Source organism: Ambystoma mexicanum, chromosome 3p, assembly GCF_040938575.1.
Source record: "Ambystoma mexicanum isolate Mex_15411 chromosome 3p, UKY_AmexF1_1, whole genome shotgun sequence".
In the NCBI taxonomy this organism is placed as follows: domain Eukaryota; kingdom Metazoa; phylum Chordata; class Amphibia; order Caudata; family Ambystomatidae; genus Ambystoma; species Ambystoma mexicanum.
The window spans coordinates 657352085-657424173 of NC_090925.1; the positions used below are offsets into that span (position 1 = coordinate 657352085).

The 72089-nt window shown below is 43.1% G+C and overlaps 1 long non-coding RNA gene across 1 annotated transcript; it reads left to right on the top strand.

Moving 5' to 3' along the window:
- Positions 1-14205: 14205 nt before the first annotated feature.
- LOC138580694 (uncharacterized) lies at positions 14206-41996 on the top strand. The gene is made up of 3 exons (XR_011304326.1): positions 14206-14308; positions 35607-35627; positions 41805-41996. It is a non-coding gene; the product is annotated as an uncharacterized lncRNA (long non-coding RNA).
- The last annotated feature ends 30093 nt before the right edge of the window (positions 41997-72089 follow it).

Here is a 72089-nt window from a genome sequence, read left to right on the forward strand (position 1 = left end):
CATTTAGTACATGCCCTCTAGAAACCAAGAGTACATACCCTCTAGCAACCAAGAAAAATAGCAGCTGCACTATGGTCCAATGTGATATCATTAAGAGATGAGAGTCTAATATTTTTTGGAGGTATTCTTCCACAGTGTACAGTTTACCCAATTCCTGTTTCTGATTTACATTTGTTTGGCTGGAGGCAAACAGATTACTTCTGGGGCAACATTCAGCCAAATTACTGGGGCCACTTGAAATACTGACAGATGATTTAATCAAAAAGGGCCCATTGGGCAATTTCTGTGATTCACATTCCTGGATTAGTACTTTATCCCAGCCCCAGAATATTAGTAAAGTCAATGAAGTGCATAGAAACAAAAGGACATTGAATTCAATGACTGATCTTATGCTAATGATAAGCATCCACTCAATCGCTTGGTTTCTAAATTTCACTGGTTTAGTTATCTTTGAAAATGTAAGGGACATATTGAATACCTTCGAACTAGGAGTTTAAATTGCTTTGGTTGTCATGGATCACTACTTCTTAATATGACAATAGACACTTAGGCCCCGATTCATGGAATTATTTGCGTGTAAAATGGGGATTTGCGTTCCATTCTGCCCACAAATCCACATTTGTCAAACAGGGATTTGTTAGCCGAATGGCATGTAAATCACGTTTTACACGTGCATAATTCCAAGAATCAGGGCCTTAATCTCCTAGTTAAATCGTATTGCCATAACGCATACACTTCAAGAATTACTTCTTTATTATTGGTCAGATCAATACTTAAAAGATTGGTGTTCATCATTCTAAAAGCATCTTGAGACAAATGTGGGTCAGAAAGTTTCAAGTAGTACCTCCTTCATTGACAATGGATGAAATGATTAATATTGTATTTGCTGTCTAGAGTTTGTTGCCCTCAGATAAATCTATTTTCACTTTGAATTTATCTTGGAATTGCATTTCAGTTTAGTGGAAGAAGGATTTTGGCTGGTTGAGCAGAGTGGGTAGGACCAGATGTATGTCCACCAATCATAAACAGTTCTACAATTCTGCAATTTGTTTACATGTTTAATTTTCTGTAAACTTTACATTAGCTCCCTTTTGATATGATATGATATGATATGATATGATATGATATGGCATTTGTAACGCGCCTATACACAAGTGAGATATTCTTTAATGCACTGGGCAAACTATCAGTTGTCCAAAAATCAGAGAATATATTTACAAGTTATTGTCTCATCTTGAGCTTCAGAGATGTTCACTAGCATTGCCACCATTGAACGATAGAATTGTGCAACGCAATTTACATAGTCCTGCTGTACAGCAAAGGCACTCACCGTTTCCAATGTATATATTGTGGCCATACTGCAGAAATGGAGGTCCCAGTCTTCAAATTACAAACTTCATAGCCCACCAGTAAAATCATAGTGTGTTAGGTTGCAACATTAAATTGACATACTGTTGGTGTTGCAGGATGACTATTGGCAAGACACGATAAAACACCTTTGATTTGACAATGTAAACATGTAATAATATACAATACAATTTTGGCATTAGTGAAGAAAGTCCTAGATGTGGACATCATCTCCAAGTTACTTTTTTCCACAATGACCACATTTGTAGAGTATATGTAGCAAGAGATGATGGATTGGAAGTTAAAAACAGTCACATCTAGTGGGGAAGGCAAATGCCATGAAATTTGACAATCTCCCACACACCTGCCCTTTCCTATTTTATTTACCACAACCTAAATTTGAAGCTGCAAAACGGTGCAGTGTTTGAAAGCAAATTAATAATTTGAACGGCAGGAGGCATCATGCAAATTGATCCATAACATCCGAAATTCTGAAATGGAGACCTATGAGTAGTCATCTTCCAGTGTAACCAAGATAAACCAAACCAATGTAATATCCTGTAAAGGCAGATCTAAAAGTTCTGACTCAGATGAGTGGTCTTAGAGACAGCAGGAATGTATACATTTAACTCCTTCCTTCTGGATTTCTCATGATCTAACCCTAATCCTCCAGTTAGAGCATCAACAAGAATTCAATTCCTCATATGTTCGATTCAGATTTTCTCTGTAGTCATTTGTGGGTTACTGTCTTTGTGTACGTACACTTACCATTAGCTGTTGACACACTGTCTTGTATCTGAAGAGGAAGAGCTAACCCTATATGGCAACTTTTCTTTTTTTATTACGTATTGTCTTATTCTTTACCTACAGATTAGCCATTTAAATTTGAAAACATAAGCCCTAACCTACTGACTTTGGGAATACGTTTTTAAAATGACATTCTTCTTCCCACTACAGCTGAGAAGATATTGCATTTATTGTATGCAATTGGGGCTTTGAGGATTGTATAAGGATCTCCTCAGATAACCGTTCAGAGCAGAGTATATTTTCATGTGCTTTTAGGGTTCTAGTCTCTGGCCATACCTAATACACTGGGCCTAATCCAAATTCTATAATGGATATGTGTTTTATGGGGCACTGTTCAGAATCACACACAATGGGCCTCATTACGACTTTGGCGGTAGCCATGCCACTATTGGTGGCATGGCTGCCACCAAAATCGGGTCCGGGTTCCCAGAATGGGGAATTACCGGGCCATTCCGAGTTCGGAGGGCCCGGTAATTCCTCCCTCCATGAACCCGGGCCCGGACCTTCCCCATTCCCATTTCAGCCCCCATAGGGCTGAATGGGATTGGGAGAGGAGGCAAAGAACGGGCCGATTACGAGTGACCCGTTGTTTGCTCCCTCTTCCCCTCGCGGGACCCGGTAAGGACGCCTGGTTTGACCAGGTGTTACTTACCGGGTCCCGTGAGGGGAGCTTGTAATGAAGTGGAACGGGTTTAACGGGTCCACCTCCTTTGGCAGAGCCCGTTATCCCGTTCCACCTCAGTTGTAATGAGGCCCAATGTCATGCATATGTCAAACCCATAGCCGGTGATGTAAACCTATTTAGCAATATTATTATTCCATATCCTGCTTCTGCTAACACTCCGTAATGCATTTTTAAAACAGGCAATTTAGAATTTCCTACTTTATGCCAATTGCCTGATTTGTATAGTACTTTGGAATATGTAGGTGTGCACAAAGGGCTCATTACCATTTTAGTCAAGCTGTTTTTATTTTAAATCACAAAAGTAAGATTGTTGGTACCTTTGTTTGTACTAAATGACATTATTATGCTGAGGTAACCTAATGCATGCATATTCAAAGTCGCATAGATCTTCTTCATTAGATCATCAAAAAATAAGAGGGAGCGCAAGCAACAGCATCCAAGAGTGATATGCAGGTCGTCTTATCTAACAGTATAAATCTACAAAACAGGAACGTGCATTTGACAGTGGAAACTGTTTAAATGATGCCCTAAAAGTTTAGAGAAGTCCAGTCTTTTCTTTGTTTCCAAACACGTGGGAAACACTTTGTTAAGCAGGGCCAGGTAAGTGAATGTGAATATATGTATATTTCTTTTCATGATAAAAAAGACTTGGAGTGCAGGTTTTAAAAGGGCATTGAACATGTATGGTATGGTGTACCTATTTATTTTGAAAGCTAAGTGACTTTGAAAGCTCATGCATTTTTGCATCACTGCATAATTTAATAGCAGTAGAACCGGATCCGATGCTTAGGATCAGGTGGTAACGGCCAAGGGCCCACAGCATATTAACAATGGGCCACAGTGTGGTTACCACCCGATTTGGCCCACTGGATCTGGCTTTAGAGCTATAAGTACTCATAGGTACTGATAGCAATAATTGTGATGGAAATGCTTACCTAAAATGGCTGCCATGGAAAGAGAAGGCAGACTGCCACTGCCAAAGGAATCAGGTGAGTGGGGTAGTGCGGTGAGGAGGGAAGTGACCAGAGGGAAGGGAGTGGGGAAGATTTGACAGGTGTGGACAGCCTTTAGGTGGGTCAGAACTGGGGCTTGGTTTGTGGGATTCAGCAGGTGATCTGAGCAACCTGATTGGTTGATTCCCATCTCAGGTGCTAATTTACGTTAGTCCTTTAAGTAGTATAAAAGACTTAATCTTTTTTGTGAATTGGTAGGTGGAAAGATTTATTTTGATTTGTGTTTATTGATTGATTTGATTTTGTCTAATCTTTTGTTACTTTAACATCTTTCCAATAGGGTGCCTCATGCAAGGTCAGTGTAATGGTGATATTTTATTACCTTTCTTCTTCATTTCTATATTTCAATTTTTGGTTTTTTTTAAGTGTTTTAGTGACACATTGTATTTGCTCAAGGTGGGTGTTGCAATGTGTTCTGTTTTTGTCAATTTAGCAAAAAAGCCTGTGCTTTTCGGTCATACAGACCAACTTACTGTATGGACATACTGCAACAGAATCACAGACAGGTTTGCAAACTTTAAGAACTGTTAATGAAAAGGCCCTCAGTGTGGGTACCATTTGAGTGGGGATCAATGAGATACATGTATCAAACATGTATTAAAGAGGTATTATTTGGGAATTAACAACAATGAAGTGGATTTGATGCAAAAAAATAAAATAAAGGCCTTTTCAAGGTTATTAAAAATGACAACCAAATAAGGGTGTAGCTGAAACAATTTAGCAAACAAGGATTTTACAAAATAGCTGGATGATTTCCTTGGGTGCTGTAAATAAGCCACAACAAAGTCCATTTTTGATTTACCAGGCACAAAGTTTGGATCCCTCTGTCCAGCAATTGACAAATAATGAAAGATACACACAGTCTGAAGTGTTTTGAATGACCTTACCACTTCTTTCCCCATATTATGCAAGTGAGGAGAGACATAAACATTCAGGGTGTGCCCCCATCCCTGTGAGAAAGGAAATATGTAAACAAGTACTGTGTACACTGATCCCTGCAAGAGAGGGTGAAATGGAGACATTCAACATGTGCTCTCTACCCTTTGAGAAAGAAGAAATATACATATTTAGTGTCTGTCCCCACCCAGCGAGATAAAAGAGTCATACATATTTAGTGTATGCCCCCACTCTTGCCAGAAAGGAGAGACATAGCAATTAAATATGTGAATCATCTATTGTAAATTGATCTCACACACCTTGGTATGCTCTGATAGTAGACACAGAAAATGCGCCATATTTGCTATATCACTCTGAAGATGGGGATATAACCCAAATTATGTACTTCATCATCACCTCCACCACCATCACCACCTTTACAATAAAATCTAATCTTCAGAGCCAGAGATAGCCACTGACCGGGATGCCCTGGGTCACAGGACATCTTGTTGCTCAACTATGATGTGCTGCAGGCTTTGTGGATTATTTTGCTGTGCTTGCAAATTGAACCGTATCTTGCCATAGTTGATTGGGATCTTGCATTCATTGATTGTAATGAATATCTGTGGTCTTTCATGAGATTTAGAGAGGCAATAGCACCAGCAGCACTAAAAATGCACTCTAAAAGTGTACTAGGTTGGGATCAGCTTATGATGTCAATTGCTACATCGATAAGTGCTGCTTAGTCACCCAGTCTGCTTGGAGAAACAATACTGCATTGGGACACTCGTCTTGCCAATCTGCCATGTGCTGCGCATTTCTGTTGCTGTAGGCTTACTACAGCTACCTGTTCCTCTTCCAGGACCATACATTTTGAGCACATAATGTAAGCAATTCCAACATGGGTGTATTACTGTGAATTGCACATCCTATATGGGGTGCCCCTGCACTGGACACAGTAGAATTTGAAATTGCATTACGAGATAAAGACAGATGTCAAAGTGGCTGGTGGGCTGCTCATCAGTTGTAGTTGTATGCCATTCAAGTCCCTCTTCAGCCAGAAATTGATTATGCAAATGACTCATGTGTAGTGTTGCACATTCCAACTTCTGTTTGGGTCATTCAACTGCCCACAGTCAAGAATGGAGCTCCTTTATCATTAACCAGAGGTCTAATAGATAGTGTCTGACTCAACATTTTTATAATAATCCACTACTCTTTTGGATATGCTTATTTCTGGTAGGTAGGTCACTGCGTGAATCAGTGCTTTGTCTCACACATTGTGTGGCTTCTTTAAAGGGCCAAACCAAATATCAGGCATTGCACATGAGGTGCTACTGAGTCGGGTTGAATGTGGCCACCTGCAATGCTGGACTTAGACCATATTTGCAGTTAAACTAAACAACTTAACAATTGCCTTGAGCATTGTTCACTAGTAAGGGTACATTCATTTGTTTTCATGTTATGCTCTACGGCTCAGTACCCTTGCTGAATTGAGACAAACCTTATTACCCTTCGGGGCCCCTTTATGTTACTAACTTAGGCAACCTGGTTGCTTTAGGGTATCTTTCATATTTTTAGGACTCAGGTCTGTATGACCACTAATTGTAGTCCTTTAACCTTTTTTGCTCGCATTGATTTTCTCTCCCAAGAACAACTCTTTCTCGGTACTCGATCACTTAGGGTGGCTGAGCATCTGGACCCACTCAGCAGATTGTGACATTATCTATTTATGACTATCTGGTATGGCAGAAAGTCAGACTCTGAGCTTTACAAATCAACAAATTCAGGATACCATTTCTAATCCTTCCTTTTTTGACCCTACTGGTACAAACCCCACAGTAGGGACGTCCAATACAGGGGAGAGCATTTTCCGCCTCAAGAAGAAGTGTTTCCGCAAAGAACTTCATGCACATTTTCTGAGGGAGTATTTGAAAGCCAATATCATCCCTAGCGGCTTGATCGTTAGAAATACTCCATGCCTTTTCTTGGATGATAAGGAATATGTGACAAACTTCAGCTACGTTGCAACTAAGTGCAGTCGGAACTTGATGGTTTTAACCATCAATAACAGCACAACACATTAGCAACAGAATCCAGAAAGATCTAGATCTGGAAGAAACCACTTTTATAACCAACACTGCCATTACCAATGCTACAAATCATCTTTCAGACCTTAATAAACTATGTGATGACTTCAAATCTACAACACTAACTAGAAAGACAAAGAAGCTACAGAAGGATATCAAAGAATTCCAATTTGAAGTAGTGTATCCATAAATTACTGATAACTACATTTCTGACCTTAATCAGGGGACGGTACCAGGCAACCCGAATGCAAGACCACAGAGAAACTGCCGTAGGGGCGTTACTTTCTCCGGCTCAAGCAGCGGGTCCTCCTCTAACGACCAATCTAGGCCACAACAGGGTTGTCAACAGGCAAATTTTGCATATCCCCCTCAACCTCCCCCCTCTTTCTTTCCTTTTTTAGGTGGAGGCTTTGGCAACCCCCAATGGGCACAACCACAATGGGGTTTCCCCGCACGCGGAGGCAGGGCAAACCACCGCCGGCACCGACAGAGGTACTGAATTCTCCAGCCAACACCCAAACAACTCCTGTCTTCAATCTAGCCAAAATGGAGCTTTCTGAATCTGAAGTATCTGTACTATCTAAAGGCTTATCCTTCTTACCAACAACCCCAACGGATTGGTAAAATACGGAAATGGAGATACGCACTTTTCTCCGTAAAGTGAGACTGCAAACTTTCTTTCGTGAACATGACTTGAATGGAGAAGACGATAAAGATGACACTTGCCTTCACCTGCCCTCCACCTTCACTCCGTCTGATAGTCAAGTCCCCCATGATCTTCTCACATTTGAGAGATGCATTCTAGAGGACTTAGATCGATTAAAAAACAGAACCATGAGAACTAGACACAATCTCAGCATAGCGGAGAGAAAAGCCCTGACATCACTACAGAATAATAAAAGATTATCATCAAGCCCTCCGACAATGGAGGGGGCCTGGTGATAATGAGCAATAAACAATATAAGGATATGGCACTTCTGCTACTCAATGACAGAGATAGTTACAGCATTCTTCGCAAAGATCCTACAAAGGATCTCTGTCAGGAAATAAGCAATGCCGTTACATATGCACAAGAAAGAAAGAAAGAGACTGGATCTCAGAAAAAGAGGCAGCTTTTCTGAGTAGACCATCGGGGAGAACTCCATGTTTCTATGCCCTGCCGAAAATACATAAAGACCCTCTGAACCCGCCTTGCCGCCCGATTGTATCCAGCTGTGGGTCCATCTTGGAGCCTCTTTGTAGACCACTTCCTTCAACCTATCAGCGTACAAACACGCACATACTTAAAGGACACAACACACACAATCTCAGTCTTTGAGGGCCTTATCTTTGACCCCACAGTTCAGCTTTTGGTGACAATGGGCATCAAGTCCTTATACACAAACATTCCCAAGCTGATGCCATTGAATGTGTCCGGGAGTGGATGTCTGCCGACTCCAACCCCCGCAAGACCCCGATCAATTTTGTATTGGAACTCATGGAGATTGCATTATGCAAAAACTTGTTTACTTTTGATAATGTAATATACTTGCAGACCAAAGGAACCGCTATGGGTGTGGCCTTCGCCCCTAGCCTGGCAATACTCTATATGTCCAAATTCGAGAATGATTACATCTTCTCAGACCTTAATCTATGGCAGGCGCAGATTAGTAATTGGCACCGCTATATTGACGATGTAATCTTTACCTGGACGGGCACTGACATTGAGCTTAAAGTCTTCTGGACATGGCTGAATACCTGTAACTGGGATATACAATTCACCATTGATCATAGCAATGCCGAGATTAATTTCCTGGACCTAACAATGAGACACAAAGAGGGAATCTGTAATAACCTTATAAAAATAAAGTACTAGAAAGCAGATTATCTTTTGGCAATTGTGAATGACACCTACCTTCTCTTCAGTCAGCCCTCTCGGGATAGAAGCTAGAGGGAATTACCTGAAAACCCCTCTTAAACCCAGCCAAAAGGCTAGGCTGAAGTGGAATCTCCAGGGGAAACCCCGAAGGGAAAAAACCCTGTGATGTGCTGCTGGAGAGCGTGGATTCCTGCAACGACGGCTGAAGGATCACGCCTTTTGGAATGTAGTCAGTAGTCTTATCAGGTAGGAGTCTGGGTGAGAAGAGTAGAGGTAAAGGTAAGTCTGGGTCCAGATTTCTAATCCAGAAGAAGGGAAGTTAAAGAGAAGGAAGCTTACCATGACAGGCCTATTCCTTTTTAGGCTTCTGTGTTTCTTATCTGATGGGGAATGCAGACCTGTAGCCTATTGCCAAATATAACAGGTTAGGGAACGTTTTAAGAAACAGTTCAGAAATCGTGGGAATTGGAATAAATCTTACCCAAAGGAAATAGCCCCAGGGAGGTATGGGTAAGCACAGAATGAGAGGCTAACACAAGTAGAAACTGAAGACAGAAAGTTGCGTCCTAATGGGCGTTAATACAAAAACAAGATTAGAAGAAAGAGAGACCTCCACGAGAAAGCTGGGCTAAATGCTAGAAGGTAAGGAATCACTACCGGTAAACGTAGCTGTGAAAACAGGAGGTATAGTCTACTCGATCCGGATAGCAAGGATTGTGATGGAGATTTCTACAAGTTCAGAACAACGGAAAAAGTACGTGAAAGTGAGAGTTGGAATCAGTAGTCAATGATAGTTGAATTGAGATAAGTAGAAAAGAGCGAACTCACGATGCGCAGCGCGACTCTTAGGAGAGAAGCAACGCGTAGGACTGAAGCTCCAGCTGCCGGATATTCCTTCCCGGAAGTCGGGGGCGGGGCTACCCGCACAGTCCGGTGAACACGAACAACTGGTGTGCTGCTCGCGGTCCCGGGTACCTCCATGTTGGAAGTCCCGATTCCGAGTCGAACAGCGGGAAGTGAAACCTGGCGATGAGAAGCAGCGGGATCCAAGTGGACAGCTGTAACAGCATCTTACAATGTGATCTTTACCGCAAACCTACGGACAGGAATACCCTCTTGCACGATACCAGCAACCACCCAGCCCACACCAAAGACAATTTGCCTTACGGACAATTCCTCCGTATCCGGAGGAACTGCACTTCTATTGTGGACTATAAATGCCACTCTGAAGCCCTCTCTACTTGCCTACAAGCTAGAGGCTATCCCAAAAGACAACTTGCACAGGGCAGGAAACGAGCCCGCAACTCCAATCGAGACAATCTAATTTATCCTGAATGGGAGGATCCTACGCCCACTGAGACTCGCATTACATGTGTGCTCACTTTCGGCACACACACGGCACAACTAAAGAAAATTGTCAACAAACATTGGCATATTGCACGTCTGAACCTAACGGATGAACAGCCCCCGAGGTTCGCTCACAAACTTGCCAAAAACATAAAAGAACATCTGGTACACTCTCTTTATCAACAAGATACAATGTACGGCAGTTCCTGCACACTCCGTCCCCTACAAGGTCACCATCCATGCGGCAATTGTGTCGCCTGTAAATTCACCAAGAAGATGAAAACCTTTTCCATCAGTGAATGACAATGGACCCTTAGAGATCGCTCTAATTGCAAAAGCCAAAATGTAATTTACTGCATCGAGTGCCCTTGTGGCCTTAGGTATATAGGCCAGACGTCTTGGGCAGTCAGTATACGCATCTCGGAACACCATTAAAAATTAGATGCAAAAACCTAACAGCTCCCTTAGTGGAGCATTATCTTACCATGAACCACACCCCCAACAACATCTTGTGGTGGATGGTGGAAAAAATTAAAGGCGGACCTGATATCCAACACAGCCTCTTGAAAAAAGAATCTAGGTGGATCCACCGCCTAGACACATACCACCAAGGTCTGAATGAGATTTTCCAGTCTCTCACTTAAGCTACTCGACACCATGAGGAGCCTGCTGCCCGGACCCCCACAATGCACCCCTCCCGACTGCATCATTCCTGATCATTCGGACACATTTAACCATCACACGTGCCCTTTGTCCCCGAATGTCTTTTCAGCCTCTTTGTATGAGTGTGATACAAGTCTCTTACACAGGTGCTGCGGTACATTACACACAATTATTATATGTCACATGTCCTTACATTACACTTCAGCCTCCATTGCCCCATACACCAGTTGTTCATCCAACAAAGAATTATGCGTGGACCCCGGCACTCAGGTCACATGCACACCTGCACAACTACGTGCAGGTTTGTACTGACATATACTAACCTGCCATGAGGGACGAGCCCCAGGCTACACTTGAGCAGCGGTTCAGATCCTGCAGACCTGTGCCTTCCACGGATCGTCATGGCTACCAGCATATCAACAAGCCTGTGAGAGCTGGCGCCCGTACACTCACACGACTACACTTCCTGATCACACAGGATTGGCTGGCGTCATTGATCCTCGAGCTCCACGCACGCGCGGTTGTCAGGTACGCCTTTACTTTTACAACGGCATCCAGCGCTCACGCCACTACTGACAATGCTCAGATGTGTTCCACGCCAGTTGGACAGTGCGCTCCTTGTGCTTGAGATGGACCAATTGAGCCTCCTGACCAGGTACTGAACCCCCCCTTTTTCTGTATTCTCAGACGTATACTAACACACATCGGGTAACGTTTTTACATGAGTGGATACGCATTTTTTTGGATCGTACCTTTCAGAACCCACTTTTTGAATCTCTGCAAACCGGCAACGGATAAAATGCCTGCACACGCACAGCAACTATGCAAGAACGCTCAGCGATTCCTTGTCACCTGCACAATACTAATGCCACTCTTGCATCTCACCAGCCTGCGTCAGATGATAACAGCACCCCCGGCGAGATTTTGAATTTTCTTCTCTCACTTGTTCTTCATTTTGCACAGCTTGGAAAATGTTCTCAACAAAGTCTTTTAGTTATAACATCTACGGCTACCATTGATCGTCCATCTCATCCTGGGTTTTTCCCTTTTAGTGATCCTGACCTATCCAGGAATCGTTTAAAGCAAATAGTCAGCTGAGTAGAAGAAATAACGCTGTATTCTCAACCCAACCACCTCCGAGTGAATCATTATCACCCGACCAGCAGGTACCCCCTCTCATTTTTTCTTTTACCAACTACTGTAAGTTTTATTGTGACTATGCACTGCCCTCACAGGATGCCACTGCAAGCAGTGTGGGCTCTTTCAGCAGCTCCTTTTATATCACTTCACTTCCTTTCTGTTCTCTACACAGAATCATCGTGTAGATCACACCCACCACTGTCTGGGTCCGCAATTTTTCTCAGCCACTGGCCTCCTAGTGAATGAAAACCGAGAACTTGGGACATACAGCACCGGCAGGTAAGCTGCCAGTACGGTGTTTCGAGAACTTGTGTATTATTAATTTATGCCCTATGAGTATCAGCATTCCATAAATATACTCACTGGAGTTTTCTATATACATTGCAGGGTCGCCCCCACAGAGCCCTGATGAAGGCGGACGCAATTTCATGCAAATCCGCTGAAACGTGATACGAATTGGGAACACCTGTTTTTAACGGTTCCCTCTTGTACCAGACTCTGTACATTCACGAATTAGGACCCTTTTTGAAATTGAAATTTGGGCGACTTTACAGCCCTCCTTGCTTCTATTTTTACTTTGGATTTATTACAAAATACCCATGCATTCATATTAGCATGTACATTGTCATATAATAAGGAAACAACTATTGAGATCTATCTGTATACTAATCATACAGTATTCTATGTTCACTTTGTTGTATATATTACACCTCTCTTTTGTTATTTGATATCATTGTGAATTGTTGTTGTTTTTGCATATGTATGTTGCATTTTCCAGCATTTTCTTAAATTTTATTCACTATGTTTATTTGTATTAGCAAATAAATCATTGTTTTCTAATCTGTGTATTCTTTAATACAGTGAGAGGTTTGTACATTTTGACCCCTTGCTTGGATCTGCCACTTAGCAAACCAACCCTCTTATTAAACTTGTGGACCGGCCTAAACTCCTGTATCGGTCCAACTAAACAATTGGCTTGAGCATTGTTCACTAGTAAGGGTACATTCATTTGTTTTCATAGTTGCAGTTACAGCATTGTTTTACTCACATAGACAGTGACGAATATGCAATGCTGAACACCAGAATGTCAGCACCAACATTTGTTGCTGGTGGTGCGTGAGTTTGTGCTGAAATTGCAATATGCTGAAAGCATTTCTGAAATGGTATCACTGGGTGAAATGAGAGAAGATCTAAAGTACCAAACCAAGAATATTACGGATAGGGGATTAATCACTACCGAAAGTCTATCACCAAAGGATGGAGAGCATGTGCAAACATGGCACATGCATTGTGTTCCTCAGCCTTAGTGCAGCAATGATTTGGAGCTATTGTCTGCTGCTACGAAGCACACTAACAGTTGCTGCAGAGTTAGCCACTCAGCCAACACCTGCTCCACTTAATCCCTGATGTGTGCTCCTGTGTGGGTCCTGTCATCAAAGTGTTGTCTCACAAACTGGTTTGTTGATGGACAACATGCAGCTTCTCTGATGCCTTCCCTTGCTTGCCACTAGAGGCAGAAGTGATTGGATGTGCTGTTGCAGCAGTGCAATGGCTGTTTTACCTGCTTGTCCACATTTCCATAATAAAGTGGACTTCCTAAGCACGTGACCTGTCAATGGCTTTTCTCGCCACAAGAACTACTGTATCACACACCACGGATAGAGCATTGCATACAAAGAAAGTCCTGCTGGGAAATTGCCACCGGGCACCAGCGCATACCATCAGCTCTCTAAAACATTTGTTTTCAACAAAGGAATATAGGAGAAGGTCCGCTGCCAGCATTATTCCCAATTCAACATTTAAGAGCTGTATTCAGGCATAGATGCAATCATATTTCTGAGTACTCTCAAAAAGCTTGTAGAGGCAGGGCTTCTACATGGACATTTGTCAATTTCCACTACTTTGGTTTTAGGTGCTGCTAATTGCACTGAATACACATTACATTGGGAGCATTATTGGACAAATCCCAGTTCTGATGGCTTCTTGATGTCATTCTTGATGTCATTCGGAATGGATTTTATTTTTTTAAAACACCTCCTCACGTCTGTTGTAAGTGAAAGTGGAAACAGTGTTTCTGATGCGACAGCCCTCTTAGAATTACCACATGCATACTTTATACCTGTTCCTCATGCAGAAATTACCATTACTGCACTGCCAACAATAAAGACATGAATAGGTGACTGCATTTTGGAATGCTACAAGGGGTAAAATTAATTATGAAATGAAGAAATATCCATGTATTATCTCCACCCTCAAAATGATGGCTTATTGTTGCTTTTCATATTTACTGTCACCAAATCACTTTGGCTGCTTGTGATAAAAGTATTCTTCTGAATGGCAGCATGTCTATATTTCATTTGAAATGGGTAACTGATTTATACGTTTTCCAAATGTTTGGTTTTCTATTGCACATTTTAAATATTGCACTTGTTTACTTACCTCTGTCATCATTTTCTCATCCCACCTATAGCCCGTTATTCCGGTAAGCACAAGCTTTTATAACTCACACTTAAATGTTCCATATCCTTTTTGAGGTCTTGGCTCATGGTTGTTGCTATTGTTCTGAAGAGGGGAGGCAGGATTTATGTATGAATATATCCACAATAACACCATCCTAGCATTGGTGGGCTATGTCACCATGGCATGCATTTACACGTGCAAACCATTGAGTATTGAACACAAGCTGTATAATTGTTATTTTTTTAAAAATGATTGTTCTTTTAACACACGCTTAATATCAATGATCAGTTTTTAGGCCGAGCCTGGGATTTCAACCTGTGTTGCTATGTGGTCTTTGTTAGGCAGAAACCTGTGCAGTTCTCTTAGGGACCACTGCAAAAAGTTAAAGACTACAGGAGTAAGCAGTAAACCCAATTGGTAGCAGTCTGCACCACCCAGATTTACCTGGTAGCTGTGGCTGAGCAGTCAAACTTCTCTCAAGAAGAGTTAGACAGTATATAGAGTATACACAATAGGGCTACAAATACAGTAGAACAAGCAAACACTGACCAGAGCTTTGGTATAAAAGTATATAATTATTTATTTAAAAACACACTTATGAAAATACACTGGCACTAATGTATCAAGCAAGTTCAAACACAGTCACTATAAGTATATACACCTCCCTAGTTAATTTTTCGACAAGTCTAGGTTAAGACACCACTTATTTAGCAAAACAGAGCTGAGCGCGTTACCGTAGATGGCACTGCAATAATTTGTTTAAAAAGGGAGAGAAAAGGCAGAGTAGGAACATAACACAGTACCAACACTTTTAAGAAACCACAGCAAGTCAAGAAAGGCAGGGTCTACTGTAGAGCAAAAAGTTCATGGGCCAGGCCCACTCTTGCAGAGAGCAAGGCGGAATGTGCCCAAGATCACACAGTGGAAATTCACTCAAAGTCTTTGCAGAAAAGTCAAAAAGAGGTTGGATCAGTTCAGAAAGGCAAAGTTAGCAGGTCTGGGGTCAACCCAGTTAGAAAGTCAAGGATTTACAGGACACCTTGGACGATCTGTTGCAAGGGAGACCAGGCATGACTCAGTACCTGAAATGGTGAGAAAGCTCCAGCGGGGACAGTTGTTCCTGGCAGCGGGTGCAAGTGGTGGCTTCATCCAGGGGAAGAGATGATCTCGACGAGGAGGAAAGCTGGAGGTCGTTGCACTGCCAGGAAAGAAACCAGCCGCGGAGTTCCCGATTAAAGGTACAACCCTTTTATTCACAGTAGTGGTGAAATGTGAATATCCGGCCACCGGGACTCTTGGCACGGGCGACTCGACCATGAGACGTTCCAGGAAGGTGAAAAAGGCAAACTGGTTGGTCCCACCAGCTCATAGGGAAGAAGACTCTCCTGGAAGAAGATCTCCTCTGCCGTCGGGGAAGTGGTGAGTTTGTACAGCAGGGCTCCACCAGTGGTGTCGTCATTGTAGATGGCTCAGCTTCTCCCCTCTTTGGATTCTTTAGGTCCTGTGGTGACTTCTGAAGTTCCAGTCCCCAAAGCCCTGCTTTTATGCAGAAAAACCCCATTCAACAGCCTAGCTGTCACTCAAACATGCTAGGGCCAATCACACAAGAGTGCGACTTGAGTTGCCAAGGCAACTCAGTCCAGGGTGCCTAATCCCCCTCCCACATATGCTGTAGACCCCAGACAGAGTGGCACCATTTGGAGGGCTTCTGTGGAGAAGCCTGCCAAAAAGTGGAACAAAGTGCTAGACTTGGGTTACAGTTCAGAGGTGAACACAAACGCCGTTTTAAAACTGAGTCCTGGCAAAAAGACCCAACCGGGGAATAAATATTATATAAATAACCCGGCAGTATCTTTAACATTGCACCAAAAAGTGGTGCGTTTAAAATCAATGGGAAAATCCCATAGGAAATATTCTGGTGGAATATTTTGCGTGGTATCCACTGCCACCAGCCAGAAACTCAACAAGGGGGTACTGGTTAGTGCCGCCTTGGAAAACAGACACAGGGGCAATCGAATTACCCCTACCAGTACTTCCACCATATGATGGTTTGTACTGGTTCTGTTCACAATTTGAGACTAGTAAAGCCAATGGTGACTTTACATGCCTTGGGAGAAAGTAGTCAGTCCGAGGGTATGTCACTATGACACCCCTATGTTACTGCACTGAGGGTGCTGTGTAACACACATACCAAAAACACATGAAGCCCTATGGGGTAGAAGACCCCATAGCCCATAAAACACATTTACAGTCAAAGGACATACTCAAATTATGCCTAAGAGTGGGAGAAAAAGAGTCTCACTCTTAGCAGGAGAAAAAAAATAAACCCCAAAAATCCAGCAAAGCTGTTGGGGGACTCACTAGGTTTGGGAAATTAGCCTTAACAGAGAATTTTCCCTAACAGTCTTGCTTCCTAGACAGACTCATTGCCCCTGAGCTATCTGCCCCGGCCTCCCGGCCTCTGCTTTGGATTCAGAAGTTCTCATGGCTTGTCTCTGTTACTTGATGTGTTTCTAGTGGAAGTGTGACGAGCTGTGCTTTATGCTTAACACATATATGTTTGTATTGATTTTATATAGAATATACATTAATTTCTGTACATTTGTATTCGATTAAGCCGCGCGCAGACAAGCAATTCATAATAGGGTGGTTCCTTTGAGGAATCCCAGGGCTTATTTACAATAGACATTTCAAAGTTAACAATGCGAGTAAAATAATATTCCATGTGAAGGTCACCTTCAGCCACATTGTGGAGGAGCATTCTCATTATGCACCCTAGTTCTGAATCTTAATATTTAATCCTAAACACATCATCTTATTTCAAGGAAAAGGTAAGGTTTAAAACATGTCGGCATGAAAACAATACACCTTTAAAAACGTGTTATTCATGTATTTATGAATCATCATGTAATTAACAGCGCTAAGATCCACCATGTTTATGAAATGTGCGTTCAAATGGCTGCCAGAGACGTTACTATCTAGTGTGTTATGTGCTGAGTATAATGGATCTTTCCCTTCCCTAACTTGCCTTGTGAACTTTCAAAATTAATTCAGTGCATTCTTCCAGAATTCATTATTTAACAATGTTAAATCATTAAATCATTAGTACTTTGGGCAGAAGGTGAACATCTGTATTTATATATATATATATATATATATATATATATATATATATATATATATATATATATATATATATATATATATATATGTTCAGATACTGTCACATGGTAGGCATATTTTACAGCTTGCCAGGAAACACGTGGCAGTACTAAGTCACTGACGTAGGGGTTTCCACTTGATACCTGTCAGCAATGCGAACATAACATTACATGTAGTTCCTAAGGCAATTCCATTTTTGAGTAGCAACAAACTTGGCCTTCAACCACATATCTGCACCAGACCTGAAAAACGAAAATTTGGTGCAAGTTAGCAAGGCGGGTCAAGGTCATTGGTGGGTGCCAAACGTGTCCACTGAATAGAAACTCCCATGTGTATTTATCTGCAATTGTAGTGAGGACACTACTGACCATAATATAAACAACATTGAAGGGAAATCGCTACATTCTGTACCTTTACAAGGTTTGGTGAATTATAATGTTTCTAAACTAATATTTCCATCTAGTGTACATGTGTAGCTTCCACATATCTCAAACATTCAAAGTTCCATGTTTGTATTAAACAAACGGAAAACAAAATAGATACATGCGAGCAGCGGTTGCAGCTCTTCTGAGGTAAATATGGGCATGGAAAAAGTAAGAATGCAGCCAGCTTTTTTCCTCTCAACATCTCTCAGAGCGTGCTGCACGGTTCCGCAAGCCAACTAAAGTGACAACTCGACATGACCGTGGCTGTGGCCAGTGATCACTTTGTCCAGAGCATGGCGTTTGCCCAAGTAGTTTCAAGTAGCCTCTTTGCCCAGGGCAAACCCTTTTACCATTACCCGGGCTTCCCCAATACACTTGAAGTGGCCATGGATCATCCTGCACTCATCCAGTGACCATTTTGTTAAGGGCCTGGTCTTTACCAAGCATCATGCCCCCCAAGGCACAAGATGAGGTCCATGTGCATGGTCTGTTACCTTGGCCAATTAGTTCCTGAGAAATTATCTCTGGTCATAAAGAAGCCCTACCCCCACCCCCAGGACAAAAAATGAGGTCACAGCCCTTTTACATTCCCAGGACACCCAATGTCTTCTGGACTGGCTAGTTTCTGTATCCCATTGTGGAAATCCATGGCCAATGACAAATTCCTTTCATTCCTTTCATTGATCAATCCTGACCCTAAAATAATTCGGGGGTATGCTAAATGCATAATCAGTATTGAACATTTAAATTAACATTTAATTATTTCAACACAAATCGATGAATATTTGCCTCAGACCATCAAAGGATCATGAGTTAGACCTGACATCAGGTATGAAGAATGATTTAGTGTGAATCTGCCCACCCTTTGTGCTCTACATGAGAGCAACAATTGGCCTATTATGAAAGAAATGGAAGGGCAATTTTTGGGAAGCTGTACAATTCTTCCTATGTTAGAAGTTCCTTACGACCTTACACAGCTTTCCAAAATAGTGCAGATGTGGGTGCATATTTTCTTGCTAAATATTTATCGACCAGTGCCAAAGTTATACACATTTGAAATACTATTATTCTTATGTGATGTCTAACTTAATTGTCAATAATGGAACATCAATTGCCTAACCTACAATATATATAAAACTATTTTTGCAAAATTTCACAGGTTTCTATTAGGACAACTTACCATAATGTCTCTTTAACAAAGTTCTTTCACGGAATTTCAGAGGTCTTTTTTATCAGGGCAACCTAACATTGCAATTGCACCATTGTAAAAAGCTTTTGTAAATGAAGCCCATATATGTTTAACTCCAATGAATTCCTTAATTACGGAAAAAAAGCCAAAACAAATGGGGTCGCAAGCTATTTATTTAAACAGTACATCATACATTTCTCTCTATTTTGGAGAAAAAAATTGAAAGTACGGTTCACAAACATCAATTTGTGAAAGCATGCTTCCAGGATCAGAGTTATTATTCTCGCAACAACTTTGCACAAATATGCCAGGCGGTTCTAGCGCAGGTGCAACAGAAAAGCCTTCTCAAGCAAGGAAATGGCTTTTAAAATATATTGGGACACCCTATAATGATGTAATCCCATTACAAAAATTGCATGTAACTTTGCGTTGCATTTCAGAGTCTGCACTGTATTTTGATTTGGAAGGTTTTGCACAGATTCGTCAAATGGTGCAGCAGTGATACGTCTACAGATCTCCATACACGCCCTCACCATCATTTCTCAGATCAACACACATGACATCACAGATGACATCACAAATGGCAACATTGATGACGTGACTTGTCTGTAACAATCTTGATGCAAAGTCATTCAGTGGATTGTGTTAAGGCTGTTGCAACTAACAAATGAAAGGTCACATATAGCCACATACAGGCCTCTCATCAACTAGTTCATGGATCACTGTCTACTGAAGCTCTGTTGATAATAATGCAGCCTTATAACACATGAACATAGGCATTAACATAGGCAATGGCTACAGCTTGGAACATAGAAGTTAGTGTTTCTAATATGTTAGACTTTCCCAGCGGAATTATATTTCCAAGCCTACCAGAACCTTCAGTTATATTAAACTTAGAGTCACGGTCTAATTACAAGAATTTCTAGACACATGTGTTGAAATAGAGAATACTTATACTAGTAAGGGGGAATAAACATTATGACCAGACCATGAAACTAAGATTATAATCACTCATCATACATATTAAGTATACACAATGGTATTGTCTGCCTCTGGCCTGCTTAAAGTTTCATGTATAGGCACCTAATGCACAGACCAAACCCTAAGGAAAGTAACCTAAGCACATAGGCTTCTTTTATTGGAGGCAATCCTCTAAAAATGGGAGCGGGATTCAAACCCATACTGCCCAGCATTGTCTTGCTTCCAAGAAAAGCGTGTTGCCCCTGGGCTATCCTTCTGACCCATATGCACTGTAATGGCATGCAACTATAGCTTCTTCAGAATAGGTTTGTCATGATTCCAATGCATTGCCTCCAGGTCACATCCTCTGCTCAAACCTCTTAAACATCCAAGGATATGTGATGTCATCAGTGAAGTCATTGATGATGTTATTTGTGATGTCATCTGTTGTGGTCTGAGAGGTGCATGGTGGTTGTGCGAATTATGGTTGCATAGCTTACCATAAATTGTCACATCTATTTTGATTTTAGGTTAAGCATTGTAACCATACTGCCCCTTTAACAAAGTTGTTTCACAGAATTTCAATTTTTATATTAGGGCAACGTAAGAATAATTCCCATAATGCCCCTTTAATGAAGTTCACTGAATTTCAAAAATTTGATTTAGTGCAACTTAACCATAATGTGACTTTATTTTCTACGAACATATTTTTACTGATGCCTATCTAGTTATTGATAACATTCTATAACATTGTCCATAATTAAAATACCACCACTTGTTCTGAAAAAAGGTCTCCAATGCCCTATGCAAAATATAAAATAAAGGCATTCATAAATTAGGCCTTCAAAGGACAATATAAATACTGGTGTCATTACAAACATGACAACCTGAGATATTGAATAGTCAGCAAGAAGGTAGCAGTATGTGTATCACCAGGCCTGCAGTAGCAGCCCTGTAGTTATGGTTAAGTTGCCCAACTCATAGAAAGAGCACTTTTTGGGTGGCTTGTAACTTTGCTCCCCCTAGATGCATCCTCACCACATTTTGCAAGAAAAATTCCCCTCAGAATTAATTTCTGAAGTTTGGTGCGTTTTATCCAGGCGGAGCAAAGTTATAGGGGGATACCAACATTTTTGAAAACCTCATAGACACAATGAAAAAAGAAACATGCATGCGCCTACAGCTCAAACCGCTGGACAGATTTTCATGAACATTGCAGCAGAAATGGCGTCCTGGTCCTGAAAGCGTGCTTTTGCAAATTTGGTGTAAATCAGTCCAGTCGATTAGATTAAAATTGCCAAATAATTCAATAAAAATGTGTGATAGCTGGGTCCAGTCTGTGGACCCATTTCCCGAATCGGAGTATGCAGACACCTCTGTTCACAGACATCATATGCGCCCACTGATTGGTTGTTTGAAAACATGATATGTTTAAATGGGTGCCATATTGGATCATATTGAATCCACCGACAGCCGCCATAGTCCACGGATAGCACAGTGAGAAAATAATCTGCGAAACATATTTAGGGTTAGTTTGAGGCTGAAAGAGGGTATGGAAAGTGTGGAGGAGTGGAAAAAAGTAAATATGGATTTGTTTTTATATGTGAATAAAAGTGTTGCAGGTGCTGCCGAGTCCACTGTACTAGAGTAGTCCACGGATATGCATGTGCCATCTGGGTCTTTTAAGGATGTCTGGCATGGAAAGAGGACATTGGGGGAATAGCCAATCAGGTTTTGTGCCTCGTGAGGAGGAGTTGAAATGTCCAGGAGAATAGGGGGAAGTGTTTTCTTAGTTGCATGTAGTGAAGATGACTATGGCAATGGCTATGAAGAGGCAGAGTGTTTGGATGGTGGGAGATTCTTGGATCCATTCATTATAGGTTTATCCTGAATCTCCTGGCATCTCTACTATTATTGGTTTGGGCGAAGTGGACGTTTTGTGTCATGCAGATTGTGACTTAAACTGGATAACTGTATTACCATTCTGTGAGAGTATGGCTCACTTTAAAATCCAGATATTGTTGTGAATTGTGGAGGCAGCAGTTTGGGCTATGTGACTGCAGGGATATCTTGTCACCAAAATGCCAGGGGTAGCGGAAGTGACATCACATGACCATTGACCTCTGATGACAACACAGGACGTGATGTCATTTGACCCTAAAGCAAAGTGACATCACAGTGAGAGATTGAACACAAGCTTTTGCCCCTTGCAAAAAACAGGAAGTGGCAAAACATAGCATTGTTCCTAAGTACACTATGAAACATATGGTTACAATATCCCTGTAACGTGATATACATTTCATACAAGAATGGATCACCATATGTATCGGCTGAAAAACATGCTGTAACTGCAACTTGCGAAAAGCAAAATACATAGTCCGAAATGTATGCTTATTCTACTCCAAATGCTTTTTGGGGGATTCTGTCTGCATTGTGAATTAAGGTGCTTAAGAACAGACTACTTTAGTGACTCACACCCTGAAGTGTGCCTGAAATAAACCTTTAATGAGTCTAGCAAATTGTTGTATAGAATTCCAGAAAGACAAATTATTTGATATTCCTATTCTTTCTTATTTTGGGTCACTGCTCAAAGTGTTACACTTGTGGAGCCCCCTGTTGTTTTAACAAAGTCAGCCACTCTAGAGACAAAGAGCCACGTGGCATTGGCTACAGCCCAGGATATTCAATTTATAAAAAAATAAAAAAAATATTTTTTTCAGAATTTTCTTTTTTGGGGGGTAGCATGAGGGACCACAGGGGTAGCAAGGGAGTTCTCATGGGTCGCAAGTGTGACCTTGGGTGACCTCCAAATGACATCCCTTTGTTACTGCAGGATCTTTTGCAACTTGCCATGAAATATATGTTCAGAAGCGTAATGGAACTTTTTCCAACTGCAGAGATTATTTTTTCTGAAATCAATCAAAGAGAAATATGGAGATGCCCGAATATTTGGTGTCCGCAAATGGAAGAAGCTAGACAGCATGTCAAAAAAGCTGTATGTGCTTTTCTATATGCTTTAGGAATGGCATGTTTTGATAATAAAAAACATCAAGTTGGATGGCGTAAATATTTTTAGAAAATCCTTTTTTTTATCTCAAAAATGCACTGACACAATTTTAGTGAAGTATTTTTTTAATAGTTGCAGTAAATAAAAAACAAAAACAGAATATAAATTTACAGTTTTTGTGAAAGTTAGAAAAAATAAAGTTCAGCAAAATGAAAAAAAAATGTTATTTTAAGAGCCACCATTTTTGAACAAAAAAACAAGTGATTTTAATTCCTGCACCCCACGCCTGGAATTTTCCAGTTGTCCGTGGACTATCATGATATCCGCGGACTGTTCAGGCTGAAAAAAGTTGCTGGCATTTGTAATTTTATTTCTATTTTTTAACTGTCAAAGGTGGGTCCTAAAGGAACCATTTTTGTCTTTCTGGCTTTTATATTTATATTTTGTTTTTTTGTAGGAGAGGCAAGGAGGTAAGGTGGGTGAGGAAGGGAGGGAATGAGCACCAACCACAGATATGAAGGGGCAGGTGGAGAGGGGAAGATGGTTGGTGTGCCTTAAATCTAAGGTTGGTGGCACTGTTTGTTGTGCTGTTTGAAAGCACTCTGGAACTGCTTCCCTCTGCAGAGCGGTGTGTTGAGAAAGGAACCGTCTTTCTCGGAGCATCTGGGTGGTATGAGCTGGTGCATGGATGTGGTACCAAAAGAGTACTGCCAGCGTTGTCCGCGACTTCCACACTCAATGCATTCAACACGGCTAGCTCAAGCCTTTGATACCTCTCGTATGGTCTTAAAGAGCCACCACACCCATGATTCTCTATGGGTGCTGAAAGTAGGCATTTTTCATCTTCCTGGTCTCCTTGATCCTCCTCTGCATCATTGCGCCTTTTCCCTTGTCCAGGTCCTCAGATGGTAGCAGTGGTGGTGGTGTTGGTGGTCGAGGCTCCTGGGGGGGGGGATGGCCATGGTGGATGCCATTTTTGAAGTTAAATAGCAGGTGTGCTAAAAGTCTTCCAAGCAGATGTTCTCTCCTGGATTTCAAATGTAAAATTGAGTAAGAATGGGTCTAATAGCAGTGGAAGGCCCAACTTTCAGCTTCAAACAAAAGGTTTGCAAAGCATGGACCCGTTCGCGAACACATCATTTTGCTGCACGTGTGCATACAGTCAAGTGACGCTGTAAGGGAATTCTATGATGACGTCAGATGTTCACGAACATCGGCGAAGAAGAAATGGTGCAAAAAGTGTTAAGAATGTGGCTAGAAGGTGGGGCATGGCACAATTATCACTTGAAACGTCCTAGATTGGGTGACAATACTGCTATGTTGAGGTGAGTATGATATTGGGAAGTTGTAACAAATTAGGGTGCACTGGTAAAAACCTATTAAATTCAGTGAAACAACCGTGTTAAAGGGATGCTATTATTATGTTGCACTAATCAAAACCTATGAAATTCAGTGAAAAAACTTTGTTAAAGGGAAAGAGAAGTACTGGGTGGGCCATGGTGCTAAGTGCCAGGGGAAAAGGGGGGAAGGGAGGATGAGTGTGGTGTACAGGGTGGACCAAGTAGGGCTAGCCTGGGAAAGGTAGCCTGACGGCAAGTACTAGTGAAGGATGCAGGGGGACTGGTGGGGGTTGGTCTGGCCCCTGTATGAACTCTGAAGGGACCAGTCTCCAGTCGTGGTGAGAGAGAGAGAGTTAGCAAGAGGGGGAGAGGGAAGAAAGAGGAAAAAAGGAAAGTCTTGAGAACTTTTTAGAACTTAAGAAGATCCGGCTCAAGTTAGAGGGGGGAATGGAGGCCGTTTCAACTCTCTGCTTGGAGAAACATTTGTCCTGCAGAGTGTTGGAGCCAGAGGACCGAACGACTCTGGCCGGGAGGTATTTAGGGAGGGCAATCTGGATGTAAAGGGGTCCCAGGCCCCAGACAGCCTAGTAGATGAAGCAGAGGGTCTTGAATTTGATCCTTGTGGTCACAGGGAGCCATTTGATAGATTTTAGAGCTAGATAGGTGCAGACCCGGGGCTTGCAGCCAAGGATACCTCTTGCGGTCCTATTCTGGATTAGTTGGAGGGGGCAAAGGAAGCAAAGAGGCAGATTGAGGAAGAGGCTGTTGCAGTAGTCAAGCCTAGAGAGAACCAGGGCTCTGGAGATGCTGAGATTCTGGGGGAAGCTGAGAAAAGGTAGAATGCCCTTGAGAAGGTGGAGTTGTAAGTTTGACTTCTTGGTAAGGTCAGTGATGTGCTGAGAGAAAGATAGAGAGAAGGTAAAGATGAACCCAAGGTTCTTTGCCTCACAGGTGGGTGAGGGGATGGGACCCAAGGAGGCAGGCCAGAGAGAGGGTGGGGGAAACAAGAATCAGGCATCCCAATGAATAGGATCTCCATCTTACTGGCATTTTGGCAGATATCATTGGCAGAGCACCATGCCTCAATAGCAGTCAGGCAGTCAGGTATGAAGGTGGAAGCGGAGGAGGTAGTGGTTGGCATCTTGAAGGAGAGCTGTATGTCATCTGCATATCATTGGAAATGACGTGAGAAAGTGGAGATCAAGTAGGCCACAGGGACGAGGTAGATGTTGAAGAGCTATGGCAATAGAATGGATCCCTGAGGGACACCACAGGTAGAGAGTGTGGTGGAGGAGAGAACATTACCCATTTGCACTTGGGAGGGTCTGTTAGAAAGGAAGGAGATCAGCCACCCCAGTGCCCTGTCCATAATGCCAAGGGTATCATGGAGACAGTTTATGAGGATGGAGTGGTTGACTGTGGCAAAGGCACAAGAGAGATCAAGGAGGATCAGAACAGGGTTATAGTAAGCATCCAGGCAGGAAAGTAGATCTTTACGGGTTTTCAGGAGAGCAGTTTCCATGCCTCTTGCAGCCCTAAAACTGGACTGGTGATTGTGGAGCATCAGGCCATTTCGGTATTGAGGGTCTGATGGGGGATGGCCAGCTTCTCCATGAGTTTGCCCGAGAAAGGGGTGATAGAGATAAGGTGATAGCCAGGCAAGAAGGGTCAGCAGGCAGCTTTTTTTATGTGAAGGTGCACAAGAGAGTTTTTGAGGGGTGGGGAAAAGAGCCAGTGGCAAATTAGTGGTTGCATAGGTCCGTCAAGGCTGAAGCGAGAAAGGCAATATTGTCCTTGATGGTTCTGGAGGAGCAGGGGAGCACCTGTTTAGAGGAGACTTTCATAGAGTGGATGAATCTAGAGATCTCATCTGGCGCAATGGGAGAGAAAGAGAAGAATATGGGGGAGTTAAGTGGGGGCCAAGGGAGGCAAGGGAAAGGATGATGGGGTGGAGGGAGAGAGCCGATGACCGAGAGGACAGGATACCCTATGTTTTGGAGGAGAAGTGGGCGGCCAGTGTAGAGCAGAGGGCCTTGGAGGGGGAGGGGAAGAGGAGACTGCAGTAGGATTCCCAAGTTTCCTGCATATTTTAAAGAGTTCAGCCATATTGTTGGTGGCTTCAGAGATACAGGCTTGGACATGAGCCCTCTTATTGGAGCAGATGGAGGGACTGTATTGCCTTTGGAGTAGGCGGCAGGCCAGTATGTCGGAGGATGAGCTAGATGTCAGCCACTTCCACTATGCAATTTTGAACTTGCATTTCAAAGCGGCCAAGTCAGAGTCTTACCAAGAGTTCCAATTGGAGGCAGGCTTCATGTGGATCCTCATGACAGGGGCAAGGATGTCCAGGGTGTTGGAGACAGAGAGGGCAGGGTAGCAAGTACAGAGTCTGAGGGAGAGGGGAGGAGGAGGGATGAAGGAAGAGGCAAATGCAGCAACTGACACACGTTTCATTGGTTGAATGACGGGGAAGGAGACTGGTAGTGCAGTCGAAGGCATCAGGGGACAGAGAATGTCAAGGTGAGAAGAGAGGAGAGAGTGGTCAGACCTTGAGAGAGGGGTAATTAGTGGGTAAGAGAGAGGGCTATCTGTTGGGATGAGAGTATCAAGGGTGTGTCCGGACGAGTGGGTTGGGCCAGTAGGAAGGATATAGAGGGAAAGAGTGTTGCAAAGGCTGTGGAAGAGAACTGTGGCCCCATCGAGAGAGTCAGATGTAGGTTGAAGTCACCAAGGAAGATACGCTTAGGGGCAGAGGCAAGAAGAGAGGAAGATAGGTCAGCCCATTCTGAGAGGAAGAAGGAGGTCGGTCCGGGGGGTCTGTAGATAGTAGCGGGAGTAAGAGAGAAGGTAGGTGAGATAGACAGCCTGTTGACTAGTCTTTCAAAGGATTAATAGTTTTGAGTGTGGAAGATGGAGGCAGGAACCCACTCAGGGAAGATCAGAGCCACTCCACCACCAGCTTGTGAGGGCCTGGGATTGAACAGGATCTTGTAGCCTTCAGGTAGAAGTGTGTCAAAAGCAGTGACTGAGCTGGCTTTGAACCACCTCTCAGTGAGAGCAAGGACATCAAGGTCAATGTCTTCAAGGAGGTGAAAGATGTCAGAGGAGTATTTGATGGCAGAGTGAGAATTGAGGCTGGCTAAGTAAAGTTGGTGGCCCCTTTAAAAGATTTGCGAGGGGGCACCCAGGGGTAGGGGGGCCACCACTGGTGGGAGGGAGAAGGGGATGCAGGAAGATGGGGTTTGAGGAGAGGTAGGGAGGTTCAAGAGAGAAGGGAGGCACCTGTCAAGAAGGCAGAGGTTTGGCTGAGAGCCCTGAACCATGATAGTGCCATTATGATAGACATTAACGGTGCATTTGGAAGATGCAAAGTGCGCCAATCGCACTTCCCATCTGTGCCACCAGTAATGGGAGAGGAGGAGAAAGGGGAGAGGACAGAGACCATATGGGTGGGGGGTCCATTGGTTAAAGGAAGGAATGGCAAAGAGAATGCCAGTGATAGTCTGTCTGGAGGAGAAATTGATGTAGGTGTCTGCGATGGGCAGACCTCGGTTGGAACTCAGGAATGCCTTTTTTATTTTCTTCCTTCCAGACTTAGTGAGAGAGGGAGGATATGTGATGGAGAAGTGGTTAGAAAATATAGGGGAGATGGAAAGAGCCATGGGGGAGAGAAGAGGAGGAGGGGATGGAGGGAGCCAGAGGATACCATGGAAGAGAGTCATGCACTATGCAACAGTAGAATCGCATCAGGCAGCCAAGCAGACAGAAATCATAGAGCACATTGCAAATGCCCAGATATACAGATCAGTTAACAACTTGTAGGCACATATACATTTGATTTTAACCAAACACATTAAAAAGCAGTACAACATATTGGCGAATGCACAGTTGAATGCACGCCTAAATACAATAACAACACAAGACTTACTACACACATGTGCTACTACAAGAAATGCATTTCAAAAACCACAATGACTAGGAATCTGATGCACATACAGGTACATTCCAGTAAGGAGGAAAGGAAGAACATCACTAGAAAATGTAGAAAAGGACAAAACGATTAGAGCCTATTGTCATATATACAAATTGCGTACCATGAGCTCAGGCCATATCCTAAAGAAAGTACCTTAACAACATATGACAAGGTTAACATTTAGATATAAAGTATCATATAAAGTATCTACAAATATACAATTCTTACTGTCATTGAACAAAAGCAACTGGCCAGACATGTCAGTGAACCCAAAGAAGTGGCCCACATATGTGATGTCATCAGGTATGTCATCAATGATATTTGTGATGTAATCTTTGATGATCTGGGTGTTAGTCTTAGTAGTGCATGGTCGTGGCGCGGGTACACACACACACACACACACACACAGCACACACCATTCATGTAACGGTGGGCTATGAAAATCAGGATAAAACTGTCCTACCTGAAATTCTAGGGTAGAATGGGCACTTTGAAGTAACCCACACATGCTGCATGCCACACCAGTGCCACCGTCCTGTAGCCATCCCCAGATGCTCACCTTCAGTTCATAGCTAATAACCAGTGCATGCTATGAAAATGAGCACAAATACATGTGTTTTCTCCTGTAAAAAAGGTATTTGTCTTATAGGGCAGTGCTATTTTACACATAACTTTATCAAAACAATAAAGGCAGCTTTCAAGGATGAAGAAAATCAATTATGCATTTCACGCAAATGATATTTCATCTAAAATGAATACATTATAAATCAACATTGTCATATGTATTGCAATATTATCATGCATTAATTTATAGTATATATAAGTACACCATGCATACATAGAATGAATGCATTTCCAAACATATAATATCACTTCATAACATAAATATCATATAAATAATAAAAATGTTCATGTGCATGCACATAAAGCATATTGCATGTATGATATGCATAGAAGCATGTTTTTCTGTAGTAATTCCTAACTTCGCACAGCTCCTTGAAATTTGCAACGTTTTGCAGTAAACCTCACAAAATGTATAAAAGTGAAAACCCCATACGCCATTCCATATCTCACTGCGACACTTGCAATCAGGTTGGCGCACCTCTACAAATAAGCTTTATTGACTCTTAATTGGACGTATTTTATTTCCACTATGCCTGCTACAAACAACTCAAATGTTTCACAATTCAGCAAAAGAAGTGCACACTGTTCTGTTACATTTGAAAACGGTTGTATTATTTAATATTCACATCTGTCCACATAGTCTTTAAAACAACTTTATTTTACAATGTGTATATCTGTGAATAAACCATTTTGGGTTTTAATTGCTTTTGGCATATATTTCTATCTGTTGAGTCTTAGATTATTTAATTGTTAATCCATTGCATGTTTAAGATCTTATTTGCAATCATATAATTTTCAATCTAGAAAAATCAACCATTTGAGGCAAAATCATCACTCTAATTAGCCTCTGCTGTCTCATATCTTTCACCTGAAGTCAGGTTGACCTTTTAGGAATTCCAGTTGACTATTTCCAAATGGTTATTTTGGATACAATGGCTCACATATAGGGTGTGTGCATCTCATGAACAGCTTTGAAGAAAGATTCAGCAGCGAGCTTTATCATGCCTTGGACAGCACACCAGTCTCCTTGCCTATTCATCTATAGACAGTTACTTTGTAACTCCAATCTGTCCCCCACTTCTCCAAATTGACTGTTTGAAACCGCATCCTAGACTGCCATGGCACTCTAGGAGTCCCTGTATTCCCATATAGGACAGGGATACTTGTAGAGATACAAACAGAGAAACTGTATGGGTAGAATTAGTGATGCTAGTGATCAAGTTGGACTTATGAGGTGCCCCAAAGAACTGGCACTACTTGTACGTGTTGGCCTATATATGGCCTGCCTAGACAATGCATGAGTTTCCCCGAGGAGAAAAAGACTAAGATGGATTTTTATAACTTTATTCTCATCAAAGTGCAAGTGCAATATTTAAACATCGATCAAATGTGAATGCTAGACATAATCAAGAGTAATCAAGCACATAGTAACCTCTCAAACTGTGCTGTCATGTCAAACATTCATAACAATAAAGAGGCATACATTCTTTACAATACATACAATACATATCATACTAACAATACATGAACAATTCAGTGCTTACTTTTCCTAAAAAACAGAAAAGCACATGGGATAATGTAATTGCCCATGTGGGCCGTGTGTTATCCATTGCCCGACCCCACATTGCTCGTGATTATGTTGTTTATTGCACGGTCCTAAGAGTAGGAGTGTGTCAGCGCTTTAAAATGTATAGCTACAGATACTAGGCCTGATGCTGACCTTTGCTGAGGCCCTTGAGTAAAGTGATGGGTGCCTTTTGGAAAGTGCAAAGTGCCTACTAGCTAAATCTGTTTATACTTGGATATCTACACTCAGATCAAATGACAATTTTGAAATTGGGCCCTGGCTAATTTCGACGAAAGATCGACTTTTTCACTGCTGGTCTTCCGCTGTGCTGGAGTTATGGAGTTCCCTATTGGGTCCGGATGGAGACTTTAAATCCCAGACTGTAGAGATCCTGCAGGAAGTCACTGTCTTCTTCAAGCTATGGATTGTACTGACGGTCAAACCTAAATGTGGTGGGGGCTGCTGTGCACTGTCCTTAATCAGCTCTCAGTGAGAGCTGGAGTTTGCATCTGGCGAGAATAGCTGTGCAAGATGCTTGCACGATTCACCTGGCTCACTGATTAGTGGCGTTGAGGCTTTCTCTTGCTCTGGCGAACTTTGCTGTGCAGGAGCTACACGCGGTCCATTTGGGTCCAACTGCCATGGCTTTGCTGCATGGCTGGGTATGGATGTATATGTTGAAGTAGCGGTGATGGTTATTGTATTGTATTATTGCATTGTATTTGGTTATTTATATAGCACTTTTTCCCCACTTGTGTGGCCTCAATGCGCTTTTTTCTGGTTGGAACACCCTTGGTGACTGTAGTCGATGTGGTGGAAAATTCGAAGGAGTTTAGCTTAGGAGATGCATGTGTGCATGTTGCCGGTGTAGGATGTGGGTGGCTGGCAAGGCTCGACTAAGCAGCCCGAGGAGAAGTCTGGCACGTGGGTGGGCACTGTTTAATGTTTGTGATAGATTGCTATTGTTGAGAGAGTCAACGTGTAGCCAGCTGTACAGAGTTCCTTTTGGGTGGTCGTCGCTGTATGCAAGTGGCAGAGGTTTTGAGGTATGTCAGGTGTTTCAGTCTGGACGGCTATATGTGATTCTAGACTGGATGTGCTTAGTCATAGCAGCATTCTATCGTGCATGGATGCTTGGCCGTGCCTGCGGCTTATGTGTACACTGGTGGTGTGAGATATAAGTACCATAAGATACGAAATTGTGCGGGTGGGGGTGAGCTTTGTCCAGTGCCGCAGAGGAAGGAGGCCTACTTTTGAGAGTGAAGCCTAGGTTTCACAATACAGTAGGTCTCACCATACAGTAAACAAAGAAAGATGGAGGCCACCCGCAGACCCTAGAATCCCATGCAGCGTGAGAGAGGCCCAGGTTTCACAATGCAGTAGGAACAACCATATACCAAATAAAATTGGAGGCTGCCCCTAGATTTGAGATTCCTGTATAGTGGGAGAGAGGCCTACATTTTACAATGCAGAAGGTTTCACCATATACTAAACAACGATGGAGGTTACCCCTAGATTTGAGAATCCTGTATAGTGGGGGAGAGGCCTAGGTTTCACATGCAGTAGGTTCACTGAATACTAAACAGAGATGTAGGATACCCTAAGGTTTGAGAGTCCTATACAGTGGGAGAGAGGCCTAGGTTTCACAATGCAATGCAGTAGGTTTCACCATATACTCAAACAAGATGGAGGCTAGCCCTAGATGTGAGAGTCCTGTATAGTGGGAGAGAGGCTGAGGTTTCACAACAGTAGGTTTCAACATATACTAAACAGAGATGGAGGTTACCCTATATTTGAGAATTCTGTATAGTGGGAGAGAGGTCTAGGTTTCACCATGCAGTATGTTTCATCATATACTAAACAGAGATGGATGTTACCCCTAGATTTCAGAATTCTGTTTAGTGGGAGAGAAGCCTAGGATTGACAATGTAGTAGTTTAGTGGGTTTCAATGATATAACAGACGTAGATGGTTTGTTATATCTAGATTTGGGAGTACATTTATAGTGGTAGATTGCTAGTATTGAGAGTTCCCTAACCCAGTGATGCAGGTTAACATTGACAGCGATTCCTTAGTGATGGGCATGTGCTGTCCTGGCCTACTTATCTCATTGTTATGCGGGAAGGAAAAAAAACAGAGGAGTTGGTAATGGTTTTATTCTTAGTAGCAGATGTGGCTGTGTTGGAATCAGTGGGGATGATGCAGTAGCGGATTTAGGTTGCCCATAGTATCTTGACACCAAATCTGAATGCCCTCTGCCATTTGGAATGCAGAGTGTAAATACATGGCAATGAGTGTGAATTGCAAACATGGCATTTGGAGGCTTCTTACTCTACCAGTAATTCTGGGTATGATTCCCATTATATCGTGGGTGTATGACATGAGTATGGCTTGAAGCTGTTTGCCTTTATTTATGTTGTGGAGGGAAACACACGTTGCTCAACTTTGCTGTTCATTTATCATCATTACAACCATGTGTGTAAATGAGATCTTTGCTGTGTTGTGACTTCACATATCAAGTGGTGTGAAGCATTTTTCCTTCAACTCTTCAAAAACGAGGGCAAACATGGTAATAATTTAGGACCCACAGACCAAAGGGTTTCAGCAGAATGCTAAATTAATAGAGCTATTAATACACCACCCCCTTCCTTTTGCACTGTATTACCACAGTTGGAGTTGTATCACGCAACTCGTTCACATCAATGGTTACAGATCGTTGTGATTTGCAGAGACCTTTTGGGGCACTGTGTCTTGTAGACCTAGCATTATTCTGTTAGCTAATTCATGTCCCACAATGTGTTTGTCAAACCACGGTCCCAGGGATGGGTTTCATAGGTGATTGCAGTGTTAAGCACAATTTTTATATCGTCTTCTTGGAAATGTCGGAAGCATATGTTGATGTTTTCTCTGCGCTGGCAGCAGAAAAACCTATTTAGAATGCACTCACCACCACTACATGTGATCGAGCTCACACCTTCTGAGCCTGAGTCCCGTAAATATATAGTACAGAATGGGCGAAGAACTCCCAGTTGCAAAAGATGAGCAGTGAAATTCTGTCTCCTCCTTTGGCCTCAGGATCCTTGTGAGAGTCAACAATAGGAGTTCAAACACTGCACTGCAGATAAATGCACAGTTGTGTCCACCGAAAAAGGGCCCACCGTGGTTGGAGGATACCACAATCATGTCCCAGATGTCTTTCTAAAATGTGACCACATAGCCAGTCCCTGGTGGCCATGCACACTTTAACCCATTGCCTGTCCGTCATGGCCAGTAGCCAGATTGTCCGGGACGTTGCCGGATGATCTGGCCACTGCCCATGGCCACAGGCTATACCTCAGTCACCAAAGGTATATCACTAATTTTTGTACCTGCATTATGACACTTTTCAAAAAACAAAACACAGACACATTTGCAAAAGCATGTTTTTGGGTCCTTGCCAATGCTCCTTGCACGTGTTTGCTGCAAATTCGTCCATGTTTTATTTTTTGAAAAGTGTCAAAATGTACATACAACAAATAGTCATATAACTTCCCTGAAATGGAGATGAGCATCACACTATTGCCATTAGCATAACTACAAATGCAAATACATATTTTGGAAAATCTTATTGAGTCTATGGGCCTCATTACATCCTTGGTGCTAAGTGCACCAACTTTACCACCATGGTGTAAACGGAGTTTACACCATGGTGGATGGCGGATTTACCGCCCCATTCCAAGGTGAGTGGGGCGGTAAATCCCCATTTCCCATTTTCCCTTCCCCATTCCCATTTTTGCCCCATAGGGCATAATGGGAGTGGGGAAGGCGCTAATTACGCCGCCGTAAATTACGGCGGCGTAATTAGCACCATGGCAGGTTAGCGCCATGGATTTTAACGCCTGCTAAAAGCAGGCGTTAAAATCAGAATCAGGCGTTAAGGGTTAACGGTGGCGTTAACCCTTAACGCCTGAGTTGTAATGAGGCCCTATGTACTTTACCGAGAAATGTAAAGTAGATGGACTCTATAAGATTTTTTTTGTTCCATTTTTTTTACTGCAAAAGGTGGTTCCTAAAGGACATTTTTTTTTTTTTTTGCAGGAGAGGCAAGTGAGGGTAGAGGCGCCAAGCATTTATTTGGAGGGGCAGATGTACAGGGGAAGATGTTGCACATGTTCTACATCTAAGCTCAGGGGCAGTGTTTGTCATGCTTCTTGATTGCTTCAAAAGCACTTCAAAATGGCTCCCCCTGTGGAGTGGTGCATTGCAGTATATACAGACAACTTGTCTTTGAAAGATATGGATCAACTGCCTCTTGTATTGCTTGCAAGGTAGCTGGTGGGATTTTGTGTCCCACAGAAGTAGGCTGTGTGGTTACAGTATTGGTTGAGGAAAATGAGGTGGAGGAAGACAGCCTACTACTTTGATGTCCTCAGTGTTAGTCTTAGCAGCGCACGGTGGTGGCACAAGTTATGGTTGCTTAGCTTACCATAACTGGAGAGTTTCTGGGAGTTTTTGGTTTTACTTGTAACCACAATGTGCCTTTAAAAACGCTTTTTCACTGAATGCATAGGTTTTTATTGGTGCAACTCAACCATAATGTCCCTTTAACAAAGTCTTTTCAGTGAATATATATATATATATGTATATATATATATATATATAGAGAGAGAGAGAGAGAGAGAGAGAGAGAGAGAGAGAGAGAGAGAGAGAATGAACCAACATATCCCAGTTATCAAGTTGCCCCTTCTGGTTGTCATAATTTATTTGTGTAATGGGATGCAGTAAATCCAGTGCTTAAATTAACACAATGGCGGCAGGACATACATATCCCAATGTATTCCTTAGGAGATGATACAGCCATTCCAGAGATAGTTGGGTTGAATAAGCACTGGAAACCTCTACTTCATGTCTTGGTTAAATGTTTACTTAGTCTCGTCTCCTCTCAGGTTCTCAGCATGAAATGGGAGTGGGCTCGCCATCTCTACCTATGTAAACCCAGCCCCATCTATCACCCACACAAGATATTTCTAGACAGAATATAGCGTTTATAATTACACTTTTAGGTTATAATAACTGTTCTTATTTTCTTTCACAGCTCCTCTAAGGTTGAATGCTGGTAAGATAATTGTGTTATTATTTGTGTCTCTTTCCACATACATCATGTTGTACCTTCTGACAAGTTAGCACTCAAATGAAGGAGCATGAACATATTACTGAACTCGTCATCCCAATGCCACTTTGCATCATTTGTTAATGAACAGGCACATTCTTGTTAATTCTACAATAGTACTTAATCACAGCCCTGGTGATCAGCACTCTAACAAGCAACAATGGAGGTCATTACAACCTTGGTGCTAAGTGCACCAACTTTACCACCATGGTGTAAACTACATTTACACCATGGTGGATGGTGGATTTACCGCCCCATTCCAAGGTGAGTGGGGTGGTAAATCCCCATTTCCCATTTTACCCTTCCCCATTCCCATTTTTGCCTCATAGGGTATAATGGGAGTGGGGAAGGCGCTAATTACGGCGCCGTAAATTACGGCGCCGTAATTAGCACCATGTCGGGTTAGCGCCATGGACTTTAACGCCTGCCAAAAGCAGGCGTTAAAGTGGGAATCCGGTGTTAAGGGTTAACGCCGTCGTTAACCCTTAATGCCGGGGTTGTAATGACCTCCAATATGTTTAAAGATTGATTTAGAAATGAATGCAACAGAGTGGATAACAAATGTGAAATGTGGTCAGAGAGGGGCCCAGCCTGATCTGTGACAGGTTAGCAACATTCAGTTGTTCTAAAACAGTGCTCTTTAACCTTTTGCTCTCCAGATGTTTTGGACTGTACTCCCCTAAAACGCAGCCTGCATAGTTAATGGTGTGGGATCATAACATTCTTAGTCCAAAACATAGTTCCAGTTTGCAGACCCCTGATCTAAAATATTCCTATTTGATTTCTTTAGACCTTTTGCCAAGCCCATAATGGGATTATTTAAAAAAAAAACACGTTATAAAAAAAAAAAAACGGTAAAATCAAATTGTTTAATCCATTGGAAGTAATCAGCTTGGAGAGGCCAGGGAGAAGGTGAACTTTGAGGTTAAATTGGAAAATGTGTAAAGACGTGGAAGAATCAAAGAATTTCAGTGCTTGAGAACAAGAAATGCAAAGGAAGGGAACCGTGAGGAGGCACATATAGGGTTAGGGACGGAGAGTCAAAACTGATTCTGGGAACGCAGCGTGCAGGGGGAAGGCTGAGACATATCTGTGAGGAAAGAAAGAGAAGGGCGAGACCATGGATGCATTTAAAGACAATTGAGAAGAAGTGGAAAAGAATATGATGGTCAAAAGTAAGAAGAGGGATAGCAAGACAGGACGAAGAGATGGAGGTGCGAGGGGGGAGAGAAAAGAGTAGACAGACAGATGTTAATAGACAGAGTGGAGGGGAGCAAGTACACCAAGTAGGAGGGGTGAACAGTAGTCTTTACGGGAGAAGCATAGTGGAAAGAGCAGGCAGTGTTGGAAATGTGAAGGGAAAATGAGAGCGAGGTGTTGAACGCTGGAAAAAAGAAAAGGGAAGCAGGAGTGCAGAAATGGAAGTTGTAGGAAAGATGAGGAACTCCGGGTTTAGAAGGGTTAAGGTGGAGGAAGTGAGAGGACTTCCAAAGTAGAATAGCAGAGAGACAGTTGGAGACCGTTAAATGAAGTGAATCAGAAAAGGAGGAAAAAGACAAAATTACTTTTGAATGTTTGCACCTGAACTCGAGACCCGAATTGCATCATTAGAAATATTCATTCAATCGCATGATTCTCAGATGAAATGTTAAGTTCGATTACCATCTTCATTTCTTTTGATTGTCCTAACAACCCACAAAGGTTGAGCTCTAGGCATATACAAATAGCTCGTTTTTGTGGCTATATTCCAGTGCACAATAGTGCAAAATCCAGATTTGGCATACCCGGATTTTTAAAGGCCTCAGACCTTGCATGCAAATTGAAATCGATAGATGCACAAAGTCTTTAGGGAAATGCCTTAAATAAAAATATAAATAACTGTATTGGATTCAAAACCAATTCCACAGTAAATTATATGGTAACATTCTCTGGGTGTGATAGTCTCTGCACCAAAAAAGGCTGGTCCATGTTGGTGGTCCATGTTGGTCCCTTCTTGCTTACAGCACATTGCATGTGGGAATATAATTGACTTTTTTTGTGAATCACTGGATGCAGAGATGTGGCAATTTATTTATCAGCGATTCTGAAATCTAGGAAAGCAATTGCCACAGAATACTGACTTGCAACCATGCAAAGTGAAACAAAATAATATTTGTAAAAGACAACCTAATGCACTTTTAGTAGCACTCTATAACAACATTGATGAATTGAGTCTCCAGCCTGGCTCCAGTGCAAGCTACTGAAGTCAGGCAACACTACTTTGGGAAACTGGACAGCTGCTAATTTGGGGGGAGGGACGGGGGGTGGGTGGCATATTTGCCTTTATTGCCCTTGCCTTGAGACATCTCTGGAATTATTTGTCTTAGTTTATGAGAGTGTGCTCTTTCGCTGACATGGCTTTCTCTCCTCCTCTCCCCTGCTGAAACTGAAACTGCACTAGTCACCTGGCTACACTCTGTTATTGGGCCCAGTTCCCCTCCACACCAGTTGCACACCTGCACTGCCCCCCTGGCAACCCTTGCAGTCTGGGGCTGTGTCTGTATCCCTACAGACCCTTTCCAGCTCTTGACACCTGATCTCTGCACTTACCCTTGCACCTGCCACCAGCTGGCCGCCCTTCTCATTTTTTATTTTTTTTATTTACTGTTTATCCTATGTACTGCCTCCTCCCCCCGCACTTGCGCAATCTCTATGTCACCTTGCCTAGTAAGATCGCTGTCTGTCTACCCTCTGTTCCCCTCCCTTGCCTCGTCGCGCCTTGAAACACTTATGCATAGGCGCGCTATAAATGCCATATCATATCATGTTCCTGTCAGCAGATTTTCTGAGCTTTTTAATTTTCAGAGCATTTTTGTCTGCTGATTGTGACATGTGTTTAGTATAGTCTTAGAAAGCCTAATTTTTATCAGATTATTCTGAAGTAACACGTTAGCTTCAGGACCCACGTGTTAGATAATCCTTAGTATGCGTCTGTGTGCTGGCCCTAATCCCATGTATACTGTGAAGGGGAGTTGGTATAAGCATCCTCTGAACCAGATGAGCATTCAGGCGCCAGTCACGCTCTATGGATACAGCGGCTTTTGATAAATATGGGGAATCAGGGTTCTAACCTGATGTGAACCTCATCAGTAGGGTGAACCCTAAAAATACTTTGAGTGTTAAGTTATTACTTATGTGGTGACTGTTTAATGTTTTTTGTGAAATATAGAATTTTGCAGATGCATTTCAGTTTCTTCAATTGTTATACTACACACATTACAAGGTATGTCAGAATACATACTGTACTTGCTCTATTTAATCTGGGTCAGGGATAGCAGCATTTGAATTTATTACAGTGTCTGCGGAGAGTGAGGTGCTTTAAATGCCAACTCCCAGCACCTGCACCTGAATGTGCTGGCCCTGGACACAAACCAGTGGCCACTCACCGAGACAAAGGCCCTCATTACAACCCAGGCGTTAAGGGGTTAACGGCGCCGTAAAAGATGGCAGCGCCGTTAAACCCTTAATGCCTGATTACGAGGTCCCTTTGCGGGTGGCACTTTAACGCCTGCTTTTAGCAATTTGCGGCACCGTACTTAGCGCCTTCCCCATTCCCATTGAGCCCTATGGGGCAAAAATGGGAATGGGGAAGGGCCATGGCGGCAAGGGGAAGTACCGCCCCGCCAACCTCGTAATGGGGCGGTAATTCACCATTCCGCCATGGCGGAGTTGGTAAGTTACCGGCATGGACCATGGTGCTATTAGCACCATGGTCCAACGCCTGGGTCGTAATGAGGGCCAAAGGGTTTCATATCTGGGATGATGCATGATTTAGCTAATATTGCAAAACTGGACATGTTGGTCAACAAGTCTAAATCTGTCATAACGTTATCATAGGCATCCAGCAGTTTTTGGAGTGAACACACAGTCCTTGCCAGCAGTGCGGTGTCATCCGCATATTTCATATGCTAAGACGGGAGAAAGTCCTGAACCAAAATGAGGGGTTTCTGCATTATAATTATTTAAGTAACCGGTAAGGCGATTAACATAGAGGGGAAAAAAGTCAGAGGTGTGAGGACACAGCCCTGGCATACTCCAGTCTTCACTGGGAACATTGGTGTACAGTGTCCATCAAAACCAAAACAAATACATGTGGAAATATGTGTTTGGAGAGAAGAAAGGACATGTATGAATTCAGTTGGGCAATTCATTTTCCTGAGACACTGCCTATTGACCTATTAACTTGACCAAAGGCAGTGCTCAGGTCCATGAAGGCCATAGAGAAGACAACAGTTTCCAGGTAAATTGAGTTGCCAGCAATTATTTATAAATTGAACCCCTGATCATTCATACGCACTCCCTCCTGGAACGCCAATTGACTATTGACAAGAATATGTTCACTAGCCACCCAATTTTGCAAATAGCGCAAAACTGCCATATCACAATAATAAACTGGGAGTCCAGGAGGGAGATTGGTCAGTAAGCTGAAGGTGGTTCTTCATTCCCATTCTTAAAGATGGGGACTATTATTGCTAAATGTCTATTTTTAAAGATTCTCACCTTCAATATTGCAATTTTACAGACGTACATATTATTGTATCAAAAGGGTTGAACAATTCTTTGACTAAAGACTCCGAATAAATGGCAGATAATAAAGTGTCACCGTTCATAACCTTTCCTCATAATCTGTACCATCCATTAAGCAACTTTTGATTAACATTACTCTTTATTGCAGAGAAAAGATAAAAGATGAGACTAGGTATTTTCAACACCTTAGTTTAAGGGCACCACTGTTTTGCTGTCTCCTAACCAAAATAAGTGATATGGGTTTACAGGAACACACATATTGTTACCATGATGCAAAATCCATCTTGGGTAAATAAAGTCTAGTGGAGGGCAATTTGCTCTAAAGAAGAGATATTCAATGAATTTAAACGATTGGCTTTTTGCCTTTAATTGAAATGGATTCAGTAGGAAAGTTACAATCGCAGACATTGTGATCTCAATCCAAAGATATCCTAATACTTGTCTTTATCTTGGCACTCCGACATTACATGAAAAGTGATTGGGTGAAAGGATCCAGTAAGATGGGCACTCGGGTCAATAATTCTGCAATTTAAAATGCATGTATCACCCCACTTCAGCTCTGTTCACATTTGCCAGCACACTGATTATATTTATGTAGTTGCACTGAGCAACACAACAAACATGACAAAGTAAGACTCTTGAGCAATTTGAAAGTGATGTTCTGTGTCCTGAGACCATTGAGCAGCCAGAGGGAAAATAGCACAGCACACTTACATTAAGAATTTGGTTTGAGACAGGAGCCAGATTATCTCAACGTTGTCCATGTGCACAACACAAAAGAAATTAATTTAGCTCCCATTTTGTGGCTTCTCGAAAAGAATATGAATAAAACTGTTATTTTTTGTAACCCAAAACCATATTATCCAAACCTGTTTTCAGAACGGCCAAAATTGTGTTTTTTTTTTTTTAAATGTGTTTGCTGGGTAACACAAAATGAAATGTAGTCGTTGTTTATAGTTACACTGCAGCCATATTAGGCAATTCAGTATTATTCATGTTTGCTCTAGTGAAAGCGTGTTTAGGTATTACTAATGAGGGCAAAATCTGTTTGCTCCAATCTGTTTTATGTAAGCATAATGATAAGCTCACCCGCGTTTTGGTTTCCTTTAAAGTGCAGATAATGGGGTACTCTTAGGAAAGCTCCACTCTGCACACTCCACTCTAGTCCCTTTGTTAAACCTTTTCTTTATGGCTGTACATGCTTTGCTCAAGGTTGGGTGGCTCTACATTTGCCAATGCTATGCTTGATGCCAAATGCACCCTATCCTACTGATTTGTATGCATGGAATTTATAAGCTTGGGAAGAAATGGAGCACTGGAGAAAGGAGACACACCCAGAGAATACATATAGGATACAGGGTTACCGATGGAGTTTGGATGGGTAAGGGAAGCATGAGACTGTGTTAACTGCAGTGGGGAAGAAAGGTCTGAGGGGCGAAATCAGTGAGAGATGTACTTTGAAGAGGAGGGGCTTCAGGTCCTTTCTTAAGTGAAGGATGGAAGGTGACAGTCTTATCTGTATTAGTAACTTGTTCCCTTCTTTCTATGTTTCAACAGATTCACCACTGGACTCGGTGCCATTTAAAAGAATCCACATGGATCTGAATTCTGAATAATCTACTCTTTGACTTCTCCACACAAGGGACTGACCTCCATTTCTAATCACCGAGAAATCTTGTTACTGTCTAGAAATCTATCATGATTCTGCAGTTCCTTGTGTTACTTCCAATAAAGTAGTAAAGCATTGAATTTCTTGCATCCGCTTTGTTATTGATCACATCAAAGTCTAGACGGGTTGTACATTAACTAAGCTATTTCAATGTTCTATGCATTTTTGTTGTTAATGAGGCGATATGACCTGAGGAGACAGGCCTAACTGCAGGTTACTCACAGGAACTAAAGACTATACGGGGGACGAGGGGAGACCAAGGGAGGTTCGAGGCGAGGGGCGCACAACTATGGGGCGGTCATAATGCAGGCGTATACCAGAGAATACAGCCCACATTCCGAGCTCCCTGATTGGCTAGTGTCCCCGCCCAAAGTGCTAATTTCCAAAACATAAGCATTGACTTTGGTTGAAATCAAAGCACCTAAAAAAGTAAATTTACTTGTTATATGCCTCGAAGTCTCTACTCTTTGCAGGTGGAAAACGCATCAGCAGCAGATTGTTGACGCTTGTTGGATTTCATTCATCACCTGCCATCTTCCTGTAAAATGATTTAATCTAATTATTTCCACAAATCCTCATATTATATAGTAGGACGACCGTTTGGTGTAAGAAGGCTGTGTTATATTAGGGCTCATTCCGAGATTGGAGGAGCAATTAGAACCTGGTGGTAATTTTGTTACTACCATTTTTTTGGCACTTATAAAATTAGTGCCAGTTTCTCTGCACCACCAAACTATGGATTTGTTGTTCAAGAGGAGGTGTTACCTCCAGCCAAATGCTGGAGGTGAATTTTGCAATTTAGTGCCTAAAACTGGAGAAATATCTATGGTGCTTTTAGTGGCTGTGGTAATTCACCAAATCCCACATGCAGTCATATGGCCACTCTGAATAAGAGCTAACACTTCCATGTTGGTGCTGATTTGGCCAGACTGATTAGCGGTGTCAGTAATCGGGTCTGTCAGTCAGACTGATGTATATTTGCAGGAAGTTTGTAAATAACAGAGTATTGTTTTCAGTTCAGTTCATGCCTATTTCAAAGTTATGATCTAGAAATGATCATGCTCTTCATTTAAAAAACAAATGTCTATTGTATTGTGATGGTTGTTTTCAACTCACCCTTGTAAGTGCCTCATTACAAGTTTGGCAGTGTGTAAGAAAAGTGGCATACATTCCGTTACTGCCAATTTTCCTGTATTTCCAAATTATAACTTTGGGAGGAAAAAGTGGAGGATTTACCTCCAGCAACAAGCGGTAAATCCATCAAAAACCCCCATCAAGTCCTATGGAGTAAAGAATGGCGAATTTCAACCACCTGTAACACCACGGGACCAAGTGGTGATAACATTGATTGAGTTTGATGGCATTTTGACGGATTTGCTGCCAGAATACCTCCAAACTTAAGACCATTATGGAATAAAATTAACTGATGGTGATAGTGTAGTATTTGGTGTCTAATTGGAATGAGGGAGAATATAAATCCTAAATGCACAATCAATTATATTAGTTGTCTCAATATGTTATCAGACATATTATTAATAATCCAGCAAAGGAAGAATCCCAAACAGTCCACACACACACCCAATACAGGTCCAAATGGTACGAAAAGTAATGAAAGAGCATTAATAATTAATTGTGATAGAATGCAATGTTTCTGAACCATGACTGTAACCAACATTATACTACAACAGACTGTCGGGCCTTAAATGCCATCATTCGATCTTTGAACCCAATCCCACAATTTAAAACAGACTTTTCTGAAGACATATATCTTCCAATTAACTCCAGACAACCATAGGAATCCAGTCATTGAATAGCATGAATGGTAAGGTGATGCTCAACGGTCATAATGCCTCCCCAGTAAGAGCTTTGGATAACATACACAAACGACTTGCAAGGCTGGCTGCCATGTTTCATTGTTGGAGCTAATTTTCTCTCATGAGAAAGGCCTTGTGCTTCAGGGATTTAGAAGTGCTCGAGTCATAGACCAAAAAAAAAATCCATGAATCTAGACAGTAACACTAGGAAACTGTGGGAATGCCTGTGGTTAGTTTTCCACCCTCTTGCAAAATAAACCTTGCATACACATTGACTGGTAGACATACCATGGATCCATTTCACTCCTGATCCTTAGCACCACTGATGGTACTTGGTATCCAGCTTTACCCACTGATTTCCCATGTTGGTGTTAAAAGACTTTTATTAATGTAATGACTATTCTGCTTCCACCATGCCTGCTTGGCGGCATTGTGAATTTCCTACATGTTCCATGACAGTTCATTTCAATATGATCTCTATGATCTCCCTGCCACCACCTTCTTTTTCACGTACCTATTCAGAAAACATATATTTCCAAATACCCAGAGCAAATGTTATGGTGTTAAAGACAGAGGTAAAGGTGTTACGGTTGTATTTCTATTTCTTTTTTGCTGAAATAATGTTTTTTTAATTTTGTAAAAACAAACATTTTAAAGAAAGAAGGGGGGCAGCACAACCCCCCACTCCCTATATGTGCACCTACCACACCCACACCAATGTTGCCTAACCCGAGCTCACCCAACTCTCAGCAAATCAGACTCTTTTCCAAGAAGAGAGTGGGGGGTAGATCTCTCTCATCCGCAGGTGCCTCCCTCTGGAACAGCCTCCCTGTCCCTTTCAGATCTCCTCAAGTTCCAGAAGCTTTTCAAGACCTTCCTTTTCTCATCCTCCTTCCCTCTCTCCCTCCCCTGCTAATGTCCTTGGCCCTCATTACGACCCTGGCGGAAATCGAAAAACGATGGCGGAAATGCAATACCGCCATCGAATACCGCTCGGTGCGATTATGACCCGTCACCGTAAAGTACGATGCCATTAGCGACACCGTAGTGAACGCCAACGCTAACTGCACCAAGTACGCGCACGCGCGCCATGCGAAACCGTAATTACCACCATGGCGCAACGGTACGGGAATTCTGACCCTAGCGGACATGTACCTAACGCCATCAAGCATGGCGGAAAGTACCATTCCGCCATGGTGAGAAGTACGGCATCGCAAACCAACCGTAAAAGGCCCTACTGAGTGTCTGTACACCACTCCCTGGCCACATTGCACAACTCCTCATAGGTGCAATGAAGTCACAAAATGCAACCAGTGAAATGTACAAGTCACCCATGCATGCCAACGAACAAATGAATGTAGGGGCTCCAAGTGCCTTGTGAGTGGCCATCCATATTAGCCATGGCACCATTGCCGTACTGATGCAGCACAGGCATGTGAAGCTTCAAGTACAGCAACATGAACTGAAAACTGAGACAAACAAAAACAGGCCCCCCGTCGCTTGACACCAGTGTAAGGCAACATTCAAAGCAGTATCCTGAGTGAGACTGCACCAGCCCTGTACTCCTTCCAGTAAACAAACCAACCATCAGCATAAGCATGTACCACACAAGTTGGCAGAGTGACTGAGCAGCCAGGCTCATCTCAAGAGGGGCCAATGGGAGCTGCAGGGCACAGATGGCACGAATACAGAAGCTATTCCAATGGACATGACCTCAGTCTCCCTCCAAGAAACGCACGCAAACACAGGCACCTGTGACCAGCCATATTCTGATAATCACATCATTCCACCAATCCACCTGGCTGACCGGCATCTGTTACACAAAAGCTAATCCCCCTCCCATGAGCATGACATCATCAAAACAGACATAATGGCAGCCCCTATCCCTGACCTTACTGGCCTTCGTAGGCAAACGCGCCCAGTACAGTACCACGCAACTATACTCAGAAGCTGGAACCCAAAGCAGATCTCCTCACAATACATCGCTCCACAAATAGGAATATGCTACATTACTTGCAAAGAATAACGCTACACGGTCAATATCATAATCAAAATTTAATGCACAACAAAATCACCCGGGCCATACAGCTATTAGGTCATGAACTCCAAATCATATCTCATAATTGTGGGCTGCATCCGCAATAAATGACCAGCTTCTTCTTGTGTGACGCCCTGTTCCTCCATGGTACACAGGGGCTACATTCACGTTCAAAAAGGCAACATGGAAGCGCCTAGAACCGCAGGGCCGTCCCATTAGGTAGGCACTAGTCCAGCTGAAAGGTCGATATGTTGCTCCTAGCCACTAGTACTGCGTAAGGGCATGTGGTCCATTGGCGATCGTCCCATAAGATCGTAATGGTGCTCCACTGATTAACACGAAGCAGCAGGTGTCGGGAGTAAAAGCCATCTGCAGGAGTGGCATACAGATGGCAGCGGCAAAAGGGGAGGAGATACCTGTCACCCAAATGAAACGAAAAAGAATAGTATGGGCATCAGAACTCCATTTGAATTACTCACTTCAAAGATCACACTAAATCCACAGCCATATGCATGCTAGCCCACTCAAAAGGATTATTCGCACCCAAAAATCACTTGCGAATCATAACTATATAAATCGAGGTGAAAACACTATTACAAACGAGTGTTTATGTGCATGCGTCTGTTAAAACAGAATCCATTAGATGGGATTAGTAACGTGCATAGACACAAGTGTTTGAAGGCGCGTCAAGACAGGGAGGGTTCAACAAGGGCAGATAGACGATGGTCCCACTATGGCAGCCCTGCATCACATAGCGCAGGGGAAGTGGATAGATTCCAAAAAGCCATGTACATGGCAGACTCTCTATTAAATCATCTGTCCATGCATCCATACATCATTCCCTCATCCCGGTATAAAAACGCCTGATTATTTACTCACATAACATTTGAAATTTCCATTGAGTCTGTGCGTAATGCAGTCTGCAAATTCCACTGTGCTCCAGGCCGGAATTCTAGTGTTGTGAAGTAACATGTATTTGAGAACGTCCTTCACTACGCTATTGCACTTCCCATACTATTCATATCAATCATTGCATTCTCGCCATGGCCCCTGTCCCAAGGACATTAAACAATAGAACTTTATATCTGCAGTCAGACCTGTGGGCGTCTCCTCACCGCTAGCTGGAAACCGAAAGCGCTGTCCTTCGAATTCCTCATCACGTCGAAAAGGCATCTGTGACCGCTTGAAATCACAAATCCATCCATTTAGTGCGGCAGTGTGTGAAAATGGCAACTGGCTTCACTCACAAATGGGACGCCCCGCCCGTCGGTGAACCGCGGTACAGTGCTGCATGAGGGTCCACCGTTAATCGAGTACTACATTCCACTGACCCTTCACAAGTTTGTTCCCGACTGCAAAGATAGTATGTGAAACAATGGGACCATAGCAGAATGAACATATGAACCAATATCTCACTGCCATCGGGATGAAATACATGATTGTAATAGCAAGATGCCATGCGTCGAATTGCAGCGTTGTGTGCGGGACGTGCTCGCCCAAAGGGGATTGCAGCTTGCACAGGTGGAATGAATCACCACAGGTGGAGGCTATACAGCTTGAAAACACATAAATTGCACACCCAACCCCCTCACACAACCACACTCACTCCAAAATGCTACCGGCAGGACTAGCGATGTTGGCCCTGGGGGACCTGATAGCACTGCAAGTACTCCAACTTCAAGAAGAAGACGAACACCAACTACTACAACAACCGGCCGCACAGAGGAGACGCAGGAGGAGGAGGAGGGCAAGGCAGGGCCAGCAAGGCCCACCAGCACAGCCACTACCACCACGCAGGCAGCCCGCAATCCCACGCCTCCGAGCACATCCGTTCAACCTCACTGATGAGCAGATCCACACCCTCTACCGTTTGGACCGGGACACCATAACCGCCATTGTGGACATGACACACGCTGACCTTGTCAGCTTGATAGATAGCCCAACCGCCATCCCACCCCTACTGAAGAACTACATTTACACCATGGTGGATGGTGGATTTACCGCCCCATTCCAAGGTGAGTGGGGTGGTAAATCCCCATTTCCCATTTTACCCTTCCCCATTCCCATTTTTGCCTTATAGGGCATAATGGGAGTGGGGAAGGCGCTAATTACGGCGCCGTAAATTACGGCGCCGTAATTAGCACCATGGCGGGTTAGCGCCATGGACTTTAACGCCTGCCAAAAGCAGGCGTTAAAGTGGGAATCCGGTGTTAAGGGTTAACGCTGTCGTTAACCCTTAATGCCGGGGTTGTAATGACCTCCAATATGTTTAAAGATTGATTTAGAAATGAATGCAACAGAGTGGATAACAAATGTGAAATGTGGTCAGAGAGGGGCCCAGCCTGATCTGTAACAGGTTAGCAACATTCAGTTGTTCTAAAACAGTGCTCTTTAACCTTTTGCTCTCCAGATGTTTTGGACTGTACTCCCCTAAAACGCAGCCTGCATAGTTAATGGTGTGGGATCATAACATTCTTAGTCCAAAACATAGTTCCAGTTTGCAGACCCCTGATCTAAATTATTCCTATTTGATTTCTTTAGACCTTTTGCCAAGCCCATAATGGGATTATTTAAAAAAAAAAACACGTTATAAAAAAAAAAAACGGTAAAATCAAATTGTTTAATCCATTGGAAGTAATCAGCTTGGAGAGGCCAGGGAGAAGGTGAACTTTGAGGTTAAATTGGAAAATGTGTAAAGACGTGGAAGAATCAAAGAATTTCAGTGCTTGAGAACAAGAAATGCAAAGGAAGGGAACCGTGAGGAGGCACATAGAGGTTTAGGGACGGAGAGTCAAAACTGATTCTGGGAACGCAGCGTGCAGGGGGAAGGCTGAGACATATCTGTGAGGAAAGAAAGAGAAGGACGAGACCATGGATGCATTTAAAGACAATTGAGAAGAAGTGGAAAAGAATATGATGGTCAAAAGTAAGAAGAGGGATAGCAAGACAGGACGAAAAGATGGAGGTGCGAGGGGGGAGAGAAAAGAGTAGACAGACAGATGTTAATAGACAGAGTGGAGGGGAGCAAGTACACCAAGTAGGAGGGGTGAACAGTAGTCTTTACGGGAGAAGCATAGTGGAAAGAGCAGGCAGTGTTGGAAATGTGAAGGGAAAATGAGAGCGAGGTGTTGAACGCTGGAAAAAAGAAAAGGGAAGCAGGAGTGCAGAAATGGAAGTTGTAGGAAAGAAGAGGTACTCCGGGTTTAGAAGGGTTAAGGTGGAGGAAGTGAGAGGACTTCCAAAGTAGAATAGCAGAGAGACAGTTGGAGACCGTTAAATGAAGTGAATCAGAAAAGGAGGAAAAAGACAAAATTACTTTTGAATGTTTGCACCTGAACTCGAGACCCGAATTGCATCATTAGAAATATTCATTCAATCGCATGATTCTCAGATGAAATGTTAAGTTCGATTACCATCTTCATTTCTTTTGATTGTCCTAACAACCCACAAAGGTTGAGCTCTAGGCATATACAAATAGCTCGTTTTTGTGGCTATATTCCAGTGCACAATAGTGCAAAATCCAGATTTGGCATACCCGGATTTTTAAAGGCCTCAGACCTTGCATGCAAATTGAAATCGATAGATGCACAAAGTCTTTAGGGAAATGCCTTAAATAAAAATATAAATAACTGTATTGGATTCAAAACCAATTCCACAGTAAATTATATGGTAACATTCTCTGGGTGTGATAGTCTCTGCACCAAAAAAGGCTGGTCCATGTTGGTGGTCCATGTTGGTCCCTTCTTGCTTACAGCACATTGCATGTGGGAATATAATTGACTTTTTTTGTGAATCACTGGATGCAGAGATTTGGCAATTTATTTATCAGCGATTCTGAAATCTAGGAAAGCAATTGCCACAGAATACTGACTTGCAACCATGCAAAGTGAAACAAAATAATATTTGTAAAAGACAACCTAATGCACTTTTAGTAGCACTCTATAACAACATTGATGAATTGAGTCTCCAGCCTGGCTCCAGTGCAAGCTACTGAAGTCAGGCAACACTACTTTGGGAAACTGGACAGCTGCTAATTTGGGGGGAGGGACGGGGGGGTGGCATATTTGCCTTTATTGCCCTTGCCTTGAGACATCTCTGGAATTATTTGTCTTAGTTTATGAGAGTGTGCTCTTTCGCTGACATGGCTTTCTCTCCTCCTCTCCCCTGCTGAAACTGAAACTGCACTAGTCACCTGGCTACGCTCTGTTATTGGGCCCAGTTCCCCTCCACACCAGTTGCACACCTGCACTGCCCCCCTGGCAACCCTTGCAGTCTGGGGCTGTGTCTGTATCCCTACAGACCCTTTCCAGCTCTTGACACCTGATCTCTGCACTTACCCTTGCACCTGCCACCAGCTGGCCGCCCTTCTCATTTTTTATTTTTTTTATTTACTGTTTATCCTATGTACTGCCTCCTCCCCCCGCACTTGCGCAATCTCTATGTCACCTTGCCTAGTAAGATCGCTGTCTGTCTACCCTCTGTTCCCCTCCCTTGCCTCGTCGCGCCTTGAAACACTTATGCATAGGCGCGCTATAAATGCCATATCATATCATGTTCCTGTCAGCAGATTTTCTGAGCTTTTTAATTTTCAGAGCATTTTTGTCTGCTGATTGTGACATGTGTTTAGTATAGTCTTAGAAAGCCTAATTTTTATCAGATTATTCTGAAGTAACACGTTAGCTTCAGGACCCACGTGTTAGATAATCCTTAGTATGCGTCTGTGTGCTGGCCCTAATCCCATGTATACTGTGAAGGGGAGTTGGTATAAGCATCCTCTGAACCAGATGAGCATTCAGGCGCCAGTCACGCTCTATGGATACAGCGGCTTTTGATAAATATGGGGAATCAGGGTTCTAACCTGATGTGAACCTCATCAGTAGGGTGAACCCTAAAAATACTTTGAGTGTTAAGTTATTACTTATGTGGTGACTGTTTAATGTTTTTTGTGAAATATAGAATTTTGCAGATGCATTTCAGTTTCTTCAATTGTTATACTACACACATTACAAGGTATGTCAGAATACATACTGTACTTGCTCTATTTAATCTGGGTCAGGGATAGCAGCATTTGAATTTATTACAGTGTCTGCGGAGAGTGAGGTGCTTTAAATGCCAACTCCCAGCACCTGCACCTGAATGTGCTGGCCCTGGACACAAACCAGTGGCCACTCACCGAGACAAAGGCCCTCATTACAACCCAGGCGTTAAGGGGTTAACGGCGCCGTAAAAGATGGCAGCGCCGTTAAACCCTTAATGCCTGATTACGAGGTCCCTTTGCGGGTGGCACTTTAACGCCTGCTTTTAGCAATTTGCGGCACCGTACTTAGCGCCTTCCCCATTCCCATTGAGCCCTATGGGGCAAAAATGGGAATGGGGAAGGGCCATGGCGGCAAGGGGAAGTACCGCCCCGCCAACCTCGGAATGGGGCGGTAATTCACCATTCCGCCATGGCGGAATCGGTAAGTTACCGGCATGGACCATGGTGCTATTAGCACCATGGTCCAACGCATGGGTCGTAATGAGGGCCAAAGGGTTTCATATCTGGGATGATGCATGATTTAGCTAATATTGCAAAACTGGACATGTTGGTCAACAAGTCTAAATCTGTCATAACGTTATCATAGGCATCCAGCAGTTTTTGGAGTGAACACACAGTCCTTGCCAGCAGTGCGGTGTCATCCGCATATTTCATATGCTAAGACGGGAGAAAGTCCTGAACCAAAATGAGGGGTTTCTGCATTATAATTATTTAAGTAACCGGTAAGGCGATTAACATAGAGGGGAAAAAAGTCAGAGGTGTGAGGACACAGCCCTGGCATACTCCAGTCTTCACTGGGAACATTGGTGTACAGTGTCCATCAAAACCAAAACAAATACATGTGGAAATATGTGTTTGGAGAGAAGAAAGGACATGTATGAATTCAGTTGGGCAATTCATTTTCCTGAGACACTGCCTATTGACCTATTAACTTGACCAAAGGCAGTGCTCAGGTCCATGAAGGCCATAGAGAAGACAACAGTTTCCAGGTAAATTGAGTTGCCAGCAATTATTTATAAATTGAACCCCTGATCATTCATACGCACTCCCTCCTGGAACGCCAATTGACTATTGACAAGAATATGTTCACTAGCCACCCAATTTTGCAAATAGCGCAAAACTGCCATATCACAATAATAAACTGGGAGTCCAGGAGGGAGATTGGTCAGTAAGCTGAAGGTGGTTCTTCATTCCCATTCTTAAAGATGGGGACTATTATTGCTAAATGTCTATTTTTAAAGATTCTCACCTTCAATATTGCAATTTTACAGACGTACATATTATTGTATCAAAAGGGTTGAACAATTCTTTGACTAAAGACTCCGAATAAATGGCAGATAATAAAGTGTCACCGTTCATAACCTTTCCTCATAATCTGTACCATCCATTAAGCAACTTTTGATTAACATTACTCTTTATTGCAGAGAAAAGATAAAAGATGAGACTAGGTATTTTCAACACCTTAGTTTAAGGGCACCACTGTTTTGCTGTCTCCTAACCAAAATAAGTGATATGGGTTTACAGGAACACACATATTGTTACCATGATGCAAAATCCATCTTGGGTAAATAAAGTCTAGTGGAGGGCAATTTGCTCTAAAGAAGAGATATTCAATGAATTTAAACAATTGGCTTTTTGCCTTTAATTGAAATGGATTCAGTAGGAAAGTTACAATCGCAGACATTGTGATCTCAATCCAAAGATATCCTAATACTTGTCTTTATCTTGGCACTCCGACATTACATGAAAAGTGATTGGGTGAAAGGATCCAGTAAGATGGGCACTCGGGTCAATAATTCTGCAATTTAAAATGCATGTATCACCCCACTTCAGCTCTGTTCACATTTGCCAGCACACTGATTATATTTATGTAGTTGCACTGAGCAACACAACAAACATGACAAAGTAAGACTCTTGAGCAATTTGAAAGTGATGTTCTGTGTCCTGAGACCATTGAGCAGCCAGAGGGAAAATAGCACAGCACACTTACATTAAGAATTTGGTTTGAGACAGGAGCCAGATTATCTCAACGTTGTCCATGTGCACAACACAAAAGAAATTAATTTAGCTCCCATTTTGTGGCTTCTCGAAAAGAATATGAATAAAACTGTTATTTTTTGTAACCCAAAACCATATTATCCAAACCTGTTTTCAGAACGGCCAAAATTGTGTTTTTTTTTTTTTTAAATGTGTTTGCTGGGTAACACAAAATGAAATGTAGTCGTTGTTTATAGTTACACTGCAGCCATATTAGGCAATTCAGTATTATTCATGTTTGCTCTAGTGAAAGCGTGTTTAGGTATTACTAATGAGGGCAAAATCTGTTTGCTCCAATCTGTTTTATGTAAGCATAATGATAAGCTCACCCGCGTTTTGGTTTCTGAAGTAGACCGGAACGGGCATTTACTTATATATAACGGTAGGAGACGTTATTGTAATGTGGATATATTTATTACATTTATATTGAATAACATAACAAGTTACATGTAAGAAAGGAGGAGGGAAGCTGCTACCAGTAAAGGGAGCTGAGCAGTTGTCTTTTGACTGCAGCTCTCTCTTCTAGAACTCTCATCACACCTGGGTTCCAAGCATCATAATTCTAGCTACTATATTGTAGTCAGGCATGTCCCACTGGGATCAGGCAGCTCCAACTATGAGGTTGTGGTACTACACATCTCCTTCCCTTTCTATTGTTCACAAACTATATACAGAAACTGACAACCCAATGTTCTAGGTGATTCATGTAAATTCCACATAGTCTTCCATCCTCTTCGGCAACCGATAAGCTCTGCCAGATCTGGACATGCATCCATCATATCTGGAGGTAGTTGGCAAAGAAAATTGAGATTGTTCAGATTTGCCATCACATTTCTTCTTAACCACACTATAACAATCACTCTTCACCCCACCATTCATATTTTTAGAAATTCTAACATTTCTGTCCCTTCTATGCCCTACATTTCTCTTTTCTTTCTCATTAAGAACCTTACTTTCACACATCCAAATTCTTTCTACATTCCATATTCTTTTATCCTCTGTTCTGACAGCATGACGAAAAGCCTCTATAACCCTGATGGGTTTGGACCATTTGCATGGTCCACTTCTTAGCGCAGGAGGAAGTAAAACCTTGACAAATTTACCAATAGCCGTGGACATATCATATTTGTTGCTACGTACCTTCTTATCATAATTTATCTTGTTTCTCTTTTGCATTTCTCTAATTTTTCGTTTTGCATTCACTAAATTCTTCTCTATTTCCTTACTTTCTTTGATAAGCCAAATGGGAGCCAATTTTGTATTTGCCTTCCTTCCCCTACTATGCTCAAAGGGAGACATACCTGTACTGATATGTGGGGTAAAACGATGTGCAATTACTTTCTCCCTGACAGCATCTTCCCAGTCCATCCCATTGGCCCAAGCCATCCTGATGGTTTCTTTCAATATTTTATTAAAGCGTTCCACTATTCCATTAGTTTGAGGATGGTAAATGGAGCTGGTCTTATGCTCAATGGCAAATTTTTTACAAAAGTCTGCCACTTCTTTAGACTTAAATTGGGTACCGTTGTCAGAAAGAATACTTCCTGGATACCCTTCCCTCTCACAAATATTTGATAAAAATTCAACTACAATTTTGCCCGTGACACTGGAAGTAATTAAAACCTCTACCCACCTGGTGAGGAGATCTATGACTACCAAACAATACTTTTGTACACCTTTAAAACTTATAGGACCTAAAACATCCATACTTATATCCCTCCAAGCACTATTAGGGATGTCGGTAATAACCATTGGTTGCCTAGAACCCACACACTTTTTTTCATCATCACAACAAAGGATACATTCCCTAATATATCGCTCAATCTGCAAGTCGCAGCCGGGCCACCAATAGTCATTCCTAATTCTTTGCTTGGTCTTAATGACTCCTTGATGACCTTCATGTCCGAGTTCTATAATCTTTGAACGAAGCTCCAACGGAGGAATGACTTTATCTCCTCTCATTATAATATCCCCTTGTACATAAAGTTCGTCTGCAACAGGCCAAAAAGCACTTAAGTTGGCTTCTTCAAATTTAGATTTCTTCATACACTCATGACTTTGAATCAATTCTTTTAATTTCTTAATGTTATGATCATTTGATTCGGCATGATCCCAATCATCCTTTGATATGGAAGAAGTTTCCACACAGAAGACAACATCCATGTCATCATCTTCATCGACCACCTCGGAAATGTTAGTTAAGCGAGATAAGCAATCAGCAGACACATTCTTTATTCCTGGAACATATGTCACAGTGTATTTGAACTCTTGCAGCATCATGACCCATCTTCTCATCCTGTTGGAAACTTTATTGAGGCCCTTTGACATAAACACTTGAGTTAAGGGCTTATGATCAGTTCGAAACTCAACTTGGTTTCCCCATATAAAGCTTCTAAATTTGTCAGATGCCCACTTGATGGCCAACGCTTCCTTCTCTATAGTGGCATATGAAATCTCTGCTCCCTTGAGTAATCTTGAGGCAAAAGCAATTATAGCTTCATGCCCATCCTTCTCCTGGGACAACACAGCCCCCAGGCCCACATTGCTGGCATCCGTAGTGATGATAATCTTGTCACTGGTACTAAAATTCTTTAATGCAGGAGCAGAATTTATCGCATTCTTTATATACTTGAATTCATCTTCACATTCCTCATTCCACTCAAACACTTTCTTCTTAAGTGCCTCTCGTAATGGAACAGTATGGATGGCAAAATCCCTGACAAATTTAGAATAGTACTCAGCCATGCCAATGAATGTACGAATCTCATCCTTGTTGCTTGGGCTTGGCATTTCCACGATGGTGTTGACGAATTGTGGTTTCGGAAAAATTCCTTCTGCTGTAATTTTATGTCCCAAATATTCAATTTCTGTGCAATTTATCTTGCATTTATCCTTGCTCAAGGTCATGCCTGCATCGCATAATTTTTTACATACATGTAATAGTCTCTCGTCATGTAATTCTTGAGTGATAGCATGAATCAATATATCGTCTTGAAAGCAAATGACACCCTTGGTATCTTTGAACATCCCATGCATAACTTTCTGGAACACTGATGCTGCCGATACTAATCCAAACGGCATTCTTTAAATTGATATAAACCATCAGGAGTTATGAACGCAGTCAATTTCCTTGAACTTGTGTGAAGTTTGATTTGATGGTAAGCGGATGATAAGTCAAGAGTTGAAAATATTTTAGAAGGTCCAATGGTAGACACAATTTCTTGTATATTTGGTAATGGATGCCGATCAGGTATGACACATTTGTTCAACTCACGTAGGTCAACACAAATTCTAAGTTTTCCAGATTTTTTTCTTATTACCACAAGTGGTGAAACCCATTCACTGGCATCAATACTTTCTATGATTCCATCTTCTTCCATTTTCCTTATCTCCTTACTGACTTCCTCTCGTACAGCTAACGGAATGCTCCTCAATCTTTGAGCTATAGGTTTTTGGTCTGGTTTGAGTAATATCTGATGAGTATACCCTTGCAGACATCCGATTTTATCTCGAAAAACTTTTAACAAACCAGCCTTACCTATAACATTGCTACCATTGATCGATTCAGAATTTCTACCACTTATAGACAACACTGATTCCGAGTTGGTGGAATCGACTTTCACTCGTAATTTACTTTGGTGGGTCCAACTGAGTAAAGCAGTTTTCCCTTCACCAGTGATGTATATCTTGCCTTTGGCAACTCTGTTCTTAAATTTCAATTTCCCCCAATGCCAACCAATGACATTGATCTTCACACCTCCATAAGCTCTTGGATTGATATCCGTCTCATGTAAAAACTCATGTTTAGTCTTGTTCCAAAATCGTCTTGGCAGAAGCGTATATTTTGCACCAGTATCAACCATCATACATACTTCATTTCCATCAATAGACACCATGGCCCTTGGACTTTCCAACACTTCTTCATCATCATCATCATCAGTTATGGTGCATACACAATCTTCTTGAATTTCTTTCTCACTGCGATCACTGTCAGAATTGTCTCCTATCCAATTCATAGCATTGTCACGTGATCTGCAACATTTAGAGAAGTGACCCTTCCCTTTGCACTTGCTACAAATGATCTTTAATGCTGGACATTCCGGGTCATCAGCCCAATGATTCACATTTCCACATCTATAACACCTTCCTTGGCGTTTACTTCCCGCTTTCCTTGATTGATTCTCTGGAATGTTTTTTCTTGAACTCTCGTATGATGACCTTTTTTGACTATATTTGCTTGACCTTTTGTCCCCTTTCGACAAATTGTATTGTTTTGTGACAGATCTCCTTTTAATACTATCATTGTTGATCATGGAAATTGACTCCTCTTCAGGTGCATCATGCATTTTACTAATGGTGCTTCCTATTTTTACTTGTTTCAACTTGTTCTCTAATTCCTTGACACACTCTTCAGTGTGTTCTACTTCTTTTGCCACACGAAGAACAACGTCAAAGGAAGGATCACTTTCTGACCACAGTCTTTCCCTCACTTTACTACTGCGACACTCTAACATAAATTGGTCTCCGAGCCTCTCATCCAGTTGTTCATTGAAATTGCATGACTTTGCTAATTTCCTCAATGCAGTGACAAACTTTTCCACACTTTCTCCCTCCTCCTGTGTGCGTTTGCCGAACTTGTAACGTTCTAAGATTATGCTCACCTTCTTTTCGAAATGTTTGTCAATTTTTTTTACAGCTCGTTGGTATTCATTTAGATCCACACTCTCCTCTTCTGGTAATTCTGGAAGTGTTTCATATTTTTCTTGCCCAACTGGACCCAAACAGTGCAAAAGTAATGACTTCCTCTTTTCTGCACTACAATTGGGACCGCAAATCACACCTGCGTAATGTTCAAAGGATTTTATCCACCTCTTCCAAGGTAAGGCAGGTTCATCAGTGCTGGGCATAAAGAAAGCAGGCGGAGGCACACTGCTAAATGCCATGTCAACTTGATTTGGCGAGAACCACAAGTATGTGTATGATTCTGTGAGGAATCACACAGTACAAACTGTGCCAGTTCAAATTATACAAAAAAACAAAAAACACAATATGTGGGGCACAGTGGTGTCCAGAAACCGTGATGTGCTTAGGTATTATATTCTACCTGACATTGTGCATGTATTTATTAATTTTTTTTTTTTGATAGAGTAATTGTGTTCAACCGCCTCTTGTCAGTAGAGAAATGGATCTTCATTACCATTCACAACGTTGACATTCACTTGTGTGATCCTCAACATACACAGTTTCTTGAACTTGTGATGTAAACCCAGCAGGTAATATGCTTTTAATGATGACGTGGTACTTTAATTGTTTCCAATGTACTGGTTCGCATTGGAGAAACAGACAAAAGGAAAACAGCGTACTGTCCCTTTAATGATTCCTTCCTTCTTCAGCGCATTCAACGCATGCGCGAATTTTGATGCCGTGGTACCTTAATTGTTTCCAATGTACAGGTTCACATTGGAGAAATAGACAAAAGGAAAGCAGCGTACTGTCCCTTTAATGATTTATTCCTTCTTCGGCGCATTCAACGCATGCGCAAACTTGAATGCACAGTGCCCACGGAGGAAACCGACGGAAAGGCTGAAACAGCACGGCAACGTGTATCGCGGTCCAGCAGATCGATCGAGTGCCTCACAAAAGAAAATTCGTCGCAGTTTTGGCAATGTGTGTCGCAGCCCAGCAACAATCGAGTTCTTTATATATTTTAATGGATCGATTGGGACGTAGCGCCAGGACGATGCGTTGAGGCGAACTGCCGATCGTTACCTTCAGGATCAAGAAGACGGAGCCGCTGCTACACCCGGGCATGAGCGGAGCAGCTCCGTATACATGGATGGAATGCCAATCCCATCCTCGTCGCCAATGAAGTAGACCGGAACGGGCATTTACTTATATATAACGGTAGGAGACGTTATTGTAATGTGGATATATTTATTACATTTATATTGAATAACATAACAAGTTACATGTAAGAAAGGAGGAGGGAAGCTGCTACCAGTAAAGGGAGCTGAGCAGTTGTCTTTTGACTGCAGCTCTCTCTTCTAGAACTCTCATCACACCTGGGTTCCAAGCATCATAATTCTAGCTACTATATTGTAGTCAGGCATGTCCCACTGGGATCAGGCAGCTCCAACTATGAGGTTGTGGTACTACAGTTTCCTTTAAAGTGCAGATAATGGGGTACTCTTAGGAAAGCTCCACTCTGCACACTCCACTCTAGTCCCTTTGTTAAACCTTTTCTTTATGGCTGTACATGCTTTGCTCAAGGTTGGGTGGCTCTACATTTGCCAATGCTATGCTTGATGCCAAATGCACCCTATCCTACTGATTTGTATGTATGGAATTTATAAGCTTGGGAAGAAATGGAGCACTGGAGAAAGGAGACACACCCAGAGAATACATATAGGATACAGGGTTACCGATGGAGTTTGGATGGGTAAGGGAAGCATGAGACTGTGTTAACTGCAGTGGGGAAGAAAGGTCTGAGGGGCGAAATCAGTGAGAGATGTACTTTGAAGAGGAGGGGCTTCAGGTCCTTTCTTAAGTGAAGGATGGAAGGTGACAGTCTTATCTGTATTAGTAACTTGTTCCCTTCTTTCTATGTTTCAACAGATTCACCACTGGACTCGGTGCCATTTAAAAGAATCCACATGGATCTGAATTCTGAATAATCTACTCTTTGACTTCTCCACACAAGGGACTGACCTCCATTTCTAATCACCGAGAAATCTTGTTACTGTCTAGAAATCTATCATGATTCTGCAGTTCCTTGTGTTACTTCCAATAAAGTAGTAAAGCATTGAATTTCTTGCATCCGCTTTGTTATTGATCACATCAAAGTCTAGACGGGTTGTACATTAACTAAGCTATTTCAATGTTCTATGCATTTTTGTTGTTAATGAGGCGATATGACCTGAGGAGACAGGCCTAACTGCAGGTTACTCACAGGAACTAAAGACTATACGGGGGACGAGGGGAGACCAAGGGAGGTTCGAGGCGAGGGGCGCACAACTATGGGGCGGTCATAATGCAGGCGTATACCAGAGAATACAGCCCACATTCCGAGCTCCCTGATTGGCTAGTGTCCCCGCCCAAAGTGCTAATTTCCAAAACATAAGCATTGACTTTGGTTGAAATCAAAGCACCTAAAAAAGTAAATTTACTTGTTATATGCCTCGAAGTCTCTACTCTTTGCAGGTGGAAAACGCATCAGCAGCAGATTGTTGACGCTTGTTGGATTTCATTCATCACCTGCCATCTTCCTGTAAAATGATTTAATCTAATTATTTCCACAAATCCTCATATTATATAGTAGGACGACCGTTTGGTGTAAGAAGGCTGTGTTATATTAGGGCTCATTCCGAGATTGGAGGAGCAATTAGAACCTGGTGGTAATTTTGTTACTACCATTTTTTTGGCACTTATAAAATTAGTGCCAGTTTCTCTGCACCACCAAACTATGGATTTGTTGTTCAAGAGGAGGTGTTACCTCCAGCCAAATGCTGGAGGTGAATTTTGCAATTTAGTGCCTAAAACTGGAGAAATATCTATGGTGCTTTTAGTGGCTGTGGTAATTCACCAAATCCCACATGCAGTCATATGGCCACTCTGAATAAGAGCTAACACTTCCATGTTGGTGCTGATTTGGCCAGACTGATTAGCGGTGTCAGTAATCGGGTCTGTCAGTCAGACTGATGTATATTTGCAGGAAGTTTGTAAATAACAGAGTATTGTTTTCAGTTCAGTTCATGCCTATTTCAAAGTTATGATCTAGAAATGATCATGCTCTTCATTTAAAAAACAAATGTCTATTGTATTGTGATGGTTGTTTTCAACTCACCCTTGTAAGTGCCTCATTACAAGTTTGGCAGTGTGTAAGAAAAGTGGCATACATTCCGTTACTGCCAATTTTCCTGTATTTCCAAATTATAACTTTGGGAGGAAAAAGTGGAGGATTTACCTCCAGCAACAAGCGGTAAATCCATCAAAAACCCCCATCAAGTCCTATGGAGTAAAGAATGGCGAATTTCAACCACCTGTAACACCACGGGACCAAGTGGTGATAACATTGATTGAGTTTGATGGCATTTTGACGGATTTGCTGCCAGAATACCTCCAAACTTAAGACCATTATGGAATAAAATTAACTGATGGTGATAGTGTAGTATTTGGTGTCTAATTGGAATGAGGGAGAATATAAATCCTAAATGCACAATCAATTATATTAGTTGTCTCAATATGTTATCAGACATAATATTAATAATCCAGCAAAGGAAGAATCCCAAACAGTCCACACACACACCCAATACAGGTCCAAATGGTACGAAAAGTAATGAAAGAGCATTAATAATTAATTGTGATAGAATGCAATGTTTCTGAACCATGACTGTAACCAACATTATACTACAACAGACTGTCGGGCCTTAAATGCCATCATTCGATCTTTGAACCCAATCCCACAATTTAAAACAGACTTTTCTGAAGACATATATCTTCCAATTAACTCCAGACAACCATAGGAATCCAGTCATTGAATAGCATGAATGGTAAGGTGATGCTCAACGGTCATAATGCCTCCCCAGTAAGAGCTTTGGATAACATACACAAACGACTTGCAAGGCTGGCTGCCATGTTTCATTGTTGGAGCTAATTTTCTCTCATGAGAAAGGCCTTGTGCTTCAGGGATTTAGAAGTGCTCGAGTCATAGACCAAAAAAAAATCCATGAATCTAGACAGTAACACTAGGAAACTGTGGGAATGCCTGTGGTTAGTTTTCCACCCTCTTGCAAAATAAACCTTGCATACACATTGACTGGTAGACATACCATGGATCCATTTCACTCCTGATCCTTAGCACCACTGATGGTACTTGGTATCCAGCTTTACCCACTGATTTCCCATGTTGGTGTTAAAAGACTTTTATTAATGTAATGACTATTCTGCTTCCACCATGCCTGCTTGGCGGCATTGTGAATTTCCTACATGTTCCATGACAGTTCATTTCAATATGATCTCTATGATCTCCCTGCCACCACCTTCTTTTTCACGTACCTATTCAGAAAACATATATTTCCAAATACCCAGAGCAAATGTTATGGTGTTAAAGACAGAGGTAAAGGTGTTACGGTTGTATTTCTATTTCTTTTTTGCTGAAATAATGTTTTTTTTAATTTTGTAAAAACAAACATTTTAAAGAAAGAAGGGGGGCAGCACAACCCCCCACTCCCTATATGTGCACCTACCACACCCACACCAATGTTGCCTAACCCGAGCTCACCCAACTCTCAGCAAATCAGACTCTTTTCCAAGAAGAGAGTGGGGGGTAGATCTCTCTCATCCGCAGGTGCCTCCCTCTGGAACAGCCTCCCTGTCCCTTTCAGATCTCCTCAAGTTCCAGAAGCTTTTCAAGACCTTCCTTTTCTCATCCTCCTTCCCTCTCTCCCTCCCCTGCTAATGTCCTTGGCCCTCATTACGACCCTGGCGGAAATCGAAAAACGATGGCGGAAATGCAATACCGCCATCGAATACCGCTCGGTGCGATTATGACCCGTCACCGTAAAGTACGATGCCATTAGCGACACCGTAGTGAACGCCAACGCTAACTGCACCAAGTACGCGCACGCGCGCCATGCGAAACCGTAATTACCACCATGGCGCAACGGTACGGGAATTCTGACCCTAGCGGACATGTACCTAACGCCATCAAGCATGGCGGAAAGTACCATTCCGCCATGGTGAGAAGTACGGCATCGCAAACCAACAGTAAAAGGCCCTACTGAGTGTCTGTACACCACTCCCTGGCCACATTGCACAACTCCTCATAGGTGCAATGAAGTCACAAAATGCAACCAGTGAAATGTACAAGTCACCCATGCATGCCAACGAACAAATGAATGTAGGGGCTCCAAGTGCCTTGTGAGTGGCCATCCATATTAGCCATGGCACCATTGCCGTACTGATGCAGCACAGGCATGTGAAGCTTCAAGTACAGCAACATGAACTGAAAACTGAGACAAACAAAAACAGGCCCCCCGTCGCTTGACACCAGTGTAAGGCAACATTCAAAGCTGTATCCTGAGTGAGACTGCACCAGCCCTGTACTCCTTCCAGTAAACAAACCAACCATCAGCATAAGCATGTACCACACAAGTTGGCAGAGTGACTGAGCAGCCAGGCTCATCTCAAGAGGGGCCAATGGGAGCTGCAGGGCACAGATGGCACGAATACAGAAGCTATTCCAATGGACATGACCTCAGTCTCCCTCCAAGAAACGCACGCAAACACAGGCACCTGTGACCAGCCATATTCTGATAATCACATCATTCCACCAATCCACCTGGCTGACCGGCATCTGTTACACAAAAGCTAATCCCCCTCCCATGAGCATGACATCATCAAAACAGACATAATGGCAGCCCCTATCCCTGACCTTACTGGCCTTCGTAGGCAAACGCGCCCAGTACAGTACCACGCAACTATACTCAGAAGCTGGAACCCAAAGCAGATCTCTTCACAATACATCGCTCCACAAATAGGAATATGCTACATTACTTGCAAAGAATAACGCTACACGGTCAATATCATAATCAAAATTTAATGCACAACAAAATCACCCGGGCCATACAGCTATTAGGTCATGAACTCCAAATCATATCTCATAATTGTGGGCTGCATCCGCAATAAATGACCAGCTTCTTCTTGTGTGACGCCCTGTTCCTCCATGGTACACAGGGGCTACATTCACGTTCAAAAAGGCAACATGGAAGCGCCTAGAACCGCAGGGCCGTCCCATTAGGTAGGCACTAGTCCAGCTGAAAGGTCGAAATGTTGCTCCTAGCCACTAGTACTGCGTAAGGGCATGTGGGCCATTGGCGATCGTCCCATAAGATCGTAATGGGGCTCCACTGATTAACACGAAGCAGCAGGTGTCGGGAGTAAAAGCCATCTGCAGGAGTGGCATACAGATGGCAGCGGCAAAAGGGGAGGAGATACCTGTCACCCAAATGAAACGAAAAAGAATAGTATGGGCATCAGAACTCCATTTGAATTACTCACTTCAAAGATCACACTAAATCCACAGCCATATGCATGCTAGCCCACTCAAAAGGATTATTCGCACCCAAAAATCACTTGCGAATCATAACTATATAAATCGAGGTGAAAACACTATTACAAACGAGTGTTTGTGTGCATGCGTCTGTTAAAACAGAATCCATTAGATGGGATTAGTAACGTGCATAGACACAAGTGTTTGAAGGCGCGTCAAGACAGGGAGGGTTCAACAAGGGCAGATAGACGATGGTCCCACTATGGCAGCCCTGCATCACATAGCGCAGGGGAAGTGGATAGATTCCAAAAAGCCATGTACATGGCAGACTCTCTATTAAATCATCTGTCCATGCATCCATACATCATTCCCTCATCCCGGTATAAAAACGCCTGATTATTTACTCACATAACATTTGAAATTTCCATTGAGTCTGTGCGTAATGCAGTCTGCAAATTCCACTGTGCTCCAGGCCGGAATTCTAGTGTTGTGAAGTAACATGTATTTGGGAACGTCCTTCACTACGCTATTGCACTTCCCATACTATTCATATCAATCATTGCATTCTCGCCATGGCCCCTGTCCCAAGGACATTAAACAATAGAACTTTATATCTGCAGTCAGACCTGTGGGCGTCTCCTCACCGCTAGCTGGAAACCGAAAGCGCTGTCCTTCGAATTCCTCATCACGTCGAAAAGGCATCTGTGACCGCTTGAAATCACAAATCCATCCATTTAGTGCGGCAGTGTGTGAAAATGGCAACTGGCTTCACTCACAAATGGGACGCCCCGCCCGTCGGTGAACCACGGTACAGTGCTGCATGAGGGTCCACCGTTAATCGAGTACTACATTCCACTGACCCTTCACAAGTTTGTTCCCGACTGCAAAGATAGTATGTGAAACAATGGGACCATAGCAGAATGAACATATGAACCAATATCTCACTGCCATCGGGATGAAATACATGATTGTAATAGCAAGATGCCATGCGTCGAATTGCAGCGTTGTGTGCGGGACGTGCTCGCCCAAAGGGGATTGCAGCTTGCACAGGTGGAATGAATCACCACAGGTGGAGGCTATACAGCTTGAAAACACATAAATTGCACACCCAACCCCCTCACACAACCACACCCACTCCAAAATGCTACCGGCAGGACTAGCGATGTTGGCCCTGGGGGACCTGATAGCACTGCAAGTACTCCAACTTCAAGAAGAAGACAAACACCAACTACTACAACAACCGGCCGCACAGAGGAGACGCAGGAGGAGGAGGAGGGCAAGGCAGGGCCAGCAAGGCCCACCAGCACAGCCACTACCACCACGCAGGCAGCCCGCAATCCCACGCCTCCGAGCACATCCGTTCAACCTCACTGATGAGCAGATCCACACCCTCTACCGTTTGGACCGGGACACCATAACCGCCATTGTGGACATGACACACGCTGACCTTGTCAGCATGATAGATAGCCCAACCGCCATCCCACCCCTACTGAAGATGGTGTCTGTACTCCACTTCCTGGCCACAGGCACCTACCAGCACACAGTCGGACAGTTGCATGGCATTTCACAGCCACTGTTGTCACGGACACTATTGCAAGTGCTCGATGCCCTCCTGAAGCACGCAGACGACTACATCTCTCTACCACGCTCTGAGCAGGAAATTACGAACACAAAAGTGGGATTCCATGCACTTGCCGGCATACCGGGTTGCATTGGTGCTATCGACTGCACCCATGTGGAATTGGTTGTCCCACATGCCATGGAGGCCCAGTACCGCAACTGAAAACAATATCATTCTCTTAATGTACAAATGGTGTGTGACTCAAACAGGATCATTACACATTGTTGTGCCCGATTTCCTGGATCAACCCATGATTCCATGGTCTTACGGAACTCTACAATACCACGCTACATGGAGCGACACGCAGGGAACAGATCCTGGCTACTCGGTGAGTCTCATTTCATGCATGATAATGTGGGGTATGTGATGCGGCAATGACCTGGCAGGAAGGGGGGGGTGCTTACGTAGCAATGTCATTCCTCAAACATCCTTTATTGTCCACATACAGGTGATGCCGGGTATCCACTGAAGAGATGGCTCCTTACACCACTCCGGAACCCACAGAACCAGCATGAGGAAGACTACAACCATGCCCACTCACGTACCCGTGTAGTCATAGAACAGGCATTCGGCCTGTTTCCGCTGTTTCCGCTGCCTCAGCAGGTCTGGCGGGGCACTCCTGTACCGCCATGAGAAGGTTGCAAAGATGGTCATGGCATGTGTCATGCTACACAACATGTGCGTACGTAGAAATGTGCCCATGCCCCCTGACGCAGAACTGCAAGCACCTGAATATGGTCATGATGAGGGTGGGGGTGTGGCAGCACCTCAAGGAGTCCGCGAGGCACAGGAGGGCCGTGAAATTTGTCAGATTATCATAGATTCATGCTTCTAGCACTCACGCCTGGTGGCTGATACATGGACACGGGACTTGTGGCACTGTGTGTGTCTGGAACATGCACAATATGGACTGTACGCCTATAATGGCCTCATACACAAAGATCAATGTCCACACATCTCATTGGATGATTGTGAAATGTTTATAGCATATGTGAAATTATGTTACACACCCCATCGACCCGCCACCCAAGTAAGCCCAACACACCCCCTCCACCCTCCTACCTCCCCCCCGAACACCAGTGTCCAAGGATGCTCATTGTCAGTGGGCAGACGCTATTGCAAGCCCCCTCTCCGGGTATCAGGGGCACCCCTGCCTGTGGAGCGCAGGTTCCTCCCAGATCTACGTTGGGGGCTGCCCTGGACGGAACTTGCAACGGATGATGTCTCTGCCTGCTCACGTCCATGCATGTCCCTAAGGGTTTGTGAGAGCTCAGTGAGCACACGGCGCACAGCGGCAAGTTCAGCACATACGTCTTTGGACGTCGCATGCAGTTCCCCCCTCAGGCTCTCGGTGCTTCTCTCCATTTGTACTCTCAGGCTCTCGGTGCTTCTCTCCATTTGTACTCTCAGGCTCTCGGTGCTTCTCTCCATTTGTGCCCTTAGTGTCTCTGTACATGTTTCTATGGCTGCCTTAGTACCCCCACATTCATCAGCATGGTCCTTGAGGAGCGTGGCCAGTTGCTGCTGTTGCACGATCACCTGGTCGAGGGACTGTTGCCTCTGCTGGGCCATGGCCATTTGCGGTGGTGTCACAAAGGGGCTGATCACCTCATGTTGCCTTGACACAGGGCTTGTGGGGGATGGCCAGTCGTCGTCTTGTGGGTGCCCCTGCGTGGTATCCTCATGGTGTACGGGATGAAACAAACAGGGGGATTGAGACAGGTCATGGATGGATCGTACATCGACATCACCGTTTTCTGTGTCGGAGCATGCTGCCATTAATGCAGTGTCACCTATGGTGCTGCTGCCACCAGAAGCAGTGCCTTCTGTGGCATCCATTGGGGGGGCCCTGTGGTGGTGCTGTTGTGGCCATGCTGGCTGCTGGGGTGCCTGTTGAAGTCCCCTCCTGTGTGCTGCCACTTGATTTGTGCTGCTGCCGTGTCTTGATCCGTGCAGCTGAGGTGGAGGGTCTTTGGCCGTTGGTCTTGGCCCTCTTTGCAGGTGTGCTGGTAGGGGTGTCCTGGAGCTCGTCGTTTGAATCGGACCCTGTGGTGGAGTAAAGGAGGACGAGCGTTATTTATGGGTCTGTGGAAATTGGAATGGCAATCTATCACATGCATTGGGGTGGTACCTGAGGGTGATTTGGGTCAGGGCCTTGGAGGTGGTTTCATTTTTGTGTGGATTGAGGGTGCAGTTGTTTTGCAGCCTGCAGTTAGGGGGTGCCTGCTGCACGTGTAGAGGGTGTTTTTAGGAATTTTAATTATTTATTTATTTAATTTGACTTTTAATGTGCGCTATCAGGCCAATGTATGTGGACGTTCTCCTGGACATGTGTTTCTGTTGCACTATGTGGACACATGGTACTTCACATGATTGGACATTGTGGTTTTAGCATTGTTTTATTTGGGACACCTACCTGATTCTTCGGATGTCTGCACTCCTTTCTCCATCCCTCCTACTCCCTCTATTGTCTCCATTCCAATGGTGGAGGCACAGATTTCTTCCCAGGGGGTCAACTTGATGGGTGATTCCGATCCTCCCCCGGTAGCTGTGGCAATGTTACGGTTGGCGGATAGTATGCTCCGTACGCGTATCCGCAAGTCGTCCCATCGCTTTCTGCATTGCTGTGGGTTGCGGGGTGCGCACTTACCCGCTGTGCCACCAGGGCCCATATGGCCTTCTTGTTCGCAAGTGCCGTCCTGGTCATTTGCGTCGAGAAGACGACGGCAGCATTCTCCTGGAGGGTCTCTGTGAGCACCGTGAGTTCCTCACGGGAGAAGTGGACCTGCCGCTTGCGGTCGCACGCTTTTTTCGCTACTTTTCCCATTGTTATTGTTTTCACTAGGGTGGATGACGGGTTGGGATGTGTCTCAGGGTAGTATTTTTAATGGTTGTGTGGAAATTCTAATTTTATAGGTGTACGGCGTGCTGTTTCCCGTTCCGGGACCATGTTTTTGCTTCCGTTTCCGTATATTTACGGTCACCGTATTTTCCGATTGCCGCTCATTACGGTGACCGCTATGATCGGTGGCGGAATTGCACCTAGGTCGCCGTACGACGCCGGTGAGGGGCGTTTTGGGGACATTTCCGCCATCGCGGACTTTGCACTTCCGCCACGGCGTAGTGCTCGTGCCCGATGGGTCAGAATTAGCCGCACTTTACTCCGTCGTGCAATGGCGGAAACGCTATTTACGCTATGGCAGTCAGGTCAGTTGCTTTCCGCCAGGGTCGTAATGAGGGCCCTTGTCTGCCTGTTGACTGGCTGCCTGGTTCCTTATAGGGCATCAGACACCCCTATTCCAGTCAACACCAGCACTTAGTCTCCCCTGACCACCCCAAACCCCTACCTGCACTTGCCCATCTGGGCACCTTCCTCACAGAAGCCTGGCTGGGTCTGCAACCTTTTACCCCGTCCAGACCCTTTCCTCGCACTTAGCTCGTGGACCCTCCTAACCCTGCACTCACTGCTTTCCCCTGGCCTGGCACTTGCACTTCTCACAGGCACTTACGCCCTGACTGGCACTTCCCCCCTCCCCTCTCCACTCCACTTCTCTTACTGCAATTGCACGATCCGAGTGTCACAAGGCCTATTAGGATTGTTTTTTCTTGTTGGGTCCTCCCTGTGCCCCTGCTTGTCTTGTTGCGCCTTTAAACACTTGTGCATAGGTGCATTATACATACCCAAAAAATAAATAAATAAACATCTACATTTTTCAGAGAAAATTCAAGCAAAAGACTTGAACCTGTCTTAACACCTCTGTTCATGCTCATGGAAATCATTGTGGTTTTTGGAGGCTGGTAGGGCTCTCTGTCATCAAAAAACACTTGATTTTATACCAGCATGACATTTTCATGGTGGCGTCAAAACAATGGATTCCTAATGGAATCCACCTGCTTTTTACACCAGCAAAAAGCAAGCAGATTATGTGGGAATCCATAATAAAAGAAGCCCACAGAGTGCAAACGGGAAGTGTTAAGGTGCTTCCACCACTATTTTACACCTTCCTTTTGCAACTTGCAGTGCAAATGATGAACATTTCCCAGAGGGGTACTGTTTGGATTTAAGTGCCAACATAGGTGGCCCCCTCTGGCCAATTTACACCTAATTTAAAAATGGGTTCCTTTGTAACCCTTACCTTCTTTTCTCTAAAACTATACGTAGTGAGGTTGTTGTGCTTAAAAGGCATTTCAGTGGGCAAATATATTGTTACCCTTCTAGACATGGTCCCTGTAAATGATGGATATAACAATCTGGATGCTATGCACAGCTATTATATCACTTACCAGGTCTATATCTCCCTTTGAACTCCAGTGGCCCTTGTTTCTCCAAAGGGATTTTCTTGTCTCACATCATGGACCATTGGATGTTCCACAATAGGAAGCCTATGATGACAGTCTTTAATAAGAAAAATCTCATCCCATCTATCATTTTTCTAAGGTTGCCTGTATCGTTAAGCAGCCTGGATAAGCATTGACTGAGTGTTTCTAGATCCCTCTATATGTGATTCTTTTAATTCCCCAGGACATAGTCCCTGTGTCTGCGCTGAAATAATCTGCAGATAGGTGCTCTTTTCCTTTTAACCACGATCAGCAATGACATTTTAAAATTCTTTTTAAGAAACTCAAAGCTAGTAGTCGTCCATCTGGCATCCTCATTGTCATCCTCTTTCTCTTTGGTGACAGCTAATGATTCCTTATTTATCATCACCAGTCACTTGCCAACCCTTACATCAAATACTGGCAACAAATTAAGCATTAGTGTACAAATGCATCTTCTTAAGGAAGGCCTTGGAGACTTTGTCAAGCACATTTGAGGGGTGAGATAAGAGGAGTGAATCTCACCATATTTTTTGTACATTTTCAGGCCAGCCAAATGACTGTGATACATGCCCTGGTCCCACCAATTTAATTTTCTGTTAAATACTTTGATCAGAGTCCCTTTTTGCTTCTGCTGCCATTCTGGTAACCATCCAGTAGTGACAATATATTGGGCCTCATTACAAGCGTGCGGTCCAGAAAAACAGGTGTGCCATAAAGCGTACTGGCACCCTTGTTTCCGGACCGCCATGCTATGAGTCTACCTGCTGGGGCCGCAGTGCCCAACAGGTCTGACCCTGCCGGGCGCTGGGGCCACGATAGGCAGAGCCATCACTGAAGCACTGGCACTGATAGCAATGGTGCCAGTGCTTCCGTCTCCTCACTCCCGAATCACGACTTACAAAATCTGTCTCCTGACTTCCCGAGCAGCAGGGACTTGTAATATCCCAGTGGCACCGGAAAGTCAGGCATCGGATTCAGCGTTATGGGGTTGGTGGCAACCCGCTGGTGGCACCCCACGCCTTTAAACTATCAAGGATTAAATTCCCAAAGAGCGTACCCTAGCATAGACAGAGTCTATAGTACATAGGGTTGTTTTGATGTAATTTCTTCTAGACTGGCATTAGTATGGCCTTTTTCCAACTTTCTAGTAATTACCCCTCTCTGCATACCAACCTAAATAGCTCCCATTATAGCTACCCTCAAAGCTCAGGATTGTTTTTTAGTACCAAATTTGGTATTGCATCTGAGCCGTGGGACCGGGAGCATTTTAATTTCCTGATCTTCTCTATAATCGCTGACTCAGTTGCTAATTTGAGAGGAGGTTGGCTCCTATCACCACCAAACATATTTAATATGTGCTGCTTCCAAGTATGTTCATCAAAGAGGTTAATTAACTCCTTGCTGCACCCCCCACACCTCGGGAAACGTGCTCTGCAGCTTTTTGGTATTTCTTTTTGTGGTGATTTTTGGAATCGTTTGCCACTGAGTGTTTTTAATGCTCATGTACCACTGTTTTACAGATTTTCTAAAGGTATTTTTCTTAGTTTTGATAAGAGAGATCTTCTGTTTCATGGTAATATATCGTTCTAGTATATATCTGATTTGCTGTCTTCATCCGCACTTGTCCACCCTAATTATTGGGTCATATGCTTTTCTCTTATTTTGGTCCTCTTGTAAGGTGCACCTTCGTTCCACTGGGATAATTTTGTTACATAAACTTTTAAGGGCGTCAAATGTATCGCCCACAGTATCGCCCATTCTAAAAAGTTATTCTGTTACCACTAATGTTCACATTTATGTCCCCAATTTCCTTATGAAGGTTCCTAGTACACTTTGCCTGGAGCGTAATAGACACCATAGCGTGATCACTATGTGTAGTAAACATTAATTTCCTGCACTGTGCCAAACCCTTCGTTGTTTATGAAGAAATAATCGAGAATGGCATCCGTGCCATTGCCTATACATGTGGTCTGACTGGGCTTGTTGCCCTTTATTTTGCCATTTAACATGGTAAGGCCCCATTTACTTGTAAATTGCAACAACATTTGCCTTGTTTATTAAACAGTTGTGTGAGCCCATCTTTCTAATATTTCCTATACAAATGCGAACTGCTCCAGCACGCATTTAAATCTCCCCTGATTAAAGTCCAGGTGCTCTCTGGAGCCATTTGTCATTCTGCCATTACAGGCCAATTGGTTCCAGAATATCATCCATCTTGGTACCCAAGCAGGATGTATACATTGAATAATATCATT